Source organism: Dipodomys spectabilis, unplaced genomic scaffold (assembly GCF_019054845.1).
Source record: "Dipodomys spectabilis isolate Male_0828 unplaced genomic scaffold, ASM1905484v1 ptg000612l, whole genome shotgun sequence".
Classification (NCBI taxonomy): Eukaryota; Metazoa; Chordata; class Mammalia; order Rodentia; family Heteromyidae; genus Dipodomys; species Dipodomys spectabilis.
Window position 1 is genome coordinate 1120122 of NW_024871289.1, and position 72089 is coordinate 1192210.

Below are 72089 nucleotides of genomic sequence, written 5' to 3' on the forward strand. Positions count from 1 at the left end.
ATACAGTGAAAGCAGGGGTTATACAGTGGAGGAGGGAATACAAAGCAACAAAGAAATAATCTTATATGTGTTAGAAACAATCCCATGAAAGAAAAAAAAAACATTTCAATACATATCTTAGGGTTCATTTCCCTAACATCAAATTATCTGACCTATTCTACTTGACTCAGACATATACTATTTACTGTAAATAAGGGAGACCATGGGACCTATAATCCTTTGGGCCTGGCTTAATTCACTTAATATAATTTTTTCCAAGCCTTTCCATTTCCTAACAAATGGGGCAATGCCATTCTTTCTGAGGGAGGCATAGAATTCCACATTTTCTTGATCCATTCATCTACTGAGGGGCATCTGGGTTGGTTCCATATCTTAGCTATGGTAAATAATGATGCAATAAACCTAGTCGTGCTGTAAGCTTTAGTGTGGTCTTGTTTGTGAACATTTGGGTAAATGCCCAAAAGTGGGATTGCTGGGTCATAGGGGAACTCTATGCGGAGTCTTTTGAGGAACCTCCATACTGCTTTCTAAAGTGGTTGAACAAGTTTACATTCCCACCAACAATGAAATAAGGTTCTCTTCTGTCCATATCCCCTCCAGCATCTGTTGTTATTAGAGTTCTTGATTATAGCAATTCTAACTGGGGTGAGGTGGTATTTCAATGTTGTTTTGATTTGGATATCTGTCATGGCTAGAGATTTTGAGAATTATTTCATTTGTTTATTGGTCATCCTTCTTTCCTCTTCAAAGAAATTTCTCCTTAAGTCTTTAGCACACTTATTTATTGGGGAGTTGATTCTTTGAAGGTTTGTTGTTGGGGGATTTAATTTTTTTAAGTTCCAGGTATACTTTAGATATGAGACCCTTGTCCATTGTATGGCTAGTGAAGATCTTCTCCCAATCCGTGGGCTCTCTAGTGATCTTTCTAGCTATGTCCTTTGTCAGGCAGAAGCTCTGCAATTGAATGCAATCCCATTTGTCCAGCCTTTTTCTGATTTTGTGTTTCTGGCTCTCTATTAAGAAAATTTCGGCCTGAGCCAAGGAGACCTAGGGTTTCTCCTATTCCATCCTGCAATGTTTTCAGAATGTCTGCTTTGACTCTGAGGTCTTTAATCCATTTGGATGTGATTCTGGTGCAGGGTGATAAATAAGGATCCAGCTTTAGTTTTCTACAAGTAGTTAACGAATTTTGCCAGCACCATTTACGGAAGAGGCTGTCTTTCTTCCATTCTATTTTTTTAGCTCCCTTATCGAATATTAGATGGCTATGGGACTGTAGGTTCATTTCTGGGTTTTCAGTTCTATTCCATTGCTCATGTTGTACGTTTTACTTCTTCTTTCACTATTTGGATGCCTTTTCAGATTGCATCTTTTCTTATTGCCCCAGGTAGCATTCTAATACTAAGTAGAAGAGGAGTGGAGAGAGCAGACATTCATATCTCTTACCTGAATTAATAAGAAATGGCTGTAACTTTTCACCATTAAGTGTAATGCTGGGTGTAGGTTCATCAATTCTTAACAGAAAGAACAGTACTGGAGCAATATCAGTTCCAAATTTCAAACTATACTAAAAAGCCATAGTTATAAAAACAGCTTGGTACTGGCCCAAGAACAGTCCTGAGGACCAATGGAATAGGACTGAAGACTCAGAAATAAACTCACTAACCTTCAGCCAACTAATCTTAGACAAGGGAGCTAAAAATATAGAATGGAAGAATGACACCCTTTTCAGTAAATTCTGCTGATAGAATTGCTTAAACACCTGTAGAAAACTAAAGCTAGATCCATATATATATATATATATATATCACTCTGCATGAGAATCAAGTCAAAATAGATCAAAGGTCTCAAAATAAAAGTAGACACCGTGAAAACATTACATGAAGGATAAGAGAAACTCTAGGGTTCTTTAGCACAGGCCACAAATTTATTAATAGAGAACCAGAAACAAAACAAATCAAAGAGAGGTTGGACAAATGGGATTGCATGAAACAGCGGGGCTTTGGCAAGGTAAAGCTCATAGATATCAAGATCAATAAAAAGCCCACTTACTGGGAGAAGTTCTTCATGAGTCATATAACAGACAAATCATATCTAAAATATACTTAGGACTCAAAATCATAAATCCCCCAACAACAAATCCTCAAAGGAACAACTGCCCAATAACTAAGTGGGCTGAAGACTTAAAGAGATACTTATTTGAAGAGGAAATAAAAAATGTCCATTAGACATGAAGAAATGCTCCTTTTTTCTAGTCATAAAAGAAATGCGAATCAAAACATTGAGATTACACCTCACTCCAGTTAGAATGGCTATAATCAAGAAATGTAGTAATGACAGATGCTGGTGGGGACGTGGCTAAAAGGGAACTCTACTGCATTAACTTGTAGGAGTGTAAACTTGTTTAACCACTTTGGAAAGCAGTATGGAATTTCTTCAAAAGACTCCACCTATTGCTCCCCAATGACACAGCAAGCACACTTTTGCGCACTTACCCAAATGATCACAAAACTACCAGCACAACCTTATTTATTGCAGTATTATTCACGATAGCTATGATATGTAACCAACCGCAATGCCCCTCAGTAGATGAATGGTTCAAGAGAATGTGGTATACACACACACACACACACACACACACACACACACACACACACACACACACACACACACACACACACACTGGAATCTATGCTTCCATCGGAAAGAATGACATTGCCCCATTTGTTAGGAAATGGAAAGACTTGTTAAAAATTATATTAAGTGATGTAAGCCAGACCCAAAGAAACATAGGTCCCATGGTTAACCTTGTTTTAGCTTTGTTTGCAGGGATTAGTACATATCTAAGACAAGCAGAGAAGATCAAAGGCTAGGTACATATGACCATACAAGTTCATTTTAAGCGAAATGTACCCCAAGTCAGAGACACTAGGGGGTTTTCCTTTTTTTCTTTTGTTTTTAATATGCTTATAATGCACTATGTGATACTTTTTACGTTCATCCGCCCAAGGTAAACCCCTGTTTTCACTGTATTTGATTCCAGTGTTCTGCATCATATATATATATATATATACATATATATATATATACATATATATATATATATATGTATATATATATATATATAAATTTGGGGAGTGGAAGGGATATAGCAGAATGCTTAAATGGGGATGCAGGTTGACCATTGTGACAATGAGATGTACAGGACACTGTGTAAATGAATTTATAGTGTCAGACAGGGTTTGAGGAGGGAGGAGTTGGAGATGTGGGGAGGGAAAGAATGGAAGGGGGAAAACAAAGGAGAAGGAAACAATGCTGCATAGGAAATGTACTCATTACCTAGTCCTGTAACTCTGAGCCCTCTGTACAGTATTTTTACAATAAAAATATATTAAAAAATCTCTGCCTGATGTAGATTTCCAATGCTGCCCTCGGAATTGCATTTTCTGCCTATTCTGGCTGTGGAGGTCCACCTGCCCAATGAATCAATAGTCTTTAAGGCATCTTGGTCCAGCAGTGGGACTTGGATTATCCAGTGGTGGTTGGAACCAGGCCAAAGACAGGACAAAACAACTTCCAGGACATGGCTTCGTCATTGCCCATGCAACTAGGAATGCAAACTGAATTTCTCTGAATTTGACTCCAGAAAACAATCAGTGAACCAAAAGGCAAGTCCACCAAACACCTCACTCCTCCCCGCCCCCATTTCCTCCTTTCTCCCTCCCTGAGAAAGTATAAAAGAATTTTGCAGGTTTTGACACACACACAAAATGCCCACCATCTCCCCTGGTAAACTTGGTTTCAAGTCACTAAGTCATGGCAACGGATAATGCTGCATTCATTATTCTGGACAACATCTTCAGGTTGTTTGATGCTTTAATTTTTTTTTTTGTTGATGTTGTTGGTAGGGGGTCCTGAACTCTGGGTCTGGGTGCTGTCCCTGAGCTTTTCAGCTAAAGGCTAGTGCACTCCACTTTAGCCACAGTGCCACTTCCAGTTTTTTTGCTTATGTGGTGCTGAGGAATTGAACCCAGGACCTCATGCATGAAAGACAAGCACTCTACCACTGAGTCTTCTTCCAGCCCTAATGATTTAATTCTTTAAAATTTCTTTTTGTCAGTCATGGGCCTTAAACTCAGGGCTTGGGTATTAGCATATCCCAGAGTTCTTCAACTCAAGGGGAGCCCTCTCCCAACTGAGCCACAGTGCCACTTCCTGTTTGGAGATAAGTGACTCACAGACTTTCATGCCTGGATGTGCTCTGAACAGGTGTATTTTTAAATTATATTTCTTCTAGGTGTTTCTTGGTACAGTACAGTCTTTCTGGAATTTAAAGTTTTCTGTAAACCTTTGTCTTCAAGTAATCCAACAGCATTAAATATTACATTTCAAAGCTATCCTTTAGAACATTCATTTTGAAATTATTATGTTAAGGTGAAATTCTAATTCTTTCTAGAAACAACCCATTAAAGTCCAAATGGGAAATATGCTAATTTCAGCAGCCTTGACTCTCCTTCCTCTCTTTTTTCTCTGCCGTATCTTTTCTGGTTTTGGAACAAGTGTCATGGACTGTACAACCATTTAAAGAAAGATTATTCCATTAATTTCATATTAATGGAATCCAGCCTGCCTGCATTTCAAGAAAATTTTGAGTATAATATTAATCTAATAATTCATGTCAGTGGATTTTCAGTCATTTCGATATTTTTTGTTTAACCACTCATTAAAGAGGTTCCAAAAAGCAAGAATCAAAAATTATGTTCTGCTTTCTAAGAATGTTTAAAAAACTAGTAGTTCAACAAGACACATTGTATTCCTCCAGGATTCCATGGTGATGTATTTCTCTTTTATCATAGCCCTTACCATTGACCCCTTCCCTTCAAACTTGTAGCTTTGTTCAGTTTTCTTGTTCCAGCTTTCATTTTGGTATTAGCCTCAGTAATATCCCTGTAGTTTTTTTTTAATTTAATTTAATTTTATTTGTGAACATACTGTACAGAGGGGTTACAATTACATGGGCAGGATAATGCGTACATTTCTTACCAAGCATTGAAGCCTCCTCCTTTGTTTACCCTTCACATCCCTTTCCAGCCTCCTCCCTCCCCCCCCCCCCCCGCAATCCCTGTAGTTTTTGACAATGAAAATCTATTTATTGTTAGAGAGCTCAATTCATATTGCCAAAGGCAGACTCATGAGCATATCTTAAAGCATAAAGTATTGAATATCATTTTAACATGATCATATGCAAATATTCCATAAATTAATATAAGTACCACATAAATGTGCATCTTCATATACTTTTTAAAATGCAAAGTAATTACATATCTATGGCATAAAAATAATTCAGATAACTGGTAAAAGAGATTAAGCTAAAATTTTTTATTTTTTTTATATCATCCCCAATATATTTGTGAAATTTTCTTTTCTCATTAACTTTCATCTTAGGGCCTGCTTTTCCTAGCAACAAGTTATAAGTTGATATCCTTGGATTTTAGTCCCCTCTGAGTAACCTCTTTTCTTTCCACCACTAGTTAGTCCCTCATGTTAAATGCCTGAGGAATAACGTCCCATTGTGCCTGCAAGAGGAGTACCCAAGTCGACTGTCTGTGCCTACTCTTGCCTTGCTTTGTTTGGGAATGTGGTAGCAGAGACAGGGGTGTTAGGGAGCAGGTGGCTGGAACCATGGTGTTAACAATTATGGGTACCAAAATGAGTAGCATAGAAAGGGAGTACCAGGGAAAGGGTAATTGTGACTGTAATTGCTGAGTTGCAGTGGCAGAAAATTGAGTAGCAGCAACAGCTTTGCAGGGGTTGGGGTAGCTAATACAGGCATCCAGAACAATTTAGCAGTGACAAGGAAGCAGAGACAAAGTGAATGATAAAAGTTGTGAGGCATTGTGGGAATTCTTTGTCTACCCATGCTAAAAACATGGAGGAGGGTTATTTAAACTAAAAACTACAAAAGAAAATTTAAGGACTTGGTGCTAACAAATCTGTCCAGGTGTTATTACATTAAACAGAGAATTCAAAATGGTTTTTCTTCATGAATACAGAGATCAAAAGTATTATAATTCTTATTTTAAAATTCAAATTAAAGAGAAAATTATTCAGGAGGTAAAATTCATATTGAATGTTAATATTTAACAGAAAAAGAAGATCCTAGATGGCAGAAAAAGACAAAGCAATATCAGAACATAATATGTTCAATAATAATTAAGAAACTTTAATTGAAAAATTGGGCTGGAATGTGCACATCAGGCAAACGCAAGCAATCAGAGTATACCAACGACAAAGAAACACAATAATGTATATCTCAGAAAAAGAAACCATTTCCTTATCCTTGATTTCAATGATACACATAACCCCCCTTACACACACACACACACACACACACACACACACACACACACACACACACACACACACACACACGAATATATGCAACAGCTCAATCTACTCACATCCATTCAACATGAATCAAAGATCTTCCTGCAATATTTGAAACTTTAAAAGTTTGAAGTCTTACTCTGAAAACATTACAGGACAGAATAAGAGAAACCCTAGGTCTCCTTGACACAGGCCAAAATTTTATTTCTTTTTTTTTATTTTATTTTTTTATTTTTATTATTTTATTTTATTAGTGAACATACTGTACAGAGGGGTTACAATTACATGGGCAGGATAATGCATACATTTCTTACCAAGCATTGCAGCCTCCTCCTTTGTTTACCCTTCACATCCCTTCACAGCTTCACCCCTCCCCCGCCAGTCCCAATCCTTCTCCCCCCCCCCCCCACCGCCGCACCGACATTGTAAAACTCCTTTTGGACATGACAACTTGTACTTCTCATTGTTGCAACAGGTCCACCTGTATCCTTAAACGACTTGTTTTTCCCCATCTCCTCCACGTTATATTGACATCAAATATAGTGAACGCAGGGGTTATACTGTGGGGGAGGGACAATCAAAGCAACAAAGAAATAATCTTATAAATGCGTTAGAAACACATGCATGAAAGAAAGAAACATTACAAGACATATCTAAGGGTTCATTTTCCTGACATCACATTATCTGACTTTTCTGCTTGACTCATACATATACTAGATTTTGCAAATAAGGGAAACCATGTGACCTATGTTTCTTTGGGCCTGGCTTACTTCGCTTAATATAATTTTTTCCAAGTCTTTCCATTTCCTAACAAATGGGGCAATGTCATTCTTTCTGATGGAGGCATAGAATTCCATTGTGTATATACACCACATTTTCATTATCCATTCATCTACTGAGGGGCATCTGGGTTGGTTCCAGATCTTAGCTCTGGTAAATAATGCTGCAATAAACATAGTTGTGCTGGTAGCTTTAGTGTGGTCTTGTTTGTAAACATTTGGGTAAATGCCCAAAAGTGGAATTGCTGGGTCATAGGGGAATTCTATGTGAAGTCTTTTGAGGAACCTCCATTCTGCTTTCCAAAGTGGTTGAACAAGTTTACATTCCCACCAACAATGAAATAAGGTTCCCTTCTGTCCACATCCCCTCCAGCATCTGTTGTTGTTAGAGTTCTTGATTTTAGCAATTCTAACTGGAGTGAGATGGTATCTCAATGTTGTTTTGGTTTGCATTTCTTTTATGGCTAGGGATGTTGAGCATTTCTTCATGTGTCTATTGGCCATCCTTCTTTCTTCTTCAGAGAAGTTTCTCCTTAAGTCTTTCGCCCACTTGTTTATTGGGCAGTTGTTTCTTTGAGGATTTGTTGTTGGGGGATTTAATATTTTGTGTTCCAAGTACATTTTAGATATGAGACCCTTGTCTGTTGTATGGCTAGTGAAGATCTTCTCCCAATCCGTGGGCTTTCTATTGATCTTGCTAGCTATGTCCTTTGCAATGCAGAAGCTCTGCAACTTTATGCAATCCCATTTATCCAACCTTTCTTTGATTTGTTGTGTTTCCGGGTCTCTATTCAGAAAATTTCGGCCTGAGCCAAGGAGACCTAGGGTTTCTCCTATTCCATCCTGTAATGTTTTCAGAGTGTCTGCTTTGACTTCGAGGTCTTTGATCCATTTGGAGTTGATTCTGGTGCAGGGTGATATATAAGGATCTAGCTTTAGTTTTCTACAAGTAGTTAAACAATTTTGCCAGCACCATTTACTGAAGAGGCTGTATTTGTTCCGTTCTATTGTTTTAGCTCCTTTAGCGAAGATTAGATGGCTATAGGTCTGTAGGTTCATTTCTGGGTTTTGAATTCTGTTCCATTGGTCCTGAGGCCTGTTCTTATGCCAATACCAAGCTGTTCTGATTATTATGGCTTTATAGTAGAGTTTGAAATTTGGTATTGATATTCCTCCAGCACTGTTCTTTCCATTGAGGAGCGTTTTTGCTATTCGGGGTCTTTTATTATTCCATATGAATTTTTGGATTGACTCTTCTATTTCCTTGAAGAATGAGGTTGGAATTTTGATAGGTATCGTGTTGAGTTTGTAGATAGCCTTGGGAAGTATTGCCATTTTCACGATGTTAATCTTTCCAATCCAGGAGCATGGGATGTTTTCCCATTTTTTAATTTCTGTGTTGATTTCCTTTTTCAAGATTTTAAAGTTTTCATCATAGAAGTCCTTCACTTCTTTGGTTAAGTCAATTCCTAGGTATTTTATTTTTTGTGGGGCTATTACAAATGGAGTTGCTTTCCTAATTTCAGCCACACTTTTCTCATTGTAGGCATACAGAAAGGAGATTGATTTTGGGGGGTTAATTTTATACCCTGCTACTTTGCCAAAGTTTTGAATCAGCTTGAGTAATTTGGGAGTGGAGTCTATGGGATTTCTTAAATACAAGATCATGTGGTCTGCAAAGAGGGAGAGTTTTATTTCTTCTTTCCCTATTTGGATCCCCTTTATGTCTGCATCTTGTCTTATTGCTGTAGATAGGCATTCTAATAGTACATTGAAGAGAAGTGGAGAGAGTGCACATCCTTGTCTTGTTCCTGAGTTAAGAGGAAATGGCTTTAGTTTTTCACCATTAAGTATAATGCTGGCTGTAGGTTTGTCATATACAGCCTTTATTGTATTGAGGAATGTTCCATGGATTCCTAATTTTTCCAAAACCTTCATCATAAAGGGGTGTTGGATCTTGTCGAATGCTTTTTCTGCATCTATTGAGATAACCATGTGGTTCTTATTCTTGCTCCTGTTGGTGTGATGAATAATATTAATTGATTTGCGTATATTGAACCAGCTTTGCATCTCTGAAATGAATCATGTTTGATCATGGTGTATGATTTTTTGGGTGAATTGTTGATGTCGGTTAGACAATATTTTGTTGAGTAGCTTTGCATCAATGTTCATCAAAGAAATGGGTCTATCGTTCTCTTCTTTGATGAGTCCCTGCCTGGTTTTGGGATGAGGGTTGTGATGGCTTCATAGAATGTGTTCGATAGTGAGCTTTCTCTTTCAATTTCATTCAAGTGTTGGAGGAGTATTGGTGTGAGTTCTGCTTTGAAAACCTTGTAGAATTCCGTTGTAAAACCATCTGGTCCTGGACTTTTCTTAGCTGGAAGGTCTCTTATTGCTCTTTCTATTTCAACGCTTGATATGGGCCTGTTAAGCTGGTTTAACTCATCTTGTTTTGGCATGTCAATATTTGCTAGGAAAAGGTCCATTTCTTTCAAGTTCTCAAACTTATTACCATAAAGTTTTGAGAAGTATTCCCTTATAATCTTTTGAATTTTGGTTGTTTCCGTGGTGATGTTTCCATTCTCGTTTCTGAGTTTATTTAATTGCGTGGGTTCTCTTCTTTTTCTGATAAGATTTGCTAAGGGTCTGTCAATTTTGTTAATTTTTTCGAAGAACCAACTCTTTGTTTTGTTGATTCTTTCTATAGATTTTTTGAATTCTAACTCATTTAATTCTGATTTAATTTTAATTATTTTTTTCCGTCTACTGGATTGTAGTTTATCTTGCTGCTATTTTTCATGGAGGTTTAGATGTGTCATTAAATTGTTGATTTAAGATCTCTCCAATTTGTTGATGTAGGAGCTCAGAACTATAAACTTGCCTCTGAGTACTGCTTTTGCTGTGTCTCAGAGGAGCTGGTAATTTGTGTGTTCATTTTTGTTGAATAGCATGAACATTTGAATTTCCTTTCTAATCTTTTCCATGACCCACTCGTGATTCAGCAGTGTATTGTTCAGCCTCCATGTGATACCAGACTTTCTTTGGTGGCTTTTGGTGTTGAGTTCTAATTTTATTCCCTTGTGGTCAGAGAGAATGCAAGGTACAACTTCATTCTTTCTGAATTTGGACAACTTTGTTTTGTGGCCTAAAATGTGGTCTATTTTAGAAAATGTTCCATGTGCTGCTGAGAAAAACGTGTATTCCGATGCTGCTGGGTGAAATGTTCGGTAGATATCTGTTAAATCTAGTTGATCTATGCAGCTGTTTAGATCTGCAGTTTCTCTGTTGAGTTTTTGCCGAGTTGATCTATCTAGTGGGGAGAGTGGTTTGTTAAAATCCCCAACAATTAATGTCTTTGGAGTTACATGGGATTTGAGGGAAAGTAGTATTTCTTGGATAAATTTGGGTGCTAAATTGTTTGGCGAGTAGATATTTAGAATTGTAATATCCTCCTGAAAGAGAGATCCCTTAATTAGTATTTAGCGACCTTCTTTATCTCTTCTCAAGAATTTTAATTTGAAGTGTATTTTATCTGATATTAGGATTGCAACTCCCGCCTCTTTATGGGGGCCATTTGCTTGGTAGATTTTGTTCAAACCTCTAACATTGAAAAGGTGTTTGTTTGTATGGGCAAGATGTGACTCCTGAAGGCAGCAGATAGAAGGGTCTTGTTTTTTAATGAGCTAGACAGTCTATGTAGCTTAATTGGAGAGTTCAGTCCGTTAACGTTAAGAGAAAGGACTGAGAGGTATTTGGGAGTTCCTGCCATGTTATCCACCTTCTTGGGGGTTGTGAAACTGGGTTCTTCCTATGGTTCTTGGATTCTCAGTATGGGTGCAGTTTCTTGACCTTTATTGTGGTCTTGTTGGTTTTCTATGTGTAGGACTTCTTTAAGAATCTTTTGTAGGGCTGGTTTGGTGGAGATGTATTGTTTCAATTTTTCTTTGCTATGGAAGGTTTTTATTTGGCCTTCAGTAATGAAGGAGAGTTTAGCTGGGTACAGTATTCTTGGTTGATAGTTGTTTGTTTTTAGGGCTTGGAATACATCATTCCAGCCTCTTCTTGCTTTGTTTGTCTCTGATGAGAAATCTGAGGTGATTCTAATTGGTTTTCCTTTATAGGTGATTTATCTTTTCTCCTTGACAGCTTTAAGGATCTTTTCCTTTGTCTGAGTTGATCCTGTTTGGATTATAATGTGATGGTGGGATGTCCTATTCTGGTCTGGTCTGTTTGGAGTTCTAAAAGCTTCTTGTATCTGAGTAGGACTATCTTTTTGCATGTTTGGGAAGTTCTCTGCTAGGATCCTTTTAAACAAATTTCCTAGGCCATTAACTTCTGTTTCTAGATGCTCCTCTACACCCATTATCCTTAGATTCGGCCTTCTGATGGTGTCTTCCAGGTCTTGGATAGATCTATCATATTTCTTGGACTTGTCTTGGATGGTTGTATGTTCTTTCTCTGTAATATCTAGGCTGTCTTCAATCCCTGAGATTCGATCTTCTGCATGGTCTAACCTGCTGTCAAGACTTTCTACTTTGTTTTTTATCTCTTTTCCTTCTAATTGGTCAGTTTTGATGGCTTCAAGTTCTTTGTTGAATCTTTGTTTTAGATCTTGTATGAATTTCTTTACTTCCTAATTTGATGTTCAATGTTTATTCTCAGATCACTTAGTTGATTGGTTATGGTTACCTTGGACTCCCATTCCTTCTGTTGGGTTCCATTCAGCATTCTCTTTGTGGTCTCCCTGACTTCCTTCAGCTCTTTGTTAATGGATTCCATGAATGCCTTTAGTAATATTTGTGTATTCTCTTCCTGCTCTCTCAATTCCTGTATTACTCTTTGATAAGCTTCCTCCCGTTCATGGGATTCCTGTTGTTCTCTTTGAATGTTCTCAGTCTGTTCACGCCATTCCTGCCTTTCTCTTTGAGTATTCTCAAGCTGCTCACGCAAATCCTGTATCAGCTTTTGAGTAGCTTCCTCATGCTTATGATATTCCTGTATAAACTTTTGGTATGCCTCCTCTCTCTCCCTATCATGCTCATACAGAGACCTTTTTATGCTTTCAATCTTTTGATTCATCATGTTTGCCAGCAGTGTTTGTAGAGCTATTTGGGAATTCTCCTCTGGATTATTCATTGTCTGTTCTGTCCCCTGATTATCGGATTGGGAATTGAGATACTCGGATTTGCCATTTTTCTTGTGTTTTTCCGGCTTACTCTGCCCATTTGAGATGAAAATAGCCCCAGTTTTGTGCTAGAATACTATCTTAAGGCAAGCATCAACCCAAGTCTGAATTTGCACAGTCAATAGTCTACACATATAATCTAGTTCAACAGATACATCTATTCAACATCAAGCAACTATACGGTAATGAGTTACGAACCGCAAAGAAGAATTTGGAAGACCAGAAATTATTAGGGTTAGGGAGAGATGTGTGTAAAAAAAGAGGAATAGATTGATGTGGGGAGGCTCAGGGGGAGTTAACTAAGTCTTAATCTCAAAGCAGGAAATAGGTTGGGTAGGATGAAAGTAGAGAGAGAGAAAAAAAGAAAGGGAACGGGAAAAGAAAAGAGACCAGAAAAAATAGAAAGGTAGAAATTAATAAAATTATGTAGTCACGATAACAATCTATTTAGATAAGAACGTTAATTTATTGAGAGAAGGGGAGGGATATAAAGGAGATGTGAAAAACTTAAAAATAAAAATGCTTAAAATATTATATAGGTTTAAAGAGGTAGTACTGCTATTAAGGAATTTAAGTCTTAGAGGTTTTGACTTGAGTAATAAATTTGTGGATTAAGTGTGTACACAATGGGGGATTGGGTCTAATAGTTAACTACGGGTTTATCTGAAGGTATGCAGGACAATAATTAAGTCACATAAAGAAGAACGAAAGAGAGGAGAAGGTGAAAAGGATAAGAAAGGAAGAAGAAAAAGATGAGAAGTTCAATAGAGCTAAACAAAAAACAAAAAGATAATTTAAAAAGAGAAAAAAAAAAGAGAAGGAAAACCAAAAAGAAAGCAAAAATGCACACTCCCTTATCCCCAAAATAAAATTATAAGAGGAAAAGAAAGTTTCTGGAAGACAATTTTTTTATCAAAAAAGTTAAAGATTAAAGCTTGAAAAAAGTTTTAGAAAGAAAAAAAAAATTTATATAAGTTACCAAAAATGAAAACTAAAAAAAAAGAAGACGAAGAAGAGAAAAAAAGAAAAACAAACAAAAATCAAAAAAACCAAAAAAAAACAAAAAACTTCTTCGATTTTTTTTGGGAGGAGTGGGAAAAATCCTGTGTCTCCCTGGTGTCCCTAACCAGCCTCTTGTTGCAGCCTCTGGTCTGCTTGTGGTCCTGTGGCTTGGTTGGTTTCTTAAGTCAGTTTGTTCCAACAGGCAGTAAAATGCTCTGCTTTACCCAGGATTTGGCGATCCTCCTCCCAGGATAGTTCATTGGGAGACAGATCTGCTTTGAGTATCACAAAAGAGGGGGATGCAGTGATGAGGCTAGGTTCTGGTAGCTTTTCCGGGGCTGGTTTGTGAAAACCTCACAGAGCCCAATCTGGAGCCATTCTCAGGGTTTCTGTTTACTGATTTTCAATTGCTTGTCGAGGCTGCTAGAGGGAGGGGCAGCCTCTGGCTCTGATTACCCCGTGAAGAAACCCACTCCTCATGCTGGCGCCTGAGCTGGGTGACTTTTCTCTGGGTGGAGCTGAGTCTGGCAGGTCACGCCGCAGTTAAGTTCTTGTGACCTGCTAAATGACTCGTTTTATTCCACGGCCTGAGCTGGAGCTAGCAGCTCCTCCGAGCTTTGTCGGTATCCAAGATGGAGATCACCATTGCTGGGGGAGAGGAGGGGTTCCCTTCCCTCCTCTGCTCCCTGAGGAGTGAGGACGTCAGGCTTCTACTCACGCCAAGTCTTAGTTCCTGGGTCGTCTCTGGTCTGCGAACTGCAGGATGAACATGTCTGTTCCTTGTCGGTTCTTGCTGGTGTTGAGTAGAATCCGCTGGCCCGCTGCATCTGGCTCCTTCATCCCTGACTCTCTGTTGCTCAGGTATGGCTGCTGCGCTCGCCCGCCACCTCCACAGCTGCCGCTCGGGCAGCAGCTGCTGGCAAGGGCTCAGAAGTGTCTCCTTGCCTGGGTTTCCTTCTCTGGCCTAAATCACTGTCCTGTGATGGCACACTTGGTGTAATTCTCTGACTTAGGACTGTTCACTGGAACTCTAAAACTGCTTTCTATGGGAGAGCTTACTTAGACTCCAGCTTCTCCTCTGCCATCTTCCGGAATTCCCCAAAAATGAGGCAAATTGGATTGCATGAAATTGCAGAGCTTCTGCATGGCAAAAGACATAACTACCAAGATCACTAGAAAGCCCATGTGTTGGGAGAAGATCTGCACTAGCCATACAACAGACAAGGGTCTCATATCTAAAATATACCTGGAATTAAAAAAAAAATTAAATCCCTCAACAAGGAAGGAACAACTGCCCATTAAATAAGTGGGCTAAAGACTTAAAGAGAAATTTCTCTGAAGAGGAAAGAAGGATGGCCAATAAACACATGAAGAAATGCTCAACCTCTCTAGCCATAAAAGAATTGCAAATAAAAACAACATTGAGGTACCACCTCACCCCAGTTAGAATGACTATAATCAAGAACTCTAATAACAACAGATGCTGGAGGGGATGTGGACAGAAGGGAAACTTACTACATTGTTGGTGAGAGGGTATAATTGTTCAACCACTGTGAAAATCAGTATGGAGGTTCCTCAAAATACTCCACATACAGCTCCCCTATGACCCAGCAATCCCACTTTGGGGCATTTACCCACATGATCACAAACAAGACCATACTGAAGCTACCAGCACACCTATGTTTATTGCAGAATTATTTACCATAGCTATGATATGGAACCAACCCACATGCCCCTCAGTAGATGAAAGGAACAAGAAAATGTGGTATATATACACAATGGAATTCTATCCCTCCATCAGAAAGAATGACATTGCCCCATTTGTTAGGAAATGGAAAGACTTGGAAAAAATTATATTAAGTGAAGTAAGCCAGACCCAAAGAAACTTAGGTCCCATGGATTCCCTTATTTGCAATATCTAGTATATGTCTGAGTCAAGCAGAAAAGGTCAGATAAATTGATGCTAGGGGAATGAACCCCAAGATAAGTATTCAATTATTTTCTTTCATGCAGTTGTTTCTAACATATGTATAAGATAATTTCTATATTTCTTTTTATGTCTCTCCCCCTGCTTACACTGTATTTGATGTTGGTACAATTTGTGGAGGGGAAGGGCAAAACAAATGGTTTAACGAGTGATACAGGTGGACACATTGCAACAATGAGCTATACAAGTCATTATATCGAAAAATGAACTTTACAACTTTGGTGGGGGGAGGAGAGGTTTGGCCATCTACTTTCCAGCTGATCTATAGGTGTAGAAGCAAAACGTAATACAAAGCAATACAAACTAGTTCTTACTATAAATAATTTTTCTCTGAACATCTTCAAAATCAATTCTGACAACATGAAATAAAAAATCCCTAAGTTTAAAACATTCTTCTAGACAGGTTAAAGAAATACTGAGAACAAGTATTTTAAAACAAAACAAAGGAGGAGGTAACAATGCTTGATAGAAAATGCACTCATTAACTTTCTCATGTAACTATAACCCCTCTACACAGCATTTTTACAATGAAAACCTCTTTTAAAAAACAGAAGGTATGCCGGGCACCGGTGGCTCACTCCTGTAATCCTAGCTACTCCAGATGCTGAGATCTGAGGATCACGGTTCATAGACAGCCTGAGAAAGAAAGTCCATGAGACTCTTATCTCCAATAAAACCTCTAGAAAACCGATACTGGTGCTGTGGCTCAATCGATAGAGCACTCCCCTTGAGCTGAAGAGTGCAGGGACAGCGCCCAAGCCCAGATTTCAAGCCCCACTATTGACAAAATAACCCCCCAAAAACAGAAGGTGTCATGTACACCAAGTATAGTAGCCGCATCTGTAATCCCAGCTGATTGGGAAGCAGAAATGACAAGAATCTTGGTCTGAGGCTAGGCCAAAGAAATAATTGCGAAGACAGCCATCTCAACAAATGAGCTGGCCATAGTGGGTCACATTTGTAATCCTAGGTAATTATGTTTTGAGGCATAGGTAGCAAAGTCTCAGTCAATCTAGGATCCAACCAGGGCAAAAGTTCAAGAACTCAAGTAAATAAAATGTACTAGAAGTATGGCAAAGTATTTGAGATGCTTGGTGCTATATAGACAAAGTCCTGTCTAGTTAGCAGAGAACCCCTGAATAGAACCCTAGTAATATTCCTTTCTTCCACCCAAAAACCTATATAACTTTGTCCTATTTGAACATCTAATTTCAAGGACACTGACAGATCAGAGATGGTGATATTATCTTAAAAATTAGGTAATCAAAAGGGACAAAGTTCCTTAGGTTTTGAAAAAATTGAAAAGGTAGGAAAATCCATGTGATTTTTGTTAGCTCCATAATTCTTGAAAACATAAAATGTACTCAAGTATTTAATATATATATATTATGTGTGCATATATCCATGTGTGTATATATATGTGTATACATATACTCATATATATACGTACATATATATGTATGGTTCATCTCTTTTCTGTGTAGCAAATGGTACAAATGAATCTGTACAATCACTACTCAAAGGCATGAATAGACAAAGAGAATGAGCAGAGAACTCATACTCAAGCATCTATGGTTATCCCATAACCCTGAAAATATTTTACATCAGTTTGCATGTGTCAGTTAGTGCATTACAGGGACAATACGATGGAAATGAGATACCAGGCAGATGAAATGAGAAATGAGAGATACAAATGACACAATATTCTTTCTGATGGGTAAGTAGAATTTCCAGTGTGTGTGTGTGTGTGTGTGTGTGTGTGTGTGTGTGTGTGTGTGTGTTTGTGTGTTACATTTACTTGATTCATTTCTCTCTTGAGGTGTATCTTGGCTGATTCAGTAAGCATGGTTGTGCTGAAACCGTTACTATATCCTGGTTTGTAAACTTTCTGGTAAATGCCCAGGAGTAGAGTTGCTGGATCATATGGAAGTGGGTAGTCAAAAGAGGAGTGAAGTGGGAAAAGGGAGAAGATTGAATAGGAGAAAAGGTGTAAAATGCAGAGAGGAATCCAGTAAATATCCTACAAAATTAAGAAGAGTGAAGGGAGAGGTGTATAGGGGCGGGATGCATGAAAATGTAGAAAGGGTTGGCATTGATCAAGGTATATTGTATGCATAAACTTCTTTGTTTAATGATAACTGCTTTGCTACTTAAAATAATAATTAAAAATCATGTCCCTAAAATGTTATGCAATTAGAAGCAAAGCATGAGGATCTGCTCAGATAATTTCTAGGATCAATAAATCTTTTTTTGGTTGGGATAAGTTTTAGAACAACATTAATGATATATATCATCTGAAGAAAATTTAATGATTTCCAGCTATTTAAAATAATCATTTTTGAAGATATGGCTCAAGTGGCAGAGTGCTACTAAGTGAGCAAAGCTGTCAGATAACGAATTCAAGTCTCAATTTCGAACAAAAGTAAAAACAATCAGTATAATTCAGGCATTTTCCTGGGCACTAGTAGCTCATGCATTAATCCTAGCTTAAATCAGAAGGCAGAGATCCGGGGATCTCAGTTCAATGTCACCTTAGATAAGAACGTCTATGAGACTCTCATCTCCAATTCACTGTCAAAGCAAGCTGGAAGTGGACTCATGGCTCAAGTGGTAGAATGCTAGCCTACACCAAAAAGCTCAGGGGCAGAACCCAAGCCTTGAGTTCAAGCCTTAGAATAGTGCATATACATACACAAAGGAAGTAAGTCACTCAATTTCTCAAACTTCCATTTCCCTAGTAATCTTGATGATAATAGTAACCCAATCCTAAAATTAATGGAAAATACTCGCGTTTAGACACATTCTAAAAGATACTCATTGTCTTTTAAATGATTTGCAATTTGCTCCAAATCCTACAGATTCCCTGTGTTGGACTCTGAAATCCTTCCCTATTATGAATCATTAACCTCAAATCTTCATATCATGAAAACTATCACAGTTTCCACTGATCTTAACGTTTACTGAACTCCTATATCTCCAAAAGAAATTGCAGGTTTAGTTAAAATCTACTTTAGTAGCTAACCCTAACTATATATAAACCTTACTAGATACCTAACTCTAAATTTAACCCTATTCAACCTTGAATAGGAAACTTAGAACAAATGTAGTTTTTGTTAAATTGCAACCTTATTTTACTTGAAAATGTTAGCAGAAAACTCAGTTTTAACATAAAGCTTACCCTTCCCTAACCATAAGTATAACCTGAACTAGAACAATAAGCCTAACCCTAGAACTAATAGCCTTTGGATTCTAAAAGCCATACAAATACATTAGTTTTTATTCATCCTAACTTTGATTCAATTCAACTTTCTAAAAGTAGTTTGTAGTTTTACTCAGCATCTTGCCATTCTTGTAACCCTAACCCTAACTGGAATATTGAGGCTAACCCTCACACTAATCATACCCTAATCTTAATATTATTAGCAGTTTCTTATTTCACATTCATCCTAATTCTAACTAGACTTTTTTATTCGAAGATTTACTTTCAGTTTGACCCTAAACTTTCCATTTCCCTAAGGCTAACTCTAATTCCAGCTGGAACTGAAACCTAACTTTCACTCTAATGATAGTCCAATTCTAATGTTTAAGAAAAAGACTCTAGTTTTTAATCATTCTAATGGATACTCCAGTTTGCACTCTGGAAATGAGTTTCAGTTTGCCCTAATTCCCACAAAATTTCTGACTCTTCCTCTGAAGTTATCTTGTTCCCTAACATGAAGTATTATATTATTTGTCCTGAAATTCTCTTATCAGGAAAAATGCTGTAGTTTCCAATGATCCTACCTTTTCCTGAACCCCTGTACCCTAAATCAATTTCAGATTTACTTACCATCTAATCCATTACCTAACACTAACTCTAAAGCTAAACATGGTTGGAAAACTCTCATTAATCATTACAAGAATGATCACTGAGAAATAAATATAATGATAATGCTATAGTTACTATTCAATCTGACATTTTTGCTCCTACTTCTTAGTGAAAACTGAATTTATTTTGGTCAGGCATGGGGCTTGAACTCTGGGCTTGGGCGCTATCCCTTAGCTCTTCAGCTCAAGGCATGCCCTCTACTGCTTGAGCCACAACTCCACTTCCAGGTTTTTTGGGAGTTTAATTGGAGATAAAGAGTTCTCATGCACTTTGCTGCCAAGGGTGGCATCTAATTGCAATCCTCAGATCTCAGTCTCCTGAGAGGATAGGATGACAGGCATTGAAAAGTATGTTTTGCTGGGTGCCAGTAGCTCATGGCTGTCATCCTAGGTACTCAGGAGGTGAGATATGAGGATCACGGTTCAAAGCCAGACTGGGCAGGAAAGACCCTGAGACTCTTATCCCCATCAAACCACCAGAAAACTGGAAGGGGTGCTGTGGCTCAAGTAGTAGAGTGCTTGCCTTGAGCTAAAGAGCTCAGGGACAGCACCCAGGCCCAGCGTTCAAGCCTACAATAGAAAAAAAGAAAGGAAGTAAACCATCTTCGCTGCAAAGATGTGGGGGGGTGTGTGGGAGGGGGCTGTGATTGAGAGACCAGGTGCTGGCCTCACTTTACAGACATTTCTAAGACCTTCCCCAGTTTGCAGCCACAGTAGAATGGATGGTGCCTTACCAAGAATTCAAGTGGTCAAGGCCTATGGCAGGCAGGGATTTGGCAAATGGGTGCAGGGGTGGGATTGTTGTGTCTGTATTCTCCATAATGAAGGATGGATTTGGATGCTGGGTGTCAAAGTTTGAAATAAAGGGTTGCAAGAATTTTGTGGCCTGATGAATTGGGTTTCCTCTGGGTATATGAAGATGGCTGAAGTCTGGCGCCTACCGTGGCTCACAACTGTCATCCTAGCTACTCATACTGAGATGTAAAGACCACGGTTCAAAGCCAGCTTGAGCAGGAAAGTCTGTGGGTCTTGATATCCAATGAGCCACCAGAAAACAGGAAACGACACTGTGGCTCAAATTGTAGAGTGCTCATCTTCAACTGAAGAGCTGAAGGACAGCGCCCTGACCCAGAGTTCAAACCACATGACCAACAATAAACAAAGAGGTAGTCTGAGTTTTCCACCTTGCAGTGTGTACGGAAGGAAATTCCATGCTGGGTTATGAGACATTCCAGATATGAGAGGCTCAATGCTGTGTCTACAGTTAGTCTGAGTATGATAGTGCCATCTTCTCACGGGTTGGATGTGATCCTAATAGAGGTAGTTCATGGTTTTGTTCTCAGGAACTGCTAAGGGCTTGGAATATCCGTGTTTGTGTGTGTGTATGTGTGTGTGTGTGTGTGTGTGTGTGTGTGTGTGTGTGTGTTGGTGTGTGTGTAATTTTCCCTTATCTTTTTCTGTCCCCTTCCGGGTTGCTGGTCTGCCTCTTTCTGACCTCAGATGGTGCCCCTCCTTCACACCAACCAGCCTTTAGGCCCCTATCAGGGTCTACAATGAGTCCTAAATTGCCACAGGCCTGTATTCCAACTTTTCTCTGGGGCACAAGTCTGGCTGTCCCAATATTTGGCCGCCTCCAGGGGATTCTGGGTCAGTGATGCCAGCTGGCATAGGGTCTCCTCTGCCTGAGAGGGAGGGCCTCAGTCATGCGATGTCCTATCCTTTTCCTCAGCTGGGTCTCTGACTGCACACCCCTCTCAGCAGGCTGGCAGTGGAGTGGGGAATGGGGAATTGCTGGTGCCTCTGGCCAACTCGAGCTTGACAGCTGACTGAAGGCTGCCCAAGCAAGGAGGATCTAGGGCTACATGGGAGGTGAGGCCAAGGTGGCTTGGAAGTATAGATCAGTGTCTAGGAAATGTAAATGTACTTTATCACAGGACAGTCTATCTTCTTGCCCCAGCTGGGCCTCTAAGGTCCTTCTAGACAATTACAGATGATCAGAATACAGAGGCACAGACTTTAGATTCCAAGGCCAGGGAAATGGGGGATGAGAGACTGGTATGGCCAATACCTCATTGTTTTAGGGTATTAGTGTTGACCTGGCTATGCATGCCCTTGTGTACTTTCACTTCTTAACCCAGTGTTGGCCACACACCGGCCACTATTGGCAATACTGTGGAAGTGGCAGGAGTGGAAGTGAGGTCTAGCATCACCAAAATCAGGATTTATGGCCTGTGGGGGTGGCGAACGATGTCTTTTAAAAAAATCTTAGAGCTGGAACTCAGGGCGTAGGCAACGTCCCTGAGCTTCCGTTGCTCAAAGCTAACATTCTACAACTTGAACCAGAGCTCACCTTTCATCTTTATTTAGTAGTTTAGTGGAGATAAGAGTCTCATGGACCTCCCTTCCTGTTCTGGCTTCAAGCTGCCATCCTAAGATCTCAGCCTCTTGAGTAGCTAGGATTGCTGGTATAAGTCACTGGCACCTGTTAAGGATGTGTGTGTGTGTGTGTGTGTGTGTGTGTGTGTGTGTGTGTGTGTGTGTGTGTGTTTACCGGGACTTGAATTCAGAGCCTAGGTGCTATCCTTTAGCTTGTTTTCACAAAGTTGGTGCTGAACCACTTGAACTACAGTAGCTCTGCTTCCCAGATTTTTGGTGATTCATTGGACAAAAGAGTCTGCCCAGGCTAGCTTTTAATTTTGATTGATCCTCAGGTCTCAGGCTTGAGTAGCTAGGATGACAGGCATGAGCCACTGGTGCCCAGCTGATAATGGTCTTTCTTCACAGTAGACTGGGATCTCCTGAAACTTTATTTTTTTTCTGTGCCAGTATCTGGGCTTAAACTCAGGGTCTGGGCTCTGGTCTCTTAACTTTTTCCCTCAAACCTGGTACTCTACCACTTGAGCCACAGCCCCATTTCTGGATTTTGGTAGTTCATTGGCCAGAAGAGTGTCATTAACTTTCTTCTGCTGAGCTTGCTTTGACCAACGATCTCTGATCTCAGACTTCTGAATAGCTAGGATTTATAGGGGTTGAGCCACTGGAGACATTGGGTAGAAGCTTTTCTTAAGCAAGAGTTCTTCCTTGCATTTTCCCTGACTCCTCCATGCAAAGGGGGCCTGAGGGACAGTAGCTGTGAAAAATAGGCTTCCAGCCACAAAATTGGCTGGTGTCTTTGGTAAAAGGTCAAGCTGAGCCCCATTCTGGGACCCCACCCTCTGTCCTACCTGTGACTCAAGTACAAACCTTGACCCAGCTTTCAGTGTTCTGCCAGACTTGTCTGAGGCCACAGAACCTTCATTCTACCCACACCACCTGCTCTACACCACCCCTCAGGACCTTTGCACATGCTCTGTACCTTCTGCCTGAGGCCCTCTGTCCTGTTCCACATCATAGAACTCCTGTGGAATTTTGGCACTGGTCATATCACCTCCTGAAGCAAGTCTTTCCTTCCCTTCTCTCACTTTTTTTTAAAATTCTGAGTTGCTAGAGATTGAACTTGTGCAGGCTGACTGTCAAATGCTCTATCTTGGTGTGTGTGTGTGTGTGTGTGTGTGTGTGTGTGTGTGCGCGCGCGCGCGTGCGTGCCAGTCCTGGGGTTTGAATTCATGGCCTGGATGTTATCCCTGAGTTTTTATGGTCAAGGCTAGCATTCCACTACTTGTACAACAGCTCTGGTATTTTTGGTGCTTAATTAGAGAAAAGAGTCTCATATAGACTTTCCTGCCTACACAGGCTTGCAGTTATAATCTTCAGATCTCAACGTTCTGAATGCTATTATTACAGGGGTGAGCCACCAGCACCTGCCCTCTACCTCTAACCTATAACCTCGGCCCTCCTCTGAGTCCCAGAAGAGCTTGTCTCACCAAGCTCACATGTTTTGCCAGTGTTGTGGCTAGAACTCAGGGTCAGGGCATGTTCCTGAGCTTCTTTTGCTCAAGGCTACATTCTATCACTTAAGCCACAGTGACACTTTTGGCTTTTTCTGTTTATGTGGTACTGAGGAATCCAACCCAGGGTTTCATGCATGCTTTGTAAGCACTCTACCACTTAGCCACATTCACAGCCCAAGGATTACTTCTAACAGGAACTATGAGGGTGGGATTTATTGGCATACTCTTTTCAGCACAGAAATCGCTGGTCATTTCATATCTTTGCCAGGATTTGGGACCAGTGTGAGACTCGGCAATGAGGAATGATGAATGAGTGATAGCCACCAGCCCCCAGAGATCTATGGTCACGTCTTACAGAGGGATAGGGAATATGAAGCCAGAACCTTCCACAACTCCTAGAGCTTAGGAACAGTGGTCTCCCTGGAGGCAGTGGCTGGGTGATAGATGTCCCAATGGGACACCTCAGCCAGAACATAATGAACCCATTGCATACACCAGCCAAGGCAAGCCTTCTGGGCTTCAGTTATTAAATGGCAGAGTAAGATGCTTTGTTCAAGCTACTGGCACAGACTTAGTACTCTCTGAGGGCTTGTCCCAGCTTGCCCAGTTTGGGGTCTGGTCATGGGCATCCTGCTGAATGCCCATCATCCATACATCATCCATAAATGCACAGAGACATGGAGTTACTGCCTTCTTTTTTTCTTTGGCAGGTCTCAGGTTGAAATATGAGCCTAGGCCCTATCCCTGATCTCCTCTTTCTCAAGAGTAGCACTCTGCCCTAGAGCCATAGCCCAAACCCATGGGGATATTTTCCTGTGATCTCTTAGAAATAAGAGTGTTGCAGACTTTCTTGCCCTGGATGAATTCAAATTGGCATTCTCTACATCTCAGACCCCTGAGGAGCTAGGATTACATACAGGAGCCACTGACACCTGGCTTTCTTTTCCTCTTGAGGTTGTTTTTTTAATTGTGACAATCTGAAATCTTCAGTGTCATTCCAATGGTTTGCATTCGAAGTAAACTACCCATGCCTGGAGTTCGAATGCCAGGACTGCGACACACAAATGGAGGGAGATCCTGACAAACTCATTCCTATTTACGTGAATGCTAATGGAATGTTATAAAAGTAATTAAATTTGCAGTTATTCATGATTCTATTTTAGAACGCCACACAAAAATCATCAGATTTATATCTTCCATTCTAGCACCATGTTATGATTCCCCTAATGGAAGGATATTAAATTTTAATTAATGCTTTTATAAGTATTCAACCATGATACTTCATTAAGTGGAGACATAACTTAATAATTATTGGTAACTATATATATATATATATATATATATATATATATGATTTAATAATATCCTCACATTCTCTCTCTCTACATATATATATATACAGCAATCTACACACACACACACCCACACACACACACACACATATATATATATACACATACACACACATATATATACATATATATATGTATATATTGGGCACTAAGGTGGCTTGATAACAGGTCATCAGAACTTCCTGGCAACTCAGTTTGCCAGAGGTTGGAGTGCTAAGACTTTGACCCCATTTATGGTTTGGAAATTGTAGGCCGTAAGTTGAAATCCCAGCATTGCCAAAAATTTATTCATGTATTAAGAAGCCACTTTTGACACATTTTTTTTCCTGCAAAAATGTCCTGTGTCTCAGTATGAAGTATAATTCATATGCAAATATATTCTATATGATAGGATGTAATAAATGAAATGTTATATGTGTAATAATACTAAATGAATAAGGGTAATAAACGTTATACTCACTGAACTCATTTGTGTATTTTTTCCAGTGCTGGGCTTCAATTCAGGCCCGGGGAACTAGTCTGAATTTCTTGTCTTCAAGGACGGTGAGCTTCCCCTTCACCCACAGTGCCACAGAGATACCCAGATGCTGAGTTCAAATCCCAGGCCTGCCAGAAAAATGGTGCAAATTCCAAGCCAGGGCCTTATTTTATTATTATTTTTTTTGCCAAGCACAGGGCTGGAACTCAGGTCTTTGCATCTCTGCCACAACTGGCCCTGGAATTCTTGGACCCAAGTTCAAATCTTGGGGTTGGCAAGAAATAAAATAAAAAGCTAAAGGATAAAATGGAGAAATTCAAGAAGGTGGTTTTACATTTTTTCCCTTTGCATTGTGACCATCCTGCAGGTAAATGACAAAGCCCAGAAAGTCTACATGACATTGTATGCAGATGTTTGGCTGGCTATTAGGGAAGCCATAACCAAAACCAAAACTTAAGCCTGGAGGCCGAATCCCAGGGTGCCACTAAGTATTGGCGGGAGATTCTAAGAAACTCATTTACATGTACATCCATATGAATGGAATTTTATAAAAGTAACAAATTAGTAGTTAGTGTATCAGTACATATAAATTTATACACAACAATTTTATTACATTGACTCATTTTCAATTAATACTTTATTATGTATTCAACCATGATACTTAAAAGTGGAAAGAATAATTTGAATGTCAATAATGGGTAGTAATATAATATATGTAATATCATAATATACAGACATCTTTCTCTTGTTTTATACATATGTATACATATATGCCAATGTACACATTTATCTGTTCATACACTTGTCACTCCTGGGGCTCAGTGGTACAATGATGCCTAGTACATACAAAGCCCTGGATTCGATTCCTCACTACCACATGCACATAAAAATCCAGAAGTTGTGCTCTCGCTCAAGCAGTCGAGCATTAGTTTGAGCATAAATGCTTAGGGACTGTGTCTAGACTCTTACTCAAGGTCCAGGATGGGCATGAAAAAAATATTGAATTTTGTGACTACAACTCCATAAGGATAGGATTCCAAATACCTCATCACAGAGAAAGCTGGGGGTCTGGTGCTGACAGCTGCCATCTATCCTGACCTAGTCAGGGGTATATGACTGCAACTCAGCTCCACAGATCCAGATGCTGCTGGCTTGCTCACCCCTTTCATCCAAGATACTCAGGGGCTGAGATCTGACACTGGTGGGTTTAAAACCCAGCCATGGCGAGATGTCTGTGAAACTCTGAGCTGTGGGTCAAATGATAGATCTCTAGCCTTGAGAAAAAGATCTTAGGACAGTACGCCCAACATTTTAGTGCAATCCCTGTGGCTGATTCCCTCTGAATCATTACATGTGAACTTTGTGCAGTTTGTAATGTTTTTCTGAAAGAATGGTGATACTGATGAAAGCACCCAAATACTAATGACAGCTTGTGGGATACATCTATGTGATGAGTCCTTTCCGGGGTGCTGGGGCCCTCACGGGGTACTGTGTGCTAAGTCCTGCCCAGGATGCTATGTGCTGAGTCCTTCACAGTGTGCAGTGTGCTGAGTCCTGCATTGGGTGCTGGATGCTGAGTCTTTCACATGATGCTGTGTGCTGAGTCCTGTAAAGAGGGTTATTTGGAGCCGGGCACCATTGGTTCATGCCTGTAATCCTAACTACTCTGGAGGCTGAGATTTGAGGATAGTGGTTCAAAGCCAGCCTTGGCAGGAAACTCGCTGAAACTCTGATCTCCAATAAAACACCAGACAACTGGAAGTGTCGCTGTAGCTCAAGTGGCAGAGCACTAGCCTTGAGCTGAAGAGCTGAAGGACAGTGTTCAGGTCCAGATTTCAAGCCCCATGACCGATAAAAAAAAAAAGAGTATTATGTATTTTGTCCTTCAAAGGGTACATTCTTTCATCTTGTCCTTGTAAGAACTCCAAAACTGACATGACTATGCAGAAAAGAATATTGAGTCTCAGATCTGTCCGCATGGCAGGGACAAAATTATGTATTACTGAAGACTAGTCAGTTGTCTACAGGAGACAATTGTTTTGTCTTGTTTTTTCTAAGTCATGAACCTTGAATTCAGGGCCCAGGCACTGACCCATCTCTCTTGGGCTCATGGCTAACACTCCATCACATAGAGCCAAGGACACCCTTACAGCAGAGTGCCACGGCTTAGGGTTCTATAACCGAGGTCTGTCTTCCTGCCTTCTCAAGAAGCTGAGATCTGGGTTCCAAACTATCCCTGACCAAAAGGTACCATGAGACTATTATGGGAGATAATAGTCTCCAATTCACCACTAAGAAACCTGAAGTGGAAGCTAGGTGCTTGTGGCTCATGCCGGTCATCCTAGCTACTCAGGAAAATGAAATATGAGGATCATGGTTCAAAGCTAGCCTGGGCAGGAAAGTCCTTGAGACACTGAGCTCCAATGAACCACCAGAAAACCAGAAGTGTCTCTGTGGCTCAAGTGGTAGAGCACAAGTTTGAGCTGAAGAGCTCAGGGACAGCACCCAGGCCCAAATTTCAACTCCTACAATGACAAAAACAACAAAAAAGACAGAAACAAACTAACAAACTTGAAGTAGAGGGCAGGGAATGTGCCTTAGGGGTAGAGTGCTTTGCATATATGAAAACCTGGGCTTGATTTCTCTGAACCACATCACTAGGAAAAAACCTGAAGGGGCTCTGTGGTTCAAGTGGTAGAGGGCCAACCTTGTACAAGAGAAACTAGGTACAGTGCTCATGTCTTGAGTTCAAGCTCCAGGACTAGTGTATGCACACACACATGCACGTACACACACTCACACAGAGAGAGAAAGCAGAAGTGAAGGTGTGACAAAGTGGTAAAGCACTAGACTTAGGCTCTTTGTTATATCCAACTTGTGCTTGGATTTCCCAAGCTTCTGGAACCCTAGGACAGGCATTATAGGCCCATCATTGCTGGCAATGAAACATTTCATTATGTTCAGTGCTGTAGTTGTCTGCCTGAAGGAATCCTGAATTATATTGAGCACTGTATCTGAACACCAGAATATAGTCTCATGAAGGCAGGATAAGAGCACAGAACTTGGCCTGCCATGGGAGGTAGCAAAAATGAAGGTCTCCTGTTAAAACAGAGCACTGGGAAGAGAGATAGCTAAGAGTAAAAAGAGGCCTTTTTCACCTGACCTTCAGAGCCCGCCCACACATCCTCACTAATTGGCCCAGATGAAGTTATTTTGTACACAGCTGTACAGGAGTGAGGTCTTTTGTGTTCCTGTCCAGACAATGAGGGTGACTTCCTCCAGCAGGCCTGGGATGCAGAGAAACCCTCAGGATACATTGGGAGCTGTGAGGGGATCCCCGGAACCTGCAATATCATAAAAGCAGTCTCTGTGTTATGAACCCATTGTATTGGAAACAATTTTCCTTGCTTGGTGCCATTCATCATAGCTACTCAGGAATTTCACCAAGAGGAATACATCCATTCATACACAAAGAAATTGAGGTACAGTTTTTTTTATTTGAGGGGGCAGGTCCGGGGGTTGAACTATGAGCCTAGGCCTGGTCCAAGAGCTCCTTTTCCTCAAGGGTACTGCATTAAGCTTGAGTAACAGCCCCACTTCTGGGTTTTTCTGTGATCTCTTAGAAATAATATTGTCAAGGAATTTCTTACACTGTCTAGTTTCCAATTCAAATTCTCTACAACTCAGCTTCCTGAGGAGCTGGGATTACAGTCAGCAGGCACTTTCACCTTCTTTCTTTTCTTCTTTGCTTTAAAATCTGGACTGACTTCTTAATAAGGTCATCCCTATGGTTGGGACTTATAAGTAAACTACACAATGTTCTTTATACCTGCTTTCTCTGAGAGTATTTTCTCTCTTCATCTTACACTCTGGTCACAGGTTTGAAGCCAAAAGTGAGAAATGAGTGTTACAGAATTTAGGAGCAAATGTCCACAGGACATGCCAGTTCTGTCACTTAGCATTGAGCTCATATTCTGTCTCTGGATATGAGGACCGAAAGCTGGAGCTATCCTCATACTATCTGCATTGCTCCTTTTGCCTATAAAATGATCTAATAATTATGAGTGTTTTGTATCTCCAACCTTAAATATCTAGGACACACTAGAAGCATGTCCTGTTTCTGTTTTTCTCTAGTAACTCTCGAGATTTAGACTAAAGATTGGGTGGAGTGGCTCCTAGGTGAATCCCTGAGGAAATCCACTTGAAACCTCCTCAGGAGATCTCCATTCAAAGCCAGCCCTAGCAGGAAAGGTTTATTGTCTCCAATAATCTACCAGAAAACCAGAAGTGGAGCAGTTGCCTAGAGGGTAGAGCTCCAGCTTTGAGAGAGAAAGCCGAGCAGGAGATAAAGGCCAGACCAGGAGGAATCTGGTCCATTGAATAATCAGATAGCTGGACGTGGAGCTGTGGCAGTGATAGAACCTCAGACTTGTGAAAAACAGCTGAGGAATGCATCACATCCTCAGTTTAAGCCATGGGATGGCCACAAAAGAAATTTCAAAAAGAAGCCAAGTTTATGTATCAGTGTCCTACTTACTTTCATGTTTATATTACTTCCCTAAATGCAAAGAGGCTGTATGCAAAATTTCTGCTTTTATTTACTGATTTATGTTTTAGATATGCTCATTGTACATACTGCATCATTCTCTTCATTTCAGCCCCATTGCTTTTCTCTTCCAGGGTTCTAGGCCTGTTTCCTTATATAATGCACACTAAAGCTCTCAGCAGCCTTTATTTACACTTTATTATGAGGCCAATGCTGGAGCAGTCACAAATCAGGCAGGGGAAGAGATGATCAGAGTTTGTAGAAATAAGCGGTATTGAGAAAATTATACTTAGGGATGCAAAATGGTAACAAATATATGGAAAAACTACCATAAAAAAAGATGAGGGGCTGGTAATGTGGAATAGTGGGAGAGTGCTTACCTAGCATGCAAGAGGCCCTGGGTTCTATTCCTCAGTAACACATAGACAGAAAAATCCAGAATTGGTGCTGTGGCTCAAGTAGCAGAGTGCTAGAGTCAGTGCCCAGGCCTTGAGTTCAGCCCAAGAAATGTGAAAGAGATAACTATGTAGGTAGGTACGTAGGTAGGTAGGTAGGTAGGTAGGTAGGCCCTAGGTTGGTTGGTACATAGATAGATAGACAGATAGACAGACAGACAGATAAATAGATAGAAAGATAGATAGATAGATAGATAGATAGATAGATACATACATACATACATACATACATACATATATAGATACATAGATAAAGAAAGACAGGAAGAAAGACAGACAGAAAGAAAGAAAGAAAGACAGACAGACAGACAGACAGAAAGAAAGAAAGAAAGAAAGAAAGAAAGAAAGAAAGAAAGAAAGAAAGAAAGAAAGAAAGAAAGAAAGAAAGAAAGAAAGAAAGAAAGAAAGAAAGAAAGAAAGAAAGAAAGAAAGAAAGAAAGAAAGAAAGAAAGAAAGAAAGAAAGAAAGAAAGAAAGAAAGAAAGAAAGAAAGAAAGAAAGATCCCTAGATAGATAGATAGATAGATAGATAGATAGATAGATAGATAGATAGATAGATAGATAGATAGAAAAATGATAGATGAATCTGGTCTTGGACTTCAGGAGGAAAGAAGGGAACAATTCACAGTCATGAGGCTTCTGCATTGTGCCAGAACACCAGCATCACCTTCACACAACCACAGAACAGGAAGAATGTCTCTTTCCATCTTCTCAGGCAGCCGAAGGCCCCAGAGCCAAGTGGGCAGAGCCAGGTTCTAACTCAGCTGCTTGGAGACAAAAGAGAAATGACTCTGCCTGACCTTGGACTGGGGATTAACATTAATGATGTGGAGAATGAAGGAAGAAGAAAAGACTAGCAGATGTAGAAGAAGGGCCTTCAAATCTGATAGATGGAGAATAAAAAACCCACTCCCTAAGACCAGAGAGCAGGTCTTTTCTGCTCTGTTCTTCCCCTCTCCCTCACTAAACTGGCTCTCTATTGGTAACCTAAAGATAGCCTGAGGCTCCCTTCACCTGAGGGAGGAAAGTTAGTCATTGTTTGAGGAAGCTGAGAAAAGCCTGACCCTGGTGTAACTCTAACAAATGTTTCAGGTTTTCCCCTATTGCTATCTGTGCCTGGAATGAATGAAGTGGTTTTGCAGCTCAAATCACTGTTGAGTTTGTATATTCTGCCTCCTTGTTCTCTTCACCTAGCCTGGCTTTTGAAACTGTTTTCTGTCCTTCAAATACAGTGTTACATTGGAGTTATTCCTGCTAACTCTGCCAGGGCTTGGATCCTGAGAACTTCATTTGAACCCAGGATGGGTCAATGGGTCAAGAACACTAAGAACATTTAGAGTAACTTCTCATCACCAACGGAAAAACAAGAAGCTCTTGAAAATCTGACCTTTCAGACGTAGAAGTCAGAGTGTCATAGACTTTCCTGCCCTGGCTGGCTTCAGTGTGACCCTGAGACCTCAGCCTCCTGAGCTAGGGTGATGGGCAAGAGCTACTGCTGCTCTGCTAAGTTCAGACTTGTAATGACATTGACAATACAATCAACTGCTTATCACAAAGGGCTTGGGGAGCATTTAAGCCTTTCAACATTGGACCTTTCAGAACCCTGTGGACACAAGGTTACAATGCTAGAGTCTGGGAGGCTGGGCATGTAGATCTGCTACATTTAAGCCTGGAGGTCTGACTTCAATTCTGGAGTATACCAGCGTTGATTTTCCAGAGAATGTTCTCGTAATTAGCAAATAGGAAAAATACTTTGATTAACCCTTTATTTTTTTCCAGTTGTGAGTCTCATATCAACCCTGGGCACTGTCCCTGAGCAATTCCGTCAAGGCTAACTCTCTACCACTTGAGCCACAGCTCCGCATTGGATATTTTAATGGTTCATTGGAGATAAGAATCTAACAGGCTTTTCTAGCCTAGGTTGTCTTTGTACTGTGGTCTTCAAATCTCAGCCTCATGAGAAGGTAGTTTTCCAGGTGTGAGCCACTGGCATCTGGCCTATTGTTTTTGACAGTTTTGGGGATTTTTTTTCTCAAGGCTAGCACTCTACCATTTGAGCCACTTCACTGCATCTGGCTTTTTCTTAGTACGTGGCACTGAGGATCCAAACCCTGGTATTCATGCATGTTGAGTGAGCTCTTTACTACTAAGCCACATTTCTAGCCTCCCCCTTACAATTTTATCCCACAACTTGCCTGTCCTCAAGAAAAGGCTTCTCAGCATAGATCATCTAAAGACACCCTATAGGAAGTGTCCAAAGATAAATAAGACAAAGCTCATTCTCGGGAGAGACTCTAACCTTGAGAAGATTGTGACAAACGACTCCATTTAATTATGTATCATGTTTCAACCCTAAAAGTTTTAATGATAAATGAGTCAAGGTCCTAAATTATTGTGTAGAATTTTATAATAGATGTGCAAAATGTAAATGGGAATGATAATACTACATAAAATAAACAAAGAATGAATCAAATAAAAAATAAAATAAATACAAAATCAATAATGAGAATCATAACATGTAATAAACATACATATGTATGTATATATCATATATTACACATGTATAGAAATATCTTCTCCATTGCAGGGCCTTCATTCAGGCCATGGGAACTCTAGCCTGAATTTCTTTTCCTCAAGGACAGTAAATTTTTCCTTCACCCATGGTACAAAAGAGTTACCTGGATGCTGAGATCAAATCCCACCAATGGTAGAAATACTGGACCCAGTTCCAAGACAATGACTTAATCTTTTAATGGAAGCAGTTATGTTTATTCAGTTCCATACTAAACCTTAAGTAAAAAGCAGTGTAGAATTTTGTACATCTAGTCAGACATCCTTCCCATATCCCAAAGTGCTTCTCGGAATACTACATTGTTTCTTTTTTGTATGTTTTTAATTGTAAAAATATTGTACAGAATGGTCACAGTTACTTGAGCAAGGTCATGAGTATATTTCCTATTGAGCATTGTTACCACCTCCTTTGTTTTCCCACTACCATCCCTTACCTCCCATCTCCATAACTACTAACCCTACCAAGCTCAGTGACTTAATTTTTTAGTTTTGGCTTGGTACAAGGTTTGAACTCAGGTAGTAGCAAGTCTGCACTTTCCCTCACATTGCTGCAAGTTCCTGAGTTCAAATCCCAGTCTAGGAAATAAAACTGGCAGATATTCCAAACCAGAGAGCTCTATTTTTTTTTATTTAGTTACATAATCATTTTTTCTTTTTTCTTTTTTATGGCCCACCGTGGGGATTGAACTCAGGTCGTGGCAACTATGCCTCAGCCACGATCACCCTAGGCTGGGTGCAGCCTTGGGACCCATATGCAATCCTGGAATCCTAGGCCCAGAGGGCTTGCGGAGAGAAAAAAAAAGTGAGATAGCACAAAAAGTGGCAAGCTGCAGAGGAATTGAGGTTTAATCTTTTTTTAATCTTTGCACGGTGACCATCCTGGGTCTGAATGCCACGGGTGCAAAGTACACCTGACCTGCCATTGCTGAAGGCTGACGGGCTAACAGTGAAGCCATAGGCAAACCTGTCAACATAGGCCCTGGGTTCAAATCCAGGTCCTGACAACTACCAATGGCAGGAGATCACAAGACACTCGTTCCTATGCATAGGAATATGAATTGAAAGAGAAGTTTGTGCATTGGTCGAGCCTAAAATTGGATACAATAATCCCAGGACACTGATTGATCTTAATTTCATGCTTTATTAAGCATGAAAAGAATAGTAATTAATTGTGGTATAATAAATACCTAAGAGTTAGTAGGAATGTAGTATATGTCATTCAATTAAAGATAGGAGGCTATGGTGTTTTTTACCAATATATATTTATTTGTATACTACTGTCTGCCTATCCTTGTATTGCTGTTTTGACCAATCCTGGGTCACAATCTCAGCACCTGGGAACCACCTCACAGCTTCATTGGCTAGAGGCTGTTGTGCTCACACTCACCCCTCATGAATTGGACCTGCTAGGCCCTGAGTTCAGATCCCAGCACTGCCAAAAATTTAATCTTGGAGTAAGAAGCTAAGTGTGACACCTGTTTTCCTTTTCTGGGAGAGTCCTGGGTGTCAGACATGATGGATAACACATTTACAAACCTAGATGGTATGTGATAGGATGTAAACAATGTAATACATAGTTAGGTGTCATCACAGTCAATAAAATAAACGGTAAATAAATAAAAATACATAAAAAATACAATGAATAACCACACCAAACATAATATAGACTGAACATTTTTATGGAAGTTCAATCCTATCTTTAAAATATATATAAAGAGTATGTTTTCCAGGTCTGGGGCTTGAATTCCGGCCTAGGGAATAGGCCTGACTTACTGGTCTTCAAGCAGGGAGAGCTTCCCCTTCCCCCACAGTGCAATAGAGTTACACAGACCCCGGGTTCAAATTCCAGGACTTGCAGACAAAAAAAAAAAATGGCACACATTCCAAGACAGGGAGCTTCTTTAGCATTTTTAATATTTTTAAAGTTCACTTCGTCTTTATTTGATACATATTGATTTTATAGCATGAGAGTTTTTCAAAAAAGAGATCTAAACTTTTACATTTCAGCATAACACATTGGTTTTTCTATTTTGACCATCTGAGAATGAAAATAAAGACATCATTTCTCCCTAGAAGGTCGGGACAGTTGAATTTATTTCTATTTAGAGTTATTTCTACAATTATAAACTCTCTGCATTTGTGTCATATGAGTTTTCCTCAGTGCCTACCACGAAATATACCAGGGGAGTCCTCATAGCACAAAAGGTTGGGTTTCTGAATAAAATCTCACTTCTGTGAGGACAGTAGGTACTTCTAAGCATTTTGGGAATAAACTGGATTGTAAAATGAAAAACAAAAACAATGGGACTGTGATGTATCTCAGTAGTGGACTACTTTCCTAATGAGCATAAGACCCTGGCAGAAAAGTTTTCTAAAGCTCAGAATGTTAGAATTTTATGATCTGCATGAACAAACTTCCTTTTTTTTTTTTGGTCCTGCAGCTTGAACTCAGGGGTTATCCCTGTGCTCTTCAGCTCAAGGCGAGCGATCTACTGCTGGAGTCACAGTGCCACTTCGGTTTTCTAGTGGTTTATTGGAGATCAGAGTCTCATGGACTTTTTTGCCTGGGCTGACTTTGAACCGCCAACTTCAGATCACAGCCTCCTGGGTAGCTAGGAATATAGGCATGAGTCACCGTTGCCAGGCACATGAAAAAACTTTTTAAAGATTGATTCTGAGAAAAAAAGTTGGAAAACACTTTTAGTATAAATAATTTATAATGCCATGTTTAAGGCACTAATTAAGAAGTATTTATTCATTGGCTGGTTTCTTAGTTTATTTCAAATATATATATGCATTAATATATATGTATATATTATTAAAAATATAGCTTTGAAGTGTACCTAAGAGCATATGTGCTCATGTAAAGTTATGCAAATGAAAACGTTTCATTTTTCTTTTCAGTTTGTTTTGTACCATAAATTAGCTGGGATTTGTGTATTGTTTTGTTTTCTGTTTTTGGAGGATTTCTCTCCCTTTTATCCCCCAACCCCCTCTCCACATATTTGAACTCAGCTTGCTCTTTCTTGGCTTCATTGTTCATAGCTTATTTTCTACCACTACAGCTAAACCTGTAGCCTGGCTTTTTGCCAGTTAATTGGAGATGATGTCTCTCAGGCTTTTCTGCCTTCATTGACTTTGAAATTTCATCTTCCAGTTCTCAGCCTCCTGAGTAGCTAGGATTAAAGATGTGAGCCACTGGGGCGCCTAGGGATAAATTAGACTTTGGTTGGTGTATTCTTTCTGTTTTTCTTAGCATGGGATCATCTACTATAGAAATTCTTTGAATGACCTGGGTCTGAAGTAAGATATAATACATATGTAAATCTGTATAATTTTCATAAGATGTAATAAATTTAATTTGTTATAAGTGTAATAATAGTCAATAAATATAAAGAAATAATAATACAAAAAATGAATACACTCAAAGCAATATGCAGTAAACATAAGTATGTAGATATTAATCATTTCAAATGTGGATGAATATTAATTAACAAGGCTGGGAATTGAATTCAGGCCTAAGGAACAGGCCTGAATTGCTTGTATTCAAAGAGGGTGAATTTCCCCATCCCCCAGAGTGCATTAGATTTTCCGAGACTCCAAGTGCAAATCCCAGGCCGGGCATTAAAAAACGAGCACGAAATCCAAGCCAGGGAACACCTTTAGCATTTTTAAATTTTTAAAATTCATTTTATTTTATTTTCTATACATTTTATTTATTTATTTATTTATTTTGCCAAGCACGGGACTTGAACTTAGGTCGTGGCAACTCTGCCTCAGCTTCCATCACCTTAGGCTGGGTTGGTGCAGCCTTTGGACCCACAGCCCATCCTGGGATCCTAGGCCTCAGGGGCTGACAAGAAAAAAAAAATGAAAATTTTAAGGAAAAATAGCCGTAAATTGCTAACAGTCACAGTTTTCTCGGTTTTTCCTTCCATGCATGGTGACCATCCCGGGTCCAAATGACACGATTGCAACCTGTAGGTCACCTGGCCTTGTTGTCAGTGGGATGTGAGCGAAGCCATAGGCCAATCTGCGCACCTAGGCCCTGAGTTTGAATCCCAGTCATGCCACTTACAAAGGGCTGGAGAGAATAAGAAACTATTTATTGCCTGTCCATAAGAACACCAAAGGAATGTGATCAATGTCATGGTTGGATGAACAGTTTGTCAATTAGTCAAGCAAAATTAAATCCAGTATTCACAAGATGTGGATTGATTTTAATTTATAGTTTATTATGCATTAAAAGAATACAGTGTGTGTGTGTGTGTGTGTGTGTGTGTGTGTTTTGTCAGTAGTGGGGATTGAACTCTGGGCCTGGGCATTGTCCCTCAGCTTTTCAGCTCAGGGGTAGGGTGGTACCATGTGAGACGCAGTGCCAGTCCCGGCTTTTTCTGATCATGTGTTGCTGAGGAATCGAATCCATAACTCATGCATGCAAGGCAAGCCCTCTCCCAATGAGCCACCTTCCCAGACCCTAAAAGAATACTATTGATTAAATGGAGTCCTCACTAAATAATCGAGAATCACTAGGAAGGTAGTATATGTCATTAAATACTAGATAGGTATCACTGGTAGTATCTAAATATATATTTATTTGTATACCACCGTCTTCATAGAAAGGTATTGCTATTTTGGCCAAACCTGTGTTTCCATCCTAGGTCCTGGGATCCACCTGGCACCTGAATGTGCTAGAGGCTGCCGTGCTGACACTCACCCATTCGTGAATTGGGCCTCTAGGCCCTCAGTTCCGGTCCCAGCATTGCTAACAATGTGTTCCTGGAGTAAGACTGCAAGTGTGATACCTGTTTTCCTTTTCTGTGTAAGTGCTGGGTGTCAGGTATGATGTTTATAATATGTCTGCAAAGCTACATGCTATGGAATAGATTTGAATGAATGTAATAAATGTAATAGGTGCACTCACAGTCCATAAAATAAATGGTAAACAAATAAATATATAATAAAATATAATGAATCATTCCAACAAACAAGATATAGACAATGTATGGATGTAAGTATAAATAATAAATTAAAAATATCTATAAATGTTATGCTCTCCAGGGCTGGGGCTTGAATTCAGGCCTAGGGAACAGGTCTGAATTGCTTGTCTTCAAGGGAGGAGAGCTTCCCTTTCCTCCCCTTCCCCCAAGTGCATCAGAGTTACCTAGATCCCAAGGTGATTTCCCTGGAATGACAGACGACAAAATGGCACGAAGTCCAAGACAGGGAGCTTCAAAAGTTTGTTAATTAATTAATTAATTAAATTTTGCCAAGCACGGGGTTTGAACTCAGGTTGTGGCAACTCCTCCTCAGTTTCCGTTACCCTTGGCTGGGATGGTGCAGCCTCTGGACCCACAGCCCATCCTGGGGTCCTAGGCCTCAGGGGCTCACAGGAAAAAAAATGAAAACAGCACTGAAAAAAAGCCACAAACCGCAGACGGTCAGCAGTTTCTGTTTTCCTCCCTTGCATGTTGACCATCCTGGATGTGAATGACATGGCTGCAACCTGTTGGTCATCTGGCATTTCTGAAGGGTGGCTCTATCAGCGAAGCCATAGGCCAACGTGGACACTAGGCCCTGAGTTCAAATCTCCGTCATGCCACTTACAAGGCACTGAATAGCCTAAGAAACTATTGCTTGTCCATAGGAACACCAGGGGAATGTGATTAATGTTAGGCTTGGATGAGTAGTCGTCTTGCATAAAATTAAACCCAATAATCACTGACTTTAATTCATAGTTTATTATGCATTAAAAGAATACTACTGATTAAATGGATTTCTCACTAAATACATGAGAATTGGTACGAAGGTGTTATATGCCATTGAATACTAGATAGACACTTCAGGCAGTACCTAAATATCTAAATTTATATTTGGGCTGGAAAAGTGGTTCAGTTGTAGAGCTCTTACCTTGCATGCCTGAGGCCCTGGGTTTGATTCTTCAGCAGCACATAAGCAAAAAGAAAAAAGCAGGAAGTGGCGATGTGGCTCAAGTGTAGAGTGATAGCCTTGAGCTGAGGGACAACGCCCAAGGCCAGAGTTCAGGCCCCACGACCAGACACCAAAATAAATACATAAATTTATATTTATTTATATACCACCATCGTCATAGAAAGTTACTGCTATTTTGGCCAAACCTGGGGCTTGATCCCAGGTCCTGAGATCCACTTGGCAGCTGAATGGGTTAGAGGCTGAGGTGCTGACACTCACCCATTCATGAATTGGGCCTCTCGGGCCTTCACATCAGGTCCCATCATTGCCAAAAATTTCTTCCTGGTGTAGGATTTCCAGGGTGACACCTGTTTTCCTTTTCTGTACAAGTTCATATTATGTCTGCAAAGCTACATGCTATGGAATAGATGGGAATAAATATAATAAATGTTATAGGTGCACTCACGGTCCATAAAATAAATGCTAAATAAATAAAAAAAATATAATGAATCACTCCAAAAAACATGATATAGGCTGAATATATTGATGTAAGTAGAAATCATATATTTAACATGTCTATAAATGTTATGAGGTGCTTGATTTCAGGCCTAGGGAAGAGTTTAGTTCATGCATGATTCTCATAGGAAATGATAGGCAAGATGTATGGCACAACAATTAGTTTTAATTAAGAGTTCATGAAGTGTGACAATGAGAATCACATTCAGGAATTGGAGGCATTGGGAAAGATCCAAGAATCGGTTCTCAAATGGTAGATAGGATTCAAACACAGCTCGCTACATCTCCTACTCTATTCATATAGGTAATTAGCATACTAGCTTCAGCTTATGAATGGATGAATATTGTACCCCATCCCCACGCTGGGGCTCGATCTCAGGCCCTGGGTATGACTAGCTCCTTAGTGGCTCACAAGCTGATGGGCTCATGTGGACCCATTTGTCTGTTGGGCTTCCTAGATCCCAAGTTCAAATCCCAGCACTACCAAAAGGTTTATCTTGATGTGAGAAGCAAATCCTCGCACCTGTTTTCCTGTACTGTATAAGTGCTGGGTCTCAGCAAGAATCAAGAAAGCATTGGCAACTCTACACCCATGGGAATAGGTTGTCATCCATGTCAGCACAGTTTTATTTGTCATTCTATGCTCAATAAAATACACAATACATCCTTGAAAAAGACACAAAATAAAAAGAATAACTATACTAAATGAAGATGCATACCACACCTGTATGTAAATAGAGATCTTATGTTTAAAAGAGCTGGGCTTCTTATTTTGTATAGTGCTGGGGCTTCAGATCAGGCCCCACACCAGGCCTGACATTCTTGTCTTCAAGGATGGTGAGCCTCCCTTTTCCCCACAGTGCAACCTAGTTACCCAGACCTGAGTTCAAATCCCAGCACTGACATAAGATTCATCCTGATGTCAGAAGCCAGTCGTTGCACCTGTTTTCCTCTCCTGTGAATGTCTTGGTTCTCAGCTACGCTGGAGAATGAATGCATAGGCAACCCTATAACCATGGGAACAGGTTGACAGGTTGTCATCCATGTCAGCACAGTTATATAGCTGTCACACTACTCAGTAAAATACGCAATACCTCCATAAATTAGACACAAATTAAGGAGAAGTGCACCCAATGCAAAATGATGCCCGCACATGTATGTCAATATAGATCCTACGTTTAAATTATGAATTTAGGACTATGCTGGCCCTCCCTGGGATTCGAGGTCAGGTCCTGGAAAAGGTGTAGCTCCTTAGTTGCTCACAGGCTGGTATCCTCACCTTTTGCCAATTGGGCCTGCTAGGCTCTGTGTTAAAATCCCAATACTGCCAATAGATGAACGCTCATGTGAGAAGCCCATCGATCCACCTGTTTTCCTATGAAAGTCCAGGTTCTCAGGGAGGATGGAGAATGCTATATAGGCAACTCTATATCCATGGGAATAGGTTGTCATCCGTTTCGGCACAGTTATGTCTGTCATGATGCTCAATAAAACACAAAATGCATACATGACTAAGAAACACAATAAAAAAAGTAACTACACTGAATGCACGAGGCATTCCACACATGTATGTAAATAGAGATCCTATATGTAAAATAGGTGGGTATATTATTTTTGCCAATACTGGGACTTCATTTCAAGCCCTGTGACCTAGCCTGATATTGTAGTCTTCAAGGATGGTGAGCTTCCGTTTCCTCCACAATGCTGTAGATTTACCCAGACCTGAGTTGGAAACCCAGCTGTGGAAGAAAAATGGTGCCAATTCTGAGCCAGGGGGCTTTATTATTATTATTTCACAAGGAAAGGATTTGAACTCAGTTCGTGATAACTCTGCCTCAGCTTCAATCACCTCAGGGTGACAGGCTGTCATGGGCCCATAGCCAATCCTGGGATCCTAGGCCTTGAAGTCTTGCAAGAAAACACACACATACACAGAAACACACACACACACACACACACACACACACACACACACACACACACACACAGAGAGAGAGAGAGAGAGAGAGAGAGAGAGAGAGATTTTTTACATTTTTTTTCCTTTCCACGGTGACCATCCTGGGTCTGCATGACACGCCTACAAATGGTATTTCACCTTGCATTGGCGAAGGCTAGTGGGCTATCGGGGAAGCCATAGGCCCATGCATCAATGTAGGCCCTGAGTTCAAATGCTGGTCCTGACAGCTACCAATCAGGAGATTTCCCAAGAGAATCATTCCTATGCATCGGAATACCAATGGAATTTTAGCAAACTATGAATGAGAAGTTTCTGCATGCATCAGTCTAGTCTAAAATTAGATGCATTGATCTTATTGCATAGTTGATCTTATGAATCCTATTCCTTCAATGGCTCATAATAACTACCTAAGAGTTGGTAAGAATGTAGTTGATGTCATTGAATCCTAGGTAGATGTCTCTGGCACTCTATACAAATATATATTTATTGGTATACTACCACCTGTCTATTAATGTATCGCTATTTTGTCCACCCCTGTGGCTCGATGTCAGGGTCTGGGAACTGACTGGCATTTTCTTGGGATAGAGGGTGCCATTTTGACAAATCCATTGATGAATTGTGTCTGCTAGGCCCTGAGTTCAGATCCCAGCACTGCCAACAATTGGATCGTGGAGTAAGAAGCCAAGTGCGACACCTGTTTTCCTTTGCTCTGAGCATTCTGGGTGTCAGACATGATGGAGAACACGTCTACAAATCTAGATACTATGTAATAGGATGTCATCAAAATAATAAATGGAATGCATGTTATCACAGTCAATAAAATAAATGGTAAATAGATGAATAAAACAAAAATACAATAAATAACCACAACAAACAGGATATGTACTGAACATCTATAAGTAAGTACAAATCTATCATTACAATGTATATAAATAGTATGTTTCCCAGGGCTGGGGCTTGAATTCAAGCCTAGGGAGTAAGCCTATCTTTCTTGACTTCAAGCACAGTAAGATTCCCCTTTATCCACAGTTACCCAGACCCTGAGTTCAAATCCAAAACGTGGCAGAAAAAACTGCACCAATTGCAAGCCAGGGAGATTATTTATTTATTTTTATTTTTTTTGTGAAGCAAGGTCTTGAACTAAGATCATGGCAACTCTGTCTCAGCTTCCATCACCCTAGTCTGGGGTGCAGCCACTGGAACCACAGGCAATCCTGGGATCTTTCACCTCCAGGCCTTGTGGAGGGGGAAAACGTGCAAAGAAGAAGTGGTGGGATGAAGTTTTAACATTTTGCATCATGACCATTTGGGTCTGAATTACACGGTTCCAAAGGGTACTTCATCTTGTATTGCTGAAGGCTGGCGGGGTACTGGGGAAGACATAGTCCTACAGGGCAATATAAACCTAGAGTCAAATCCCAGTCATGTCACTTCCGGATGGCGGGAGATCCTAAGCGACTCATTCCCATTTATAGGAATAATGATTGAATGTTGTAAGTGTCACGGTTGAATGAGTTGCTCATGAATGATACTCTTATAAAATTAGACATTATGATTTCTGTAGGCTGATTGATTTTATTTATATATGAAGCATTAAAAGACTACTATTTCTGGAAGTAGTGCTGTGGCTCAAGTGGTAGAGCACTCCCTTTGAGCTGAACAGTGCAGGGACAGCGCCCAAACACAGAGTTCAAGCCCCACGACCAACAAAAAAAAAAAAAAAAAAAAAAAGGTTTCTGTTTCTAAAAAGACTACTATTTCTCACAGGGACACTGATTTACTTCATAGTTTAGTAAGGATGAAAACAATAACATTAATTATATGGAGGCATAATAAATACCCAAGAATTGTTAGCATTGTAATCTATATAACTGAATAATGGATAGACATCTCTGGCACACTATAAAGATATAGATTTATTAGCATACTACCATCTGCGTGTCAAACTGTTCTTATTTTGTCAACCCCTGGGGCTCAATCTCAGGTCCTGGGAAATGCCTGTCAGCTCAATTTGCCCCAGGATGGCATGCTGACACTCAATCATTCATGAATTTGGCCCTGTAGGACATGAGTTCAGATGCCAGCACTCCCAAACAATGAATCGTGGAGTAAGAAGCAGATGGTGACACGTTTTCCTTTTCTGTGAAAGTCCTGTGTGTCAGGTATGAAGTGGAATACATATGCAGACCTATATCCTATGTAATCAATATTCTATGTGCTACAATAGTCAAGAAATAAATGGTTACTACATGAACAAAACAAAAAATAAAATGAATAAATACACTAAATGCAATATGAAGTCAATATATGAATGTAAATATAAATCATATATTTAAAATGCACAAAAAATAGGATGTTTTCTAGGGGTGGGGATCAATTTCAGGCCTAAGGAACAGACTTGAATTTCTTGACTTCAAGAAAGCAAGCTTCCCCTTGCTCCACAGTGCAAGAGATTTACCTAGACCATGAGTTCCAATCTCAATCCTGGCACAAAAAAATGGCATCTCTATGCTATGTGACGCCCAATTCTTAGTTATTTCATTATTTCTTCTTTGAATGAATGTAATTTTTTAAATGCTTCATAAAGTATTGATTAAAATCAATCAGTGTCCTAGAATATAATTGTGTATAATTTTATCCTAGAATCATTCAAGAACTGCCATTCAATCATTATATACATCACATTCCATTGGTATTCATATGGATAGATATGAGTTTTTTAGGAACTCCTGCCATTTGGAGGTGGCAGGACCAGGATTCGAATTTGGGCTCCAGCTAACACCACTTAAACCCGAAGATAGAGAACTCACCGGTCTGTCCAAGAACATCAGCAAGACCAATGATTAAGCCGACACCAGTGGCTCTCAGCAGTCTTCCATGATACTTAAAAGGCTGTGAAAGGAGATTCATGGTCAAAGTCACCCTAGGCTGGAAAGTTGGACCCCTGTCCAACTTCAATGTCAACAAAGCCAGAAGTAGAGCCGTGTGGCTCCAGTGGTACAGGGGTAGCCTTGAGCAAAAGCAGCTCACGAACTGTGCCTAGGTCCTGAGGTCAATGGCCAGGACTGGCAACAAACAGGCATACACAACAATCTGTGCAGATATCCGGCTAAAGCAGGTCACCCTCTTCTTCCCAACTGGATTGGACAAAGTTCCCTGGGAAAGGGGCTGCTGTCATTTTTGACTCCGACCATTCTGCCTGCATCACAGGATACCAGCCACAACCTCATTCAATCATGGTTCTTTCTGACTAATGGGATAAAAAAATCCTGGCCACACCCACATTCCATGCTGCCCTGTAGCACCAAGATTCCCTCTGTTGGTTGACACCTCTACCAGCAGTTGAGAAGGTAGAGGTAACTGAGCCTTAAGCAAGAGTCTTGACATGAATTTGGAGTACAGTAGGAAATTGACGACCTAGTCAGAGAGTGGGAGAATAGAGGATTTCCCAGAGCCTGGGAATGTGGCCAGCCCATCTTTCCCATCCCAGTGCTCAGATGTCTGAAACAAGACTCCGTGAGAGAGCTGTAAGTAACAAATTACTGCCAGAATACCAGCAGAATAATCCTCCCATCAGACCTACAACATTCAAGAAAACAAAGATTAGATAAAGGGGAAGAATCCCAAAGACAAATACCACTGGGGAGGGTAATTCAACGGAGGGTCTGGCCAAAGGTGATGCCGACCACGGGCCTCCCCTGCCTTTGGACACAGTCACAGCCACCAGGGTCCAGAGTGTCAAGGGTCCCGATACCACCAAGAATATGCAGAGGTGCTTCCGACATGTGGTGCCTGCCCTGGACCGCAGCAAAGAAGAAACCAGGTGCTCTATGCCAAGATCCAACCACTGAAGCAGGAAAAGACAGACCTGTAGGATTGAAAAGAGAAAGAGAAGGAGAAGGTAGCCCAAGTACACAAAGCACCAAAAGCAGCTAGACATCCACAAGCCACCCATACAGAGGTTGGTTTCGGCAGAAAGTGATTTACAATCGACACCAGCCAACATGCAGCTCACGGCCAATGACAGAGAAATGGAGCACAAAGCTCTCACCAGCTGCCTACAGGCCGCAGAGCAGCACATGTCAGAGCTAGAGATGGTGGCTTCTGTGGTTACTACTTACAGAAGGAGACTGAAATTTGGTTCAAACAGCTGAATGATGTAACACTTCAGCACCAGGAAAAGAAGAGAAGCTTCTATGACCTGCAGCAAGTGAACACAGAGTTTTAGGAGAAGCTGGAAACATTCTGGACATAGAGTAGCAGCAGGAAGACCAGAATCTGCAAGTTCCAACAAGTGCTGGAGGGGTGTGAGGTACTAAAGAGACTTCAGGACAATCTGAGCTGAATGGTGACCGCAACGAATCTGGAGACAGACACCTTCTCACAGAACCTGAGCATTGAGAGGTCCACGCAGAAGAAGAAGACCTGGTGGCCGACGGAGCAGGTGAACCAACTGACAGAGGAGAAGTAGTGAGGATGGAGGTAGGTGCTGCACCTAGAGAATGAGCTGAGGGAACTGAGAAGGAAGTTGGCAGAGCTATGGCCCTCCGTGGGTCCATCTCAGGAGGAGCAGCACCTGCAGGCCCACGCCTACCGCATGCAGATGCAGTTGAAAACCTGGAGGAACAACTTCACATCCAGGTCCAGGAAAACTAGAGGCTCCGTCTCGAGAATGCAGAGCAGCGGGAGCCACCTGGAAGACTGGAGGAGAAAACCAAGGATCAGCAGGAGATCCCCGAGACCACACAATGTGCATGTGTATGCAACCCACAGCTGGAGGAACAGCTGGACTTGCTGCGGGACGCTCTCCACAGGGTGAGCAGTGTGAAGGAGGAGCTCACCAGCATTGTGGACTCAGAGCATCAGGTGAAGAGACATCTGCGGGAACAGCTGGACTGCTAAGAGGAGAAGATAGAGGAAGGGAAAGAGGTGGCAGAGAGAGAGAGAGCCAAGCGACTTGGGAGCTCCAGGAGCAGGAGGAGCAGTCCCTGGCCCAGCTGCAGGAACTCAGAATCACCTGTGAGCAGCGCATCGCCTCCAATGAGCAGCTGTGCTCCAAGTAGTAGGTCCTGCAGTAGCACCTGCAGCGGGAGACCCAGCTGTTGGAGCAGCTGAAACAAGTGCAGGGTTCGACCAACTGGGGGACTAGGTGGTGCCCCCAAAGTGGCAGGACAGTTTCAAGTGCCTGGAAGTGACCAGTCCACAGGAGGAGCACCTGCAGGCCCAGCTGAGCTTCCTGGTTTTCCCTAGGGAAGGAGAATCTCTGAACCCTGGAGAACAAAAGATGAGGAAGCAACTCTCCTCGATGGCAGAGGATGGAGATGTCTCCCAAACTGAGAGGGACATGGCTCTGTTAGCAGTCTGGGAGGCTGAGATCCACAGGGGGAAACTGCCACAGGAGCGGCGGGACTGTTGCAGGAAATCCCCCCTCCTCCTGAGAGTTCAGTGCCAGACAGAGCTGGAAACACAGGTCCCCCGCCCCTTGAGCTGCCACCACAGCATGTGTGAGGATGGGAAGTGGAACACGTGGGTGTCCGAGAAGAAAATCTGTTTCATCCACAACCTACCTGATGAGTTGGACTTCCAGAGTCCTGCAGATGAGCTCCACCATCGATGCAACCAGCTGTCGGCACATATCTGCACCATCCAGGAGTCCCTCCTGGCATGTAAAGGACAGATGTTCATTCTGGATCAGCTGTGTCAGGAGAAAGCCAAGTGCATGTGCCAGCTGTCCCAGGAGAAGATGAAAAGTAGATAGCTGCAGGAGATGCTGTCACTCCTACACGGGGCTCCAGATGCCGACACAGGCTGAGCTCCCCACCAGTGCAGATGATTCAGAGGCTCAGGCTCCTAGGTAGTCAAAATGAGGGAGAAGCAGAAAGGTTTTGAAGAATTGCAACTTCGGGATAGTGTGGAAAATGCATGAGGAGAGGTCAGGGTTCCCTGCCCCGTATAGGACTCCCCCACAGAGCATGTCCTGCTGCAGATCCCCACATGCAGAACTGCCCACAGCTGGTGCACTCAGGCTTGCAGTCCTCTGTCCCTTTTTTCTGTAGACACATGGGGATGATGACTCCCTATGTGACATAATGAGTCCCAAAATCCTTAGCAGCCACCAGAACTACGTGGCCAGGTGGGCTGCTCTAGGCCTCCATCTGCCTGGGGATTGGAAGGGTAAACTACGGATCTGGTAGAGCAGAGGCTGCTGGGAGGAGGCAAATTCCAGGGACATCTAATGGCTCATTGGTGGCCAGGGAAGAGGCCCATGTTATGCTTATCAAATACAATAAATTGTTTCTAAAGGGAAAAAAAAGCATCCACAAAGATTTGTTCTTCCAGTCATGGGGCTTGAACTCAGGGCCTGGTCACTGTCCTTCAGCTCTATTTGATCAAGACTGGTGGTGTACAAGTTGAGCCCCACCTCTCCTTCCAGCCTTTTCTTTGTGGAATCGAACCCTGAGCTTCAGGCTTGCTATGTGACCACTCTATCACTGAGCCACATTCTCAGCTAGGATGATCCCCCGCCCCCAAACCCATATGGCCAATCCTCAGATAAATAAGAAGTAGGGGCTAGGATGAATATGAAGCACAAGTCTGGTTCACACGGAAATACTCCCCTGCCCCTTCGACAAACTTATTTAAAGTTTCTCTTTTACTATTGAGGGATGAGAGAGGGAGAGGGATATCTGAGAGAGGAGTACCAAGAACAGTGGCCCCTGAGTCCCACAGCCTCCCACACACAAGTGGTCCTACATATTCCTGTCTTACCTGACTCAATGTTGTGTCTGCACAGTTCCCTACCCCTGCAAGGCTCAGAATGAAATAAATGTCAGCCCTGGCCTCAGCCCACACCCATAATAGAAGCTCCTAGTCCCAGGCTGACTTCCACCTCTGACTTCCCTGAGTTGGGCTGGACCCACCACTCACCATTGTGTTGGTGTCAATAATCTCATGGATGGATTTCAGGAAGAAGGTCTATGGCAAAGAGCAGAAGCAGCAGTGTGAGTAGGGAGGAAGGAGCTGTGGTAATTGGTCTGGGATCTTCCTCCTTGGAGCCTTCCCTTCAAACCAGAGCCATTCTGACCGGAAACACGGCCAAGGCCAGGGCATGGAGAAGATAGAGGAGCATGGGACTAGAGGAGGTACTGCTTTATCTTGGTGCACTTGAAATTTCCAATATTTGGCCCATGCTAATCCCAAAGCCAACATGTAATGCCTCTCCTTGTCATTTTTGTCCATGAGCGTTGTCCCTGAGCTCTTTTTCTCAAGGCTTGTACTCTGCCACTTGAGCCATGTGGAGAGCTGCGGGAGCCGCGCCCAAAGACGGCGCGGACATAAGGCGCGGCCACAAAAGGAACATTGTAGCTGGCACGGCTATGAACAAAGATGGCACTGGCTTCCGCCTTCCGTGTTCCCGGTGACTAGTGCTCTCTGTAAAAAACAACTCCTTATATGGCTATGACTTGGATCCTAGTTTGCTTCCGTGGTTGCAGCCATATTGGTATATGCCATGTGGCACTTTGAGATTGGCCATCCAGGAGGCTTATAACCGGAGCGCGGGGGCAGAGGGACAGAGAAGCAGGAAAAAGCGGGCAGAAGAAGCAGGAGAGAAGATGTTGTAAAAGGTCCTGAATAAACCACCTGAAAGAAGAACCTGTTGTCGCGTCATCCTTGCGGGTCGAGGCGGTCGCGACAAGTGGTGCCCAATGTAGGGCTCGACAGGATTCAGAACTTTCAGCGGTCGGGGGTGCACTGGTAAGTCCCCAGGTAAGAGGGGATCCGCGATAAAAGCGGGAGGGATTTTTTGGTCTTCTCTGTAGACAAAGAGAGAGCGGCAATCCGGGGCTAGTTTATTTACTAGCTGAAAGCTAAAGTAAAAGATTATTTGAGAAACACGGGCGCTTCCTTTTCACACCCAATTTTGCTGGCTCTTAAGGTGCTGTTATACTCAAAAAGGTTAAAGTTAAAGACAGGTAGCCTAGAAAGATTTTTAAATGAATGCAACATTGTTCGTAGTCCCCGGGAGCTTCACGGTAGCCTCATGGGAGAAGTTGGGAGAGGACTTAGATTTTGCTTATGAACAAGGAGCACGTAAGAGTGGGGTAAGACCAATTTGGAGGTTAGTGAGAAGTTGCCTGGAGGATCAGCGCTGCAGCGAGGTAGTGGAGATTGGGCAAGCAGCTTTAGAGAGACTGCAGGAAGAAAGATCAGAGAGAGGCAGTGTTGCTAGCGGCACTGCAAAAAGGCCAAGGTCAAAATTATACCCCGATTTTGCAGAGCTCTGCTAAAAGTTTGTTTATTGCCCCTGAGAAAGTACAACAACACTCTGTTGTTGAATATTTAGGGGCTACCATACATAAATCTCATATTGTACCCCAAAAAGGTAGAATTGAGGAAGGATCATTTAAAAACCCTGAATGATTATCAAAAGTTATTGGGAGACATTAATTGGATCCGATGTTATTTAAATCTGCCAAATTATGAACTTAAGCCCTTATATAACGTGCTACAAGGAGACTCTGCATTAGATTCTCCAAGACAGCTTAGGGATGAGGCACGTGATTCACTACGAAAGGTAGAGCAAGAGTTACAAAAGGCATGTTTAAAAAGAGTTAAGGAAGGTGAGCCAATTACTTTGTGTATTCTCCCTACATGTGTTCAGCCTTCAGGGCTTTTTGGCAAGATGGCCCATTGCTTTGGATTTACCCAAAAGTTTCTCCGCCAAAATCCATTGAGTATTACCCTGCCGCGGTAGCCAGTCTGGCGTTGTCGGGGGTTCAGCAGTGCGTCCAATATTTTGACAATGCTCCATGCTTCATTATTGTTCCATATACTAATCATCAAGTACAATCATTATGTGCTACTGTAGATGATTGGGCAGTCTTACAATGTAGTTTTAAAGGACAGAAAGATAACCATTTTCCAAAACATCCCCTATTAAATTTTCTAAAAGAATATCCCGTAGTTTTTCCTAAAGTTACCTTCTAAAATCCCCTTGCTTGAGCTTGCAATATTTTTACCAATGGCTCTAAAACGGGATGCGGCGTGTACATGGTGGAAGGCCATGACCCAGTCCGCCACCAGTTTAAAGCCGGTGCTCCACAATTAGTGGAACTGCAAATTGTTGTAAAAGTGTTTCAAACCTGTCCTTTTCCTTTTAATTTAATTTCAGACTCTGCTTATGTTATAAATGCTTTAAGAGTCTTGGAGGCTGCAGGGCCAATAAAACAGGCCTCTCCTGTTGGATATTTGTTTTGTCGCTTACAACGATTGCTTTGGCAACGACAACACCCTTTCTATCCCTTACATATTCGTGCCCATACTGGTCTGCCTGGCCCTTTAAGCGAAGGCAATTATATTGTTGATTGCTATACCCGTCAAGATTGGATTTTTTTTAGTTCAAATTTGGATAGAGCAAAAACTTTTCATAATAACTTTCATGTTATCTCAAAAGCTTTACAAAAACAATTTCGACTTTCCCGTGCGGATGCCCAACAAATAGTTTTAGATTGCCCTCATTGTGTAATTTATCACCACTTACCTAGTGTTGGTGTTAATCCTCGAGGCCTTTTGCCTCTTAAAATATGGCAAATGGATGTTACTCATGTACCTGAATTTGGACGCCAGAAATTCGTACATGTTTCTGTAGACACATGCTCTGGCATTATATATGCCTCCCCTATGACTGGAGAAAAGGCACATCAGGTTATTACCCACTGCCTAGAGGTGTGGGCAGCTTGGGGCAAACCAAAACAGCTCAAAACTGATAATGGTCCTGCATATGCAGGAAATCAATTTTTCTCCTTTTGCAAAGCAATGGATGTTCAACTTCTTCATGGGTTGCCCTATAACTCTCAAGGTCAAGGCATCATAGAACATGCACATCGCACGCTAAAGGAGATTTTACAAAAACAAAAAGGGGGAATTGGCCATGGCCGTACCCCTAAGGAAAGGCTTTCTCTTGTTTATTCACTATTAATTTTTTAAATTTGGATGCTCAAGGCCTGTCTGCGGCAGACAGGCATAACAAGTCTCAAGGTCTAACAAAAGGAATGGTAAAATTGAAAGATATTTTGACAGGGCTCTGGAGCGGGACTGATCCTGTGCTAACATGGGCACGAGGTTCTGTTTGTGTTTTTCCACAGGACCAACAAGATCCGGTTTGGGTACCTGAACGACTCGTTAGGAGGGTCCAAGGAGAAGAAGCACAAGATGCAAGGGGTGGTGATGATTCTTCTGATCGCCCTCACAACGATACAGCCTGTAAGACCAGTGCCGAGATGGGGGATCCTGTCCGTGTTCCCGAGACCGATGCTCTTATCTTTTAGGCAATTGGACTGGAGAGTTTGACAGCTGTGGATCATTTGAAGGAGTGGGCGGGAATGGGTTCCCTTATTGGTATCCTGGCATTGGTGATCTTGCTGTGCCTGTGGTGCATATGCCTGATTAGGAGCTCGCAGCGCAGGAGTATGGCTATGGTGGTCCAGGCCTTCACTGCCATTGAGGCCAGACAGTCCCCCTACGTGTGGCTTGCCACGTTAAAGGAATAGCACAGGGTGGGAGGCAAATGCACTGCACTTGGGAATCACTCCCTGGCGTGAGCCCAAGAAGAGCATGTTGGGTTGCAAGTGGGTTGATGCCCAAGATCCCACCTCTGCAAAAAAGGCATCGGACGGGCCTGGTCATCACTGGGGAAGGCGCCCCTCAGGCGAAGACCAGTGCAAGGTCCTCTCATTAACGTTTTAGACAGAGGCCCAACCTCTACTCTTACCTGTTGCTTAATAAAACAAAAAAGGGGGAGCTGTGGAGAGCTGCGGGAGCCGCGCCCAAAGACAGCGCGGCCGTAAGGCGCGGCCACAAAAGCAACATTGTAGCTGGTGCGGCTACGACCAAAGATGGCACTGGCTCCCGCCTTCTGTCTTCCCGGTGACGAGTGCTCTCTGTAAAAAACAACTCCTTATATGGCTATGACTTGGCTCCTAGTTTGCTTCCATGTTTGCAGCCCTATCGGTATATGCCACGTGGTGCTTCGGGATTGGCCATCCAGGAGGCTTATAACCGGAGCGCGGGGGGGCGGTGGGACAGAGAATCAGGAAAAAGCAGGCAGAAGAAGCAGGAGAGAAGATGTTGTAAAAGGTCCTGAATAAACCGCCTGAAAGAAGAACCTGTTGTTGCATCATCCTTGCGGGTCGAGGCGGTCGCGACAGAGCCACCACAGGGACACTTCTTGTTTTCTGATGGTTCATTGAGGATAAGAGTCTCACACACTTTCCTGTCCAAGCTGGCTTGGAAGCCAGATCTCAACTTCCTGAGTACCTAGGATGACAGGCGTGAGCCACAAGTGCCCAGCATGTGATGACTTTTTAAAGGATCTTGGCTAGTCTCTAAAAGGAACCCCAAAGGGTCTGAATAGACCACGACCCAATCAAGGAGCTGGGATTGGGGAAGGCTGACATTCTAGCCATTCTGTTCCCCAAAATTATAGATGTCAGGTGGTGTTGGATGCATCGAACTCCTAGGCCAACAACCACAGACTTAGTGGGAAAAAGGTAGAGAATACCAAAAGGTTACAGTGTAGAAATCTCTGATTTTGCAGGCATATGGGTTTTGTGTGTGTGTGTGTGTGTGTGTGACTGTCCTTCAGCTCTATTTGATCAAGACTGGTGGTGTACAAGTTGAGCCCCACCTCCCTTCCAGCTTTTTCTTTGTGGAATCGAACCCAGAGCTTCAGGCTTGCTAGGTGACCACTCTATCACTGAGTCACATTCTCAGCTAGGATGATCCCCCGCCCCCAAACCCATATGGCCAATCCTCAGATAAATAAGAAGTAGGGGCTAGGATGAATATGAAGCAGTGACCAGGATTATAGGCATGAGCCACTGATATCCAGCTGCATGGATGTCTTTTCATACTTTTATTCTAACAGCTGTCTACTTGCCCTGGCCTAGATCGCTGACCTCTATATCAGCTCCCAACAGCCCCTGACTGTGTGGAGATCATAATGCTCAAACTTGTCAGTGCATTCTATTTATTTGTCCTCAGGAGAAGTTATGGTTCCTCTGAAGCCCGGAGGGGAAGGGGAAGGGGTACAAGGAATAACTGTAGATGGGTGCTTGGCTGGAAATAAGTATTCTGTTTTATCCAAGAAGGAAAGTGTGTCCAGATGCTAATGGCTCATGCTCTCATATTCCTAGCTTACTTAGCAGGCTGAGATTGGAGGATTAACATTCAGATGCAGCCCAGTAAGAATTGTCTGTGGGACTCTCCTCTCCCAAGAACCACCTGAAAGATGGAAGAAAAGCTGTGGCTCAAGTGGTAGAGTGGTATCCTTGAATGAAAAAACTAAGGGACAAAGCATGGGCCCTGGATTCAAGCCCTACTACCAAGATGCACTCATGTGCACGTGCATACAAGTGCGCGCGTGCGTGCACACACACACACACACACACACTCAGAAGAAGGTAGTAATGATAAGCTGAGCTAGAACTGGGGGCAGTCCTGAGGCATAATCATAGTAAACTCTCAAGCCACATCAGTTATTTCACCTTAAGTCCTTCTTGGGCTGAGGGGTCTGGGCTATGGTAATAAGTTCCATGGAACCTGCCCCTCCATCCCAGCACAGGGATATAAAACCAAGGGAAGGACACTATGAATGCTCCTTTGTAGTTGTCCCATGATTGCAGACCTTCATCTGCCCCTGTGCACTGGTGAGTTGAGCAGAGCTCCGAGCCCCTGAACTGGAACATAGTGACTGCTACAAGCAGCAGGCAGCCTGCTTTGGATTCCTCAGCCTACAATTCTTTCATGAGCCCAACTCAAAACCTGCCCAAGGTGTGCCTGACAAATTCACATTCTTGTGATTCCCTTGTGAGCTGTCATTAACTGGTCCAACCCTTCTGGCCAAGAACCGTGGTCTGAGACATCGATTTAGTGCTCAGATCCACACTGCACTCATGACAGATGCCCTTCTGATGACCGGCCGATGACCTGCATGCCACAAGGCTTGATCCTTATCTGGTACTGTGTCCTGCTCTGTAGGCAAAGGCCTTCAAGGAGGCTGCTCTCAAGACTTTTAGGACACATAGCCATTGGAAGACCATCAGGAGACCACTGGAAAGTACTCTGACTAGAGCCACAACATGAGGTCAAAGCAGGCAAGGTATTGGTCATGGGGCTCTAAATCTGGGCCTGGGCACTGTCCCTCAGCTCTTCAGCTTAGCACTTCAGCCACATCGCCGCTTCTGGTTTTCTGGTGGATCCCTGGAGATCAGAGTCTCCCAGATATTCCAGCCCAGGCTGGCTTTGAACGGCAATCCTCACATCTCAGCCTCCTGAGGAGCTAGGAGGACCAGCATAACCCACACATGCCTGGCTGATCTGGCCTTTTACCACAGTGGACTATTAGCTCATGAAAGCTTTTCTTTATTTTTTAGGTGCCAGTACTGGGGCCTGAACTCAGGGTCTGGCCTGTAGTCTCTTAACGTTTTCTCTCAATGCGGACATGCTACCACTTGAGCCACAGCTCCATTTCTGGCTTTTGGGAAAGAAAGTCTCACTAACGTTGCTCCCTTGAGATGGCTTTGACCCACGAACTCTGATCTCAATATCCTGAGTAGCTAGGATTTACAAGGGTTGAGCCACTGGTGGGATTGAGCTAGAAGCTTTTCTTAAGCAAGAGTTCTTCCCTGCATTTGCCATGACTCCTCTTTGCAAAGAGAGCCTGAGGGTCACGAGCTGTGATAAATAGGCTTCCAGACACAGAAATTGGCTGGGGTCTTTGGTGAAATGTCAAGCTAATCTTTCCCTGGGCCTCATTCTGGGACCCCACCTTCTGCCCTACCTGTGACTCAAGATCAAACCTTGACCCAGCCTTCAGTGTTCTGCCAGACTTGTCTGAAGCCACAGAACCTTCGTTCCATCCACACCACCTGCTCTACACCACACCTCAGGACCTTTGCCCATGCTGTACCTTGTACCTGAGGCTCTCTGTCCTGTTCCACATCTTAGAACTCCTGTGGAATTTTGACACTGATTATATCACCTCCTGGAGCAAGACTTTCCTTCCCTTCTCCCTTTAAAAAAAAAAAATACTGAGTTTCTAGAGGTGGAATTTCTGCAGGCTGACTGTCAAATTCTATATCTTGGTGTGTGTATTGTGTGTGTGTGTGTGTGTGTGTGTGTGTGTGTGTGTGTGTGCACGTGTGCGTGTCCTGGGGTTTGAATTCAGGGTCTGTACGCTATCCCTGTTCTTTTGTGCTCAAGACTAGCACTCTTCTACTTCAACCACAGCTCCACTTCTGGATTTTTGGGTGTTTAATTCTAGAAAAGATTCTCATATAGACTTTCTTGCTTGCATTTGGGATCCTCAGATCTCAGCCTCCTGAGTAGCTAAGGTTACAGTGGTGAGAAAACAGCACCTGACCTCTAATGATTACCCATAACCATGGCCCTCCTCTAAGTCCCAGAAGAATATGTCTGACTATGCTCACATTTTTTTATTGCTGGTTTTTTGTTTTTTGTTTTTTTGCCAATCTTGGGGCTTGAACTCAGGGTCTCGGTATGTTCCTGAGCTTCTTTTGCTCAAGGTTAGCACTTTTATTGGTTAAACCACAGTGTCAATTTTGGCTTTTTCTGTTTCCGTTGTAGGGAGGAATCGAACTCAGAGCTTCATGTGTGCTAAGTAAGCAGTCTACCAGTAAGCCACATTCGAAGCCCACGTCTTACTTCTTACGGGAGTTATGATGGTGGGATTTATTGGATTACTCCTTTTGGCACATAAATTGCTGGCGATTTCCTATCTTTCCCAGGATTTGGGACCAGCCTGAGACTCAGCAATGAGGTATTATGAATGAGTGATGGCCACCAGGCCCCAGAGGTCTAGGCTCACATCCTAATGAGGGATATAGGATATAGAGCCACAGCCTTCGACAACTCCGTCAGCCTAAGAATTGTGGTTTCCCTTCAGAAGTGCCGGACATAATGCAGCCGTTGTACACACCATTTGCACACACCAGCCCAGGCAAATCCTTCCTGGCTTCAGATCTTAAACTGCAGTGAAGGATGCTTATTCAAGCTGTCTGCTCAGACTTAGTACTCTCTGAGGGCTTGTTCCAGCTTGCCCAGGTTGGGGGGCTGGGCATGGGTACCTGCTGAATGCCCATCATCCAGGCCCTGTTCCTGAGTCCTTTTGCTCAAGGGTAGTTCTCTGCAACTTGAGCCACAGGGTCACTCAGGGTTTTTTTTGTTGTTATTTTGTTTTTATTTCATGTGATCTCTTAAGAAATATTAGTGTCGTGGTCTTTCCTACCCAGGCTGAATTCAAATTTGCATCTCAGCCTCCTGAAGAGCTAGGATTACAGGCAAGAGCCACTGAAACTTGGCTTCCTTTTCTTCTTTTTGTTCTTTTTTTCTTGCCAATGAAATCTTCAAGGTGTCATTCCAATGGTTTGCATTTGAAGTAAACTTCCCAGGCCTGGAATTTGAATGCTAGCACTACCACCCACAAATGATGGGAGATCCTGACAAACTCATTCCTATCCATGTGAATGCTAATGGAATGTTATGAAAGTAATAATTAAATTTGGAATTAGAATGCCACACAAAAATTATTGAATATATATCTTCCATTCTAGCACCATGGTATGATTAAGGATATTGACTGATTTGTTATTAATGATTTTATAATATTAGATGATGATACTGAAGTGCTCCCATCGCAGGACCCCCACCAAGAAGACCACCAAGAATCAGACGTTCCGAAATGCAAAAGCAAGGCTTTATTCAGTTGGGCTGCAGCCTGGGCCTCGTCCTAGACACCGACACAGTGGAGCTTCGGAGCAAGCCCCGAGCTGGAATTTCATAGGGCTTATAAAGGCAAAGACTACAAAATTACAGTAACCAGATGTGTTAACAGGACATCTTAGGGTAATAAGGGGTGACAGGGGGTGATCAGACCATTTGGGCTAGGGCAATAAAGGGCAGGGGGTTATCTGTGAAGCAAGGGAAGTTTGTGGCCACAGATAACTCTGTCCTTGGGATTTATGTCAGCTCTGGTTAACTTCAACATGGACAGGTCAGTTCCTGGAATTTATGTTTGCTCTGGGTCACTCATAATTTAACATAAAGGACAGAATGGCTGGTGCCTCAAAATGGAGTTACTTCAACTCTTCAATACTTCATTAAATGAAAGCATAATTTAATAACTAATAATTTGTAATAATATATAACTTAATAATATCCTCACACTCTCTGTGCTATGACATCATTCTATTCAAAGCAAATTTCTTAGCTGGGTGCTATTCTTCATAATGACTTAGGATGTTTTCTGATAGAAATACATGCATATATACACAGACACATGGAATTACTGGCTCTTTCTTTTTAGTGCAGGTCCTGAGGCTTGAACTATGAACCTAGAAATTGTCCCTGAGCTCCATTTACACAAGGAAGTACTTTATTGTGCCTTAATCCATGATACTTCATTAAATGGAGGCATAATTTAATACCTAATAATTATTAGTAATATATTACATGTAATTTAATAATATGTAGACATCTCACATTCTATAAATATATTTATATTTAAATGTACTTTGGAATATACATATACATCTCTCTCTCTCTCTTTCTCTCTCTATATATATATTTATATACATGTATTTGCAGCAATTTACACATCTATCTATTTATTTATTGGCGACTCTTGGGGCTAGAACTCAGGTCTTGGGAACTGCCTGGCATTTAATTTGTTTGAGACTGCTGTGCTTACACTGACCCCTTGATGAATTAGACATTCCAGGCCCTGAGTTCAAATCCCAGCAGTGCCAAATTCAATTGGTGGAGTAAGAAGCCAATGTTGACCTGATTTCCTTTCTGTGGAAATATTGTGTCCTAGGTACAATATGTAATATCTATGCAAATACGTATATATGATATATATTATACATGTATATAAATATTTTTTTGCCAGTTCTAAGGCTGGAATTCACACACTGGGAAATGCTCCGGAGTTTTTTTTCTTCTAGGAGATTAGCTTTCACTTCACTCAGAGCACAATAGGGCTACTCAGTCCCTGAGTTCAAATTCCAGGTATGGCAGATAAAATAACCCAAACTCCTAACCAGGACCTTAACTTTTTTGGGTGGCAGGCATGGAGCTTGAACTTTGGTCATAACAACTCTGCCTCAGTCTTGCTTACCCTAGGCTGGGGTGCAGCTTTTACACCCACAGATGATCCAGGGATCCTAGGACCCTAGTTCAACTCCCAGCTTTGACAAAAAATTAAACCAACCAAGATGAAGGAGCAAAAACCAAGAAGTTTTAGACAACAGTTTTAACTTTGTTTCCTTTGCACAGTGACCATCCTGGGTCTCAATGACTCGGCTTCAAAATTGTACATGACCTTGCATGGCCGAAGGCTGGCAGGCTGGCAGTGAAGCCTGAGCCCAACCAAGACACCTAGGCCATGAGTTTGATCCTGGGACTTCCACCTACTCATTCCTATCTATAGAAACAATAATAGAATCTTTGTAATGTACCAATTGAACTACTAATTAGCTAGTCATTATAGAATAAGATAGTACTTAATAAATATAGGTCATTGATTAATTTAATTAATATTTTATTTAGTCTCCCACCGTGATTAATTAATAGAGGCATAATTTTAGTACAAATAATTTATAGTAATAGAATATATAAAAATAAGATATAGTCATCACTCTTTATATAGAGTTATACACTAGAATCTACATGTCTATCTGTCTCTCTATATAACTTTATTTATAGATGCATATACGTGTGCAAATACACATGCTGCAATCTACATATCTATCTGTTTATATATTGGCCACTCCTAGGGCTTCATCTCAGGTCCTCAAATTTGCCCGACAATTTCAATTGCGTCAGACTGGTGTGCTAACATTGACCCATTCAAAAAGTGGGCCTTCTAGGTCCGGAGTTCAAATCACAGAACTGCCAAAAACTTAATCCTGGTAGAAAAAGCCAATTGTCCCACTTGTTTTACTTATCAATGAAAGTCCTGGGTCTCAGGAATGATGTATAATACATAGGCAAATCTATGTTCTATTTTATAGGATGTAAAAAATGTTATACATGTAATCATACTCTCTAAAATATATAATAAATAAATAAATAACAAAATAAAATGAATAACTACGCTAACTGCAATATGCAGTAAACATATATATGTAAATATAAATCATGTATTTAAAATGTATATGAATATTATTTTTGTGAGTGCTAGGGCTTGAATTCAGCCCCTGGGAACAGGCCTGTCTTTCTTGTCTTCCAGCATTTTGAGCTTTCCCTTCCCTCAAAGTACTGCAGATTTACCCAGACCATGAGTTCAAATCCCAGGCCCGGCAGAAAAAATAGCACGAATACGCCAAGTAGCCTCATAATTATTTAAATATTTTAATGTATCTATTTATATATGTATGTATGCATGAATGTATTATGTATTTTTATTTTGTCAATCTCAATGGCAGCTCTCCCTCAGCTTTGATCCCTCTAGGCTGGGCTGCAGCCAGTGGACCCACAGCCGAACCTAGCTTCCTGGGCCTCAAAGGCTGACAGGAAAAATAAATAAATAAAACGACACAGAAAACAAAACAGTAACTTGCAGATGTTTGACGGTTTTACATTTGTTCTCTTTTCAAGGTGACCATTCTGGGTCTAAATGACAGGGCTGAAAAGTGTTGGTAACCTGCCATTGCTGAAGGCTGTCGGGCTTCCAGGGAAGCCATGGGCCAACACGACAACATAGGTCCTGTGTTAGAAGCTGGGTCCTGATCCCTACCAATGGAGGGAGATCTTAAGATCTCGTTCCTATTCATAGGAATACCGATGGAAAGTTATGAATGTCAAGGTTGAATTAGTTGTTCCTGAATGATACTAATATAAAATTAGAGAGTGATTTTAGAAGGCCGATGGATTTCAATGGATATTTTTTGCACATTAAAAGAATACTTTTAATTACATGGACACAATAGTTTCGGGACAGTGGTCAATTTAATTAATAATTCATTAAGGATGAAAACAGTAATATTAATTACATGAAGTCATAATAAATACCCAAGAATTAGTAAGAATGTAGCCTATATAACTGAACAATGTATAGACATCTCTGGCACTCTATAAAGATCTATATTTATTTGTGTATTACTATCTGCATGTCAATCTGTTCTTGTTTTGTCAACCCCTGGGGCTCAATCTCAAGTCTGGGAACTGCTTGTTGGCTCAATATGCCCCAGGCTGGCGTGCTGACACTCACCCATTCATGAATTGGGCCTTGTTGGCTGTGAGTTCAGATGCCAGCACTCACAAAAATTGAATCGTGCAGTAAGACACAGGGTGACTCATGCTTTCTTTTTCTGTGAAAGTCCTGGGTGTCAGGTGTGAAGTTTCATACATAGGCAATTCTATTTCCTATGTAATAAATGTAGTAATTATTCCATGTGTTATAGCAGTCAATAAAATAAATGGTAACTGAATAAAAAAAATAAAATGAATAACTTCATTAAGCACAATTTGGAGTCAACATACAGGGCTGAATCTCAGGGCCTGGGCACTACCTGGCAGCTGAATTGGCTAGTGGCTGCTGTGCTGGCAGTCACCCATTCAGGAACTGAGCCTTCTTTGCCCTGAGTTTAGATCCCAGCACTGCCAAAATGTAATTTTGGAGTGAGAAGCCGAGCGTGACACATGTTTTCCTTTTCTGTGAAAGTGCTCGGTGTCAGGTAGGATGTATAATTTGGATGCAAATCGATATGCTATGTAATAGGATGTAATAAAGGTAAAAAACATAGGTAGAAGAATTGCCACTACAGTAAATGATAAACAGATAGAATTCGTAGTGAATCATTCTAGGATAAAATTAGATGCAATAAGTGTAGGATGTGCACTAAGTTTAATTAATATTTTATTAAGCATTAACAGAATAAAAATTACATGGAGATATAATTAAATAACTAATATTTGGTAGTAACACATGATGCATAGTTTAATAATATGTAGACATTGGTCTCATTCTATGTAATATCTAATTATATGTATGGATTTATGTACATATATGAGAAACAATTATAGGATATTGAGTAATTATTAATTAATGCTTTATTAATTGTTAACTGGGACACATCATTAAATGGAGACATAATTTAATACCTAATAATTGGTAGTAATATTATCTATAATTTAATAATATGCAGAAATCTATTTTGTGTATATATGTAATATTTATATACAGCAATCTCTATCTATTTGTACCTGGTTCACTCCTGGGGCTCAGTGGTTGAGTGCTCCCCTAATAAGCACGAAGCCCTGGGTTCGATTCTTCAGTGCCACAAAACAGAAAACCCAGAAGTTCTGTTGTCTTTCAATCAATTGAGTGCTAGCCTTGAACACAAACGTTTAGGGACAGTGTCTAAGCTCTTTCTCAAGCCCCAGGTCTGATGCTAATAAAAGGTAGAATGTTCTTACTGCAATTATAGAAGTACAGAACTTCAAATACCTCATTAGAGATCAAGCTAGGAGTCTGGTGTTGACAGCTGCCACCTAACCTGACTTAGCCACATGTAAACTGCTGCAACCCAGCTCCACGGGTTACCCATGTCATCCTGGCTTAAGCCCGTCATCCTGGCTTAAGCCCGTCATCCTAGCTGCTCAGGGGCTTTAAAACCCAGTCCAGGAAGGAAGTCTGAGAGGCACCTCAAAATGTGGCTCCAAGAGGTAGAGCTCTAGCCCTGAGCAAATGTTATTAGAACAATATCCCCATGCTTTGAGTTCAAGCCCCATGGTTAACACCATCTCCCCAAAAAAGCACCCCACTAAACAATTAGATGTGAACTTGTATGGCTTGTAAATTTTTCCTCGAAGAATGGTGATACTGATGAAAGCACCCTAATTCTAATGACAGCTTGTGGCATGGAGCTATGTGCTGAGTCCTCCATAGGGTGCTCCATTCTGAATCCCACACAGGGTGCCATGTGCTGAGTCTTTCATAGGATGCAGTGTGCTGAGTCCTGCATTGGGTGCTGGGTGCTGAGTCTTTAACAGGATGTTGTGTGCTGAATGGTGCAAAGAGTCCATGTACTGTGTCCTTAACCAGGTGTATTCTTACATCTTCTCTATGTAAGAGCTCCACAACTTAGATGATTATACAGACAAGAATATTGAGGCTCAGATTGGTCCCCATCAGGGACAAAATTATGTATTATTGAAGACTAGTGAGTTGTCTACAGCAAAGAATTGTTTGGTTTGGTTTTGTCTCGGTCATGAACCTTGAACTCAGGGCTTAGGCTCTGAGCCTTACCTCTTGGGCTCATGGCTAGCACTCCACCATGTGGACCCATGGATCCCCTATAGCAGAGGCCATGGCCAAGGGGTCAGTAGCTGAAGTCTGTCATCCTGCCTTCTCGGGAAGCTGAGTTCTAAAGATCTGAGTTCCAAACTATCTCAGACACAAAAGATAACATGACACTATTATCTCCAATTCACTACTAAGAATCTGAAGGGGAAGCTGGGTGCTTGAGCTCATGTTGGTTATCCTACCTACTCAGGAGGTTGTGATCTGAGGATGAACCTTGAGAAACTAACTCCAATGAACCACCAGAAAACCAGAAGTATCTCTGTGGCTCAAGTGGTAGAGCACAAGACTTGAGCTGAAGAGGTCAGGGACAGCACCCAGGCCAAGACTTCAACTCCTTCAACTGACAACAACAACAACAAAAAAGACAGAAATAAACTAACAAAGCTGAAGTAGAGGGCTGGGAATGTGCTTTAGTGGTAGAGTGTTTTCCATATATGAAATCCTGGGCTTCATTTCTCAGGACCACATTACTAGGACAAAGGCTGAAGTGGCTATGTGGCTCAAGTGGGAGAGGGATATCATTATACAAGAGAAAATAGGTACAGTGCTCAGGTCCTGAGGTCAAGCTTCAGGACTCATGTATGTGTGTGCACGCACACACACACCCGTGCACACACACACCATCATGTTTACACACACACACACACACACACACACACACACACACACATTCACAGACCAGGAGTGATGTTGTTACACAAAATGGTAAAGCACTGGGCTTCTGCACTGAGCTCATGGTCAGCACCCAGTCCCTGTGTTCAACCCCAAAACCTAGCCACCCAGGGCCCAACTAGGAGAAGTCAAAGGTTTCAAAACCTGATGAGCTTCACCAGTCCTAGATGACAGGAAGCTTTGTGATATCCAACATGTGCTTGGATTTCCCAAGCTTCTGGAAACACAGGATAGTCATCATGGGCCAACATTGCCTGCAATGAAACGTTTCTTTATGTTCAGTGCCCTACTTGACTGCCTAAAGGATTCCTGAATTTTATTGGGCACTGTAATTGAACAGCGGAATATTGTCTCAAAAAGTCAGGATAAGTGCACAGAACTTGGCCTGCCATGGGAGGTGGCACAAATGAAGGCCTCCTGTTAAAACAGAGCACCGGGGAGAGAGATAGCTAAGGGTAAAAACAGGCCTTTATCTCCTGACCTTCAGAGCCCGCCCACACTCATCCTCACTATCTGGTCCAGATGGAGTTGTTTGTTACCCAGCTCTACAGGAGTGAGGGCTTTTGTGTGCCTGTCCAGACAATGAGAGACTTCCTCCAGCAGGCCTGGGATGCAGTGAAACCCTCAGGTTACACTGTGAAGAGTGAAGGGAGCCACGGAACACGCACTGTCTTAAAAGAAGCCTCTCTGCTATGAACTCATTGTATTGAATAAAATTTCCTAGGTTGGTGCCATTCATCATAGCTACTCAGGAATTTCAACTATAGGAATACAATACATAGACAAAGACATGGAAGTACAGGCTCTTTTTGAGGGGGCAGGTCCTGGGGGTGGAAATATTAGCCTAGGTGTGCTCCCTGAACTCCTTTTGCTCAAGGATAGTGCATTAAGTTTCAGTCACAGACTCACTTCTGGGTATTTCTGTGATCTCTTTGAAATAACTGTGTCATGGACTTTCCTACACTGGCTGGATTCAAACTAAGTTTCTCTACATCTCAGCCTCCTGAGGATCTGGGATTACAGACAGCAGCCACTGGCACCTTATTTCGTCTCTTCTTCACTTTTTTAATTTGAACAATCTGTCTTCTTAACAGGGTCATTCCCATGGTTTGAATTTATAAGTAATCTACCCAAAATTCTTTATAGGTGCTTTCCCTGAGAAAGATTTTCTCTCCTCATCTTAACCTCTGGTCACAGGTTTGAGGCCAAAAGTGAGAAACGAGTGTCACAGGATTTGGGAGCAAATATCCACAGTACATGCCAGTCCTGTCACTTAGTATTGAGCTGTTGTGAATTTACTGTCTCAGGATATGAGGAGTGATCCTCATAGAGTCTGCATTGCTCCTTTTGCCTATAAAATGATTTGATAATTATGAGTGTTTTGTGTCTCCAACCTTAAGTGTCTAGAACACACTAGTAGCATCTTCATGTGAAAGGTTAAAGTTTTGAGGCAGTGACTACTTGTTGCTTGTTTCTAGCAGAGCAACACATGGTGGTAATCCATACACTTGGTTGGTTGTGTGCCTTTATAAACCCTGCAAATCTTTAGCTCAAGGTTCTTCTCCTTGGCTCCCCTGTGTTGGAGTGTAGGACAAGACCCGAGCTGCAGCCCGTTTAAATAAAACTTTAAAACAACTCTAAGGTCTGACTCTTGATTGTCTTCTTGGTGGGGATCCTGCAACCTGGGTATAACATTAGTGGGGGCCCTCCGGGATCCCCCCAAAGACCCCCGAGATCTCAGACTCCAAAGGTAAAACAGTGCTGTCTTTGTTAATTTGTCTTGTCCTGTCATATGTCTGTTATACTTTCATTTTCCTTTGTGAGGATGGCCCCTCTGATTCGTAAAGGGTTGTCGAAGCGGGCACGCTTGCACAACAACCCTGGAGGAACTGGGATACCTCCCAGATCCTCTTGTGGGGAGGGGGTCCTTGGAACCCCACCATGTGGGGAGGGAGTTGGAACCCCACTGTGTGGGGCAGGCGGGGGGTTCTTGGAATACCGCCCTGTAAATTCTGTGACTGGGGTCATTTTGGTTTTGGGCCGGAAATGACCAAGAGGGCCTCCTAACTGAGGCCCGACCTGCCCACTGTGGCTCTGCTCCTTCTGCTGTGGGGCGTGGGTGTGTAACCCCACCATGACAGGAGTCAGTGGACCAACTTGGGAAATCTCCACTTCGTAAGCTTTTTTTTTTTTTGTATAACTGTCAGGCCTGCATGTGTTTTGTTTGTACTGTTTATTGGTTTTTGGACTGTATGACTGATGGGACTGGAAACCGTGGGCAACACTCCATGTAGCCCCCTAGACTTACCAAAAGAAAATGAGAAAGAGGTAAAGAAGAGGAAACCCCCGGTTTTTCAGGGAGATAACTTGTAAGAAGAAATGTTTCCTCCCCCATACTCTCCTTTCCAGGTTCTTTTTGCAGAATCTGAGAATAATCAAGAGGAGGAGGGAGGTACAGAATCCTCGGCACCTGCCCTTAAAGTTTCTGAGAGGCCAGTCACTCAACGATGCCATGGGATCAACCCCCCTTCTAATTAATACAGCTCTTTTTCCCTTACACGCCATAGGTCCTGTGTATGCAGATGGTCAACAGCAACTCCAATATTGGTCATTTTCTACTAGCGATCTATACAATTGGCACACCCAAAATGCCCCCTTTTCTGAGAAACACCAGGATTTAATTAGTTTGCTTGAAACTATTCTCTTTACTCATCAGCCCACTTGGGATGTTTGTAGTCAGATTTTACAGGTCTTTTTTTACCACGGAAGAGAGAGACTTTATCTAAGATGTGGCCCGGAAACATATCCCTGGCCCCAAAGGAGCACCTTTCATAGATCCTGCCCTGATAACTGCCTATTTTCCTGAGATCTGACCAATATGGGACTACAATATGGTTGAAGGTAGGGAGTGACTCCTCATCTATTGCTAGGCTCTGTTGGCAGTTCTCAAGGCGGCGGCTTGCCAACGTGCTAATATGGCCAAAGTTTATGATGTTAGACAAGGAGGAAGTAAAAGTCCGGCAGCATATCTTGAACGGCTCATAGAAGCTTTTAGTGAATATACCCCATATGATCTTGAGACACAGGAATCGGCTCAGATGATTATGTTTGCCTGTATAAGTCAAGCTGCACCAGACATAAAGTGAAAGTTACAGGCTCTAGATAGACTTGGTGAAAAGTCTATTAGGGATCTAGTAGCTGCAGTGGAAAAGGTTTACAATAAGAGAGAGTCAGAGGAGCAAAGACAGGGAAGGAAGGACAGAGAATGTGAAATTGAGCGTGAAAAGAGCAACCAGGCCAAGGAAAAGAGGCCAGACTTGTTGGACTTGCCACTATCGCATGCCGAGCATACCTGATTCACAGACGGCAGCAGTTTCATTTGAGATGGAAAAAGGTACATGGGTGCGGCAGTCACCACAGACACTGAGATAGTGTGGGCAGAAGCACTCCCCCAGGTAATGTCTGCACAAAGAGCAGAACTAGTGGCAGTAACAAAAGCCCTACAGATGGGAAAAGGGAAGAGACTAAACATTTACACGGACAGTCGGTATGCTTTTGCCACTGTGCATGTCCATGCAACCATTTACCAAGGGAGGGGGCTGTTGACAGCTGAGAGAAAGGCTATTAAAAACAAACAAGAAATTTTAAGCCTCATCCAAGCCTTATGGGAGCCAGCAAATATTGCCATTATGCACTGTTCTGGCCATCAAAAGGTAACTGATTCAATAACCAAAGGAAATAACTTGGCCGATCAGGCAGCTAAGGAGGCGGCCCTCCAGCCCAGAGTGGAAATAGACCCAGGGCCACGAGCTATGCCTCTTGAGCCTCAGTACTTCCAAGAAGACTTGGAGTGAATAAAGAAAATTTCCATGGCCTATAAACCCCTAATAGAGAAAGAAATAAAGACTGATGGAAAACTGGTGAGGGGAAACTTATATTGCCACAAAGATTGGGCAAGGGAATTCTTATGAGAATCCATTAGGTCTCTCACATGGGAACCCAAAGAATGCAGGACTTGCTGACACTCAGAAGTAAAAATCAGGCAAGGAAATCAACTCTCTGAGGACATTATTAAAAATTTTAAAGCCTGTCAGCTCACCAATGGCCCCAATCAACTGGTTACAAAAGGAGCTCGCCTCCGTGGAGATAGGCCTGGTGTGTATTGGAAAGTAGACTTCACAGAAATTAAAACTGAAAAATTTGGATATAAATATTTGCTAGTTTTTGTAGACACCTTTTCAGGATCTGTTAAAGCCTACCCAACAAAGCATGAGATCGCAAACATCATGGCTAAGAAGATCCTGGAAGAAATCCTACCCAGGTATGGCTTCCCATCCACCATCGGTTAGGACAATGGACTGGCCTTGGTCTCAAAAGTAAGTCAGGGAATAGCCGCTGCACTGGGTATGGATTGGAAATTGCACTGTGCTTATAGACCCCAGAGTTCAGGGCAGGTAGAAAGAATGAATCGGACTCTAAAAGAGACCTTAACTAAATTGGCCTTGGAGATTGGTGCAGACTGGGTATCACTGCTTCCTTTTGCCCTATTTAGAGTAAGAAATTCACCCTATAAGCTTGGCTTTACTCATTTTGAAATAATGTTTGTACATCCCCCAACCTAGCCTCCAGACTGAATTGCTTGCTGACTTGGATGATACTGAATTTCTGTGTAAGCTTGAGTATTTACAGCTGGTGCATAAGAGAATGTGGCCCCAGCTTAGAGCCTTATATGATTCTGCTCCTATTCCTACCCCCATTTTGTTTAAACCAGGGGACTGGGTGTTTGTTCAAAGGCACAACCTGAGATCTCTGGAACCTTGGTAGAAGGGATCTTACATGTTGCTACTGGCTACACTTACTGCCCTTAAGGTGGATGGCATTGCTGCTTGGATCCACTTCTCCCATGCCAGAATGGCTGACAGCTTTGCCCTGGATGACAGTGGGGAAACATAGGGAAGTCTCCAAGCATCCTACCCAACCACTCCTCATACGCCTCAAGAGAAGAAAAATGAACAGATTGTTATTGGTCTTGTTGTTTAATAAGAATGGCTAATGTCAGAGAGGAACCATACCCATTCAAGATCAAGAGCCGTTGGAGTTTAATTTTGGGCCAGAGCCACAAGCTGGTGTCTCAGGACCATAAGTCAAGGCTGGGGGGAATGAAGGGTTAAAGTTTTGAGGCAGTGACCACTTGTTGCTTGTTTCTATCAGAACAACACGTGGTAGTAATCCAAACACTGGTTGGTTGTGTGCTTTTATAAACCCTGCAAATCTTCAGCGTGATGCTCTCTGGCTAGGCTCCGCTGTGTCGGAGTGTAGGACGATGCCTGAGCTGCAGCTCATTTAAGTAAAACCTTAAAACAGCTGTAAAGTCTGACACTTGGTGGTCTTTTTGGTGGGGGTCCTGCGACTTGGGTATAACAATGTTTCCATTTTTCTCTAGTACCCCTCGAGATTTAGAAAAAGGGTTTGTGTGGAGCGGGTCCTCAGTGAATCCCTGAGGAAACCACTTGAAACTTCCTCAGGAGATCCCCATTCAAGCCAGCCGAGCAGGAGAGTCTCTGAGACTATTTTCTCCAATAAACCACCAGAGAACGAGAAGTAGAGCAGTGGTCCAGAGGGTAGAGCTCCAGCTTTGAGAGAGAAAACTGAGCAGGAGATACAATCCAGACCAGGCAGGAAAGCCTGGGAATTGCTTATGTCCAATTAACTATGAGATGGTGGTAAGTGGAGCTGTGGTGGTGGTAGAGCCTCAGCCATGAGCAAAGCCCTGAGTTTAAGCCCTGGGATGGCCACAAAAAAAATCAAAAAGAGAAGGCCAAGTTTATGTATCAGTGCCCTACCTCCTTATGTATGTATGTATATTACCTCCCTTAGTGCAAACAGACCTATGCAATGATTCTGCTTTTATTTACTGTTTTATTTTTCAGATATGCTAGTTGCACATACTGCATCATTCTCTTCATTTCATGCCCATTGCTTTTCTCTTCCAGGGTTCTAGGCCTGTGTCTTTATATGATACACACTGAAGCTCTCAGCATCCTTTACAATTTATTATGAGGCCAATACAGGAACAGTCACAAATGAGACAGGGGAAGAGAAGATCGGGTTTCTTACAAGTAACCGGTATTCAGAAAATTAAACTTGAGAACATAAAATGGTAGCATATTTATATAAAAACTGCCATTAAGACGAAATGAAGGGGCTGGGAATATGGATTAATGAGAGAGTGCTTGCCTAGCATGCAAGAAGCCCTGGGTTTGATTCCTCAGGCACCCATACACAGACAAAGCCAGAATATGTACGGTGGCTCAAGTAGCAGAGTGCTAGAGACAGGGCCCAGGCCTTGAGTTAAACCCAACAACTGGCAAAGAGATAGTTACCTAGGTAGGTAGGTAGGTATAAAGAAAGAAAGAAAAAAAGAAAGAAAGAAAGAGAGAAAGACAGAAAGAAAGAGAGAAAGAGAGAAAGAGAGAGAGAAAGAGAGGGAGAAAGAGAGAGAGAAAGAGAGAGAGAAAGAGAGAAAGAAAGAGAGAAAGAAAGAGAGACGGAGAGAAAGAAAGAGAGAGAAAGAAAGAAAGAGAGAAAGAAAGAAAGAGAGAAAGAAAGAAAGAAAGAAAGAAAGAAAGAAAGAAAGAAAGAAAGAAAGAAAGAAAGAAAGAAAGAAAGAAAGAAAGAAAGAAAGAAAGAAAGGAAGGAAGAAAGAAAGAAAGAAAGAAAGAAAGAAAGAAAGAAAGAAAGAAAGAAAGAAAGAAAGAAAGAAAGAAAGAAAGGAAGGAAGGAAGGAAGGAAGGAAGGAAGAAAGAAAGAAAGAAAGAAAGAAAGAAAGAAAGAAAGAAAGAAAGAAAGAAAGAAAGAAAGAAAGAAAGAAAGAAAGAAAGAAAGAAAGAAAGAAAGAAAGAAAGGAAGAAAGAAAGAAAGAAAGAAAGAAAGAAAAAAAGAAAGAAAGAAAGAAGGGAAGAAAGAAAGGAAGGAAGGAAGAAAGGAAGGAAGGAAGGAAGGATGAGTGAAAAGAAAAGAAAGAAAGTTGATAGATGAAGCTGTTTTTCACCTCAGAAGGAAAGAAGGGAATACTTCCCAGTGATGAGGCTTTCTGCAGTGTGCCACGACACCAGCATCGCCTTCACACAACGGCAGAGCAGGATGACTGTCTCTGTCCCTCTTCTAAGGCAAAAAAGAGCCCCAGAGACAAGAGGGCAGAGCCAGGTTCTAACTCAGGTGCTTGGAGACAAAAAAGAAATGGCCCTGCCTCTCCTTGGACTGGGGATTTCCATTAATGATGTGGAGAATGAAGTAAGTAGAATGGACTGGCAGAGATAGAAGGGTCTTCAAACCGGACAGATGGAGAGTCAAAAACCCACTCCCGAAGACCAGAGAGCAGGGTTTTTCTACTCTGTTCCACCCCTCTCCCCCCCTAAACTGGCTCTTTATTGGTAACCTAAAGATAGGCTGAGACTCCCTTCACCTGAGGGAGGAAGGTTAATTAGTCATCAGTTGAAGAGGCTGAGAAAAGCCTGACCCTGCTGTAACTCTAACAAATGTTTCAGGTTTCCCCCATTACTGGTTGTGCCTGGAATGAATGAAGTGGTTTTGCAGCTCACTTCCCTGTTGAGTGTGTACATTCTGCCTCCTAATCCTGCAGGCCTAGATCTCTGCACCAAGCCTGGCTTTTAAAACTGCTTTCTTTCCTTCAAATACACTGGAGTTCTAGGAAGAACAGGGCTAGGGCTTTGATCCTGAGAATTTCATTTGAACCCAGGATAGATCAATAATATTTCTATCTTCTGTAGCACAAGAACTCCAAGAACATTTAGAGTGCAAGTAACTTCTCGTCACCAAGGGAAACACGGGAATCTCTCGAGCATCTGACCTTTCAGAAGTGGAATTCAGAGTGTCATAGACTTTCCTGCCCTGGCTGGTTTCACCCTGTGATACTGAGACCTCAGCCTCTTGAACTAGGGTGATGGGTGTGAGCTATTGGTTCTCTGCTAGGGTCAGAACTGTAATGACATTGACAATACAAGTCAACTGCTTATCACAAAGGGCTTGGGGAGCATATTAAGCCTTTTAACAATGGTCCTTTCAGAACCCTGTAGGACACAAGTTTATAATGTTAGAGTCTGAGTGGCTGGGCTTATGGATGTGCTACACTTGAACCTTGAGATCTGACTCCAATTCTGGTGTACAACATCATTCATTTTCCAAGAAATATTCTCATAATTAGCAAATAGGAAAAGTACTTTGATTATCTCTCACTCTTTTTCCAGTTGTGTGTCCCAAACTGAAGCCTAGGCGCTGTTCCTGAGCCATTCAGCTCAAGGCAAACACTCTACCACTTGACCCACAGTGCCACATGGGGTTTTTTTGATGGTTCATTGGAGGTAAGAGTCTAAAAAGCTTTCCTTCCCTAGGCTGTCTTCAAACTGCGATCTTCAGATCTCAGCCTCCTGAGAAAGTAGGTTTCCAAAGCCACTGGAATCTGGTGTATTGTTTTTGCCAGATCTGGGGCTTGAAACTAGGGCCTGGGTACTGTCTCTGAGCTTCTTTTTCTCAAAGCTAGCCCTCTACCACTTGAGCCACACCACAGATTCTGGCTTTTTCTGAGTATGTGGCACTGAGGATTCAAACCCTGGCATTCATGCATGCTGAGCAAGCTCTACAACTAAGCCACATTCCCATCCCCAAACTTATGATTTTATCTCTCAATTTGCCTATCCTCAAGAAAAGGTTTCTGAGTATGAATCATCTAAAAAAATCCCTATAGGAAGTTGTCCAAAGATAAATAAGACAAAGCTCATACAGGGGAAATACTCTAACCATGTGATGACTTGACAAATGCCTCCATTTAATTATGTATCATGATTCAACACTTAATAACGTATTAATGAAAAATGAGTCAATGTACTAAATTATTGTGTATAATTTTATAATAGATGTACAAACCATAATTAATGTTATGTGTATAATAATACTAAATACAATAAACAATAAAATGAATAAAATAAAAATTAAATACAAGATCAATAATAATAATCATAATATGAAATAAACATACATATGTACCTATATATTATATATTATACATGTATACAAATATTTTTTCTATTGCAGGGCCTTAATTCAGGCC